Source organism: Mesoplodon densirostris, chromosome 2, assembly GCF_025265405.1.
Source record: "Mesoplodon densirostris isolate mMesDen1 chromosome 2, mMesDen1 primary haplotype, whole genome shotgun sequence".
NCBI classification, from domain to species: domain Eukaryota; kingdom Metazoa; phylum Chordata; class Mammalia; order Artiodactyla; family Ziphiidae; genus Mesoplodon; species Mesoplodon densirostris.
In genome coordinates, this window is record NC_082662.1 from 183,669,963 (window position 1) to 183,742,051 (window position 72,089).

General features: G+C 36.5%; 1 protein-coding gene across 1 annotated transcript; it reads left to right on the forward strand.

The window, feature by feature from the left end:
* The first annotated feature begins 22,478 nt into the window (after positions 1-22,478).
* Positions 22,479-50,588, forward strand: RGS18 (regulator of G protein signaling 18). The gene is made up of 5 exons (XM_060088669.1): positions 22,479-22,597; positions 23,082-23,183; positions 24,233-24,294; positions 48,188-48,354; positions 50,331-50,588. Exons 1-5 carry the CDS (start codon positions 22,479-22,481, stop codon positions 50,586-50,588), a joined length of 708 nt encoding a protein of 235 aa, XP_059944652.1.
* Positions 50,589-72,089: the final 21,501 nt, after the last annotated feature.

The window sequence follows — 72,089 nt, forward strand, 5'->3', positions numbered from 1 at the left end:
TGTCCCTCCCTCTCTCAACTTTCCACTTTCTTCAGGATACCCTAAGTCTCTTAACTCCTCTCACCTTCCCCCAGGATCTGACTTGTTCTGTCTCTCAGCCGCAGGCCTAGGTCAGTTAGGTTCCATCAGGTACTGGAAGGGTGCAAAGAGCTTTAAAAATTCCAGGTGGGAGAGGAAGGAACAAAGATGATCTCTTCCCTGTGCAACCTTAAAATGTAACAACTACAAGGTAAACACATCTCAACACATCCAAGATGGTCTATCATTTAGTGTTAACTTTGGTATGTGAATATGCTAACAAGAGTCCCTGTTTTCCTTTTCCAACCATCCCAGATGCTCCCTTCTGCTCTCCCAGATGGATTGGGCCATGGCTAGAAGGTAACATGGTGGCACCCTGCTCTGAGAAAAAGATAATCCTGGGTGTCAGGAATTATACAAAAAAAAGTATATGGATAAAGGTGTATATATAGAGTATATTTCATATAATCAATTAGAAGACAGGTGAGATACATCTTGAACATTTAATGGATAAAAGGACTTTTCTGGGGCTTCCCTGGTGGCGCAGTGGTTGAGAGTCCGCCTGCTGATGCGGGGGACGCGGGTTCGTGCCCTGATCTAGGGGGTCCCGTATGCCACGGAGCGGCTGGGCCCGTGAGCCATGGCCGCTGAGCCTGCGCGTCCGGAGCCTGTGCTCCGCAACGAGAGAGGCCGCGGCGATGAGAGACCCGTGTACCGCAAAAAAAAAAAAAAAAAAAAAAGGACAAAAGGACTTTTCTGAATGGTTTGGATGGTTTTACTGCAGGAAGATGAACAGAACAAAGCAAGCTCTATAAATATTGATCAGAGTGAAAGTAGACACAGAATACACACAAGTGAAATCTTCATAGGCTCCCAACTTCCCACTAAAAGTACAAATTACTTCTACTAGAATGTCAGACTAAAACCAGTAAGGCCTCTTGCAAAAGTAAGTAAGAAAGCCTGAACGAGTCAGAGAAAATGGAGTGGAATAGAATCATTGGTTGTGCAGTAGTTTTCCTCTTTGAATCTAAGTGTAAACACTAAGGAATATATTACAGAAAATTTCTGCTCCATATCAAGTTTTAACTTGTTCAACAATGACTAAGTATAGACAAGCAGTTGTATTGTTTAAAAAAACAATACTTGAACAATTACTCGAACAATTTAAGGTAGGTAAGATGCTTTTGTTTGTCATCAGGGTAGCACTGTTCAGATGATAAATTACATGCCTCGGAAACACTACAGCTTAGTGAGATTCCTTTTTTAAAATGTCACATAACACATTGCCATTGCAATCTGTACTTGTATCTGTGTGCTGTTTGTGTAACAAAGGCCTTTACATTATTTTATACGTGTAAAGAAACTATACTTGAACTTTGCCTATGTGGTTAATTGCCCTGAGATTCCTGAAAAAGGAATCTTTATAAGGAAGCTCCTTTTCCTTCCCGTAAAAACTACATCCGAGACCATGCTAAGCTACCTGGGTCCTGACATTTTGGCAGTTCTCCATTCTACACCTTAGCAACATGGAGTGTCTCTACGTTGGCAGACTCAGATAGCAGCTTCTTCCTCCACATTATAGGAATTTAGAAAATGTATGTCTTTCCTGCACAAAGTCTAATATTTAGTTGGCTCTCAAGAATTAATCAGTGAAAATAATATCTACTTGGAATTTTTTAAAACTATGAGAAGTAGCCAAAAAGTGAAGTATCTTCCAAAGTAATAGTAGTGTGTATCTCTCTGTAGATATACACCTTAACAAGTACTCCAAAAGCATACGTGTACACACACTGCACATGCACATTTAAGTGTATTAACATTTTTTCTAGGAAGTCAACAGCAGCTATTTTAGATATTAAACATAATATAATCAAATAGATAACCATTCTAATATAGCTAAACATATTGTAGCAAACATGTTCAGCCTCGGTCTAATTGATTTATGTATGAATTCCCCATGGAAATTATCTCCACCCTACAAAATTATTCAATGCGGTTAATGTGCACGTTAAAAAATGCTGATGGGAAATACAGAGAAAGTGATCTCTGTCAAAGGATTTGCATTTAAGATCACAAAGCATTATCAGAACTTTCATGAAATAGTCACAATATAATATTGTTAAAGGGACTGTCAACAGAAGTTCAGAATACTGAATTAAAGTAACTTGGTCATACTCTACAAATTATTCCTGTGTTTAAAAATCATGTTCAAAGCAATTATTCATTAATTCTACAAAATTGTTAGCATAAATCAATATTAAATTCTGTAACTGATGCTATACTATCTAGAAATAAGGAATTTATATTCTCTCACTCATTTCTCTGGAGTGTGCCCACTGAGTGGAGACAAATAGTAATACACCTAGAATGAATATTATGGAACTGTCTGATCCTAATACTTAAACCTAAAATAGCATATGGTTATGATCCAGTAAGCCCACTTCTGGGTATATAGCCAAAGAAAACAAAATCAGTATCTTGAAGAAATAGCTGCACTCCTATGTTCACTGCAGCGTTACTCACAACAGCAAAGATATGGAAACAACAGCAGTGTCTGTCAATGATGAATGGAGAAAGAAGACGCAGCGTATATATACAATGGAATATTGTTCAACCACGAGAAAGAAGGAAATCCTGCTGTTTGCAACAACATGGATGGACCCTCAAGGCACTACGCTAAGTGAGATAAGTTACACAGAGAAAGACAAATACTGTACGATATCACTTATATGTGGAATCTAAAAAAAGCTAAACTCATAGAAGCAGAGTAGAATGGTGGTTAGCAAGGGCTAGGGGGTTGGGGAAATGGAGAGATGTTGGTCAAATGGTACAAACATTCAGTTATAAGATGAATAAGTTGTGGGTATCTAACGTACAGCAGGGTGATTACAGTTAACAATACTGTATTATACACTTGAAAGTTGCCAAGACAGTAGATCTTAAATGTTCTTACCACGGAAAAGAAATGGTAATTTTATGAGGTGATGGAAATGTTAGTTAATGCAACAGTGGTATTCATTTCACGGTATATAAGTGTGTTACATCAATATGTTGTACATCTTACACTTACACAATGTTATATGTCAATTTTATTTCAATAAAGCTGGAGAAACATAAATAAAATAGCATATGGTCATAATAAAATTTAAAAGGTAAATTGCTTGCATTCATCAGTTATTATGCATAACATTCCTTAATATGGTGATGCATCTTTACATTCTTATCCAGTATGTGACATCATTATAGAGACTGATAAAATTCTGTAAATATGTAAAAATACGTACATTTTACTCTAAACTTGTACTATAAAAAATACTGTGATTTACTTAGTCTTTCACCAATTTAAAACATGTTCAAAAGTAAGTTTAGTTTGAATTAAATTATACTACAGAATCTAACTGATTTTTCTTTTGCTAAATCCCAGATCTCCATGTGTGGGCCAAGACCCATTTTTAAACCATGTTCAACAAACTAGCTAAATTTATGTTATTTTCCAGTTAAGGATAATGTTTACAGTCTAAGACAATGATCCAAAATGCAAATTGAAGTATTTCACATTCTATGAAAACCATTTTAAAGCACTTAATAATAAAAGATAAATTGCCAGCATTACATGGTCTGTGAGATGCTGAATGATTTTTCCTCTCCCCATTTCTCCAGCCTTATCTCAAGTCTCCAGTCAGCCCCTACCTCATTCTTCTTACCAGGGGCCACAGAATCAGGTCTTCGGAGGCCTGACAGCTCACCTGAATCTGTGCCCTCAGTCACTCCCTCCTCCCTAACTTCTAAGTCTCCCTCTGAATGCACCTGCGGCTGTAGAAGACAGTTTTTGGTATGTTGATAGCATTCTACTCTAAACATTGCATCTCTCTTCTTCACTGCATGAGAGCTAATTCTAGCCCCACAAGAGCTTGCTGCCTAAAGGCAGGAGCAACTGAAGATCAGGGGAGTGACTGCTTCAGGGTGAAACCTTCAACCAATGGCATGTGTGCAGGGGTGAAAGTGGGTGAATAAACAGCCCAGTCTCTCCATCTTCCCCTGGAACAATATAGAAATGTGTTCTACGTGTTTTCTCAAAGGATCACCAGTAGGACTGAGGCCCAGTTGCCCAAAATTGAAACCCACTTATTAACACACATCTCATTTGCATTTCTTTCTTTCTGTTTCTTTTTCAGCACTTCTTCATTTGTGCTTCCTGGGATCATTTCTCAAGTAAAATACTTGTTCCCAAGTCCTTGTTCCCAGGTCTGCTTAACGTAAAAGGAGTGGTAAGCACTGTGCTGATCTGCAGAATCTATGACCAACGTAAAAACATTTGATTCCTTTTGAATAAACCAAAGCAGGGGGAGAGGGACATCCAGAGGCGTAGGCCCCTGTGATTTAAGCTTTCTGATACTGAATTACTAGAAGCTCCCTGCATATTCATTTTCTTTCACCATTCTGTGTCTGCTTTCATGCTATTTTCTAAACGAAATGCCCTTCCCCAGCTTCTTCACTTGCACAATTTCTTATCTTCAAGAAGCAGCTCAGATATTCTGTTTGAAAAACCCAGAGTCAAGCTTCTGCCATAGCAATCGACATGTATTTCACATATAAACCGGAACACATTACATGGAGATGATCTGTGTAAGACTCATAAGCTCTTTGAGAACAGGGCCCACAACTTACTTCCCTTCGAGACTCCAGCACAGGGCCTGGTATGTACAAGCACTTATAATAATAAATGAGTAAATACCTTTTTTTCAAAAAACACTTAGAAGATGTCAGGAAATGTTTTAAGTGCTTTACCTGTATTAACCCATTTAATCCTCAAGACAACCTCTTGAGGTATGTACTATTATTCCCACCATTTATAAAATGCGCAAACTGAAGCAGAGTGAGGCAAACTGACTGACCTGCAGGTGACACAGCTAGCAGTGAGTGAGCCCAGAAGAGATTTAGACTATAATCTATGTTCTTTACAGCTACCCATCATTGCTTCTTTTGAATTAAATATCAAACAGTAACATCTAACCAATAGAAAACACGATTTGTTATCATTTTGTTACAGACCTTGATATCTAATCTACGCTAACCCATGTTCTTGTCTATACCTAGTTTTCGAAGGAAGAGCTTAAAAGTCTCTCTCCAACAATATCATTTACAAAAGCAACAGTAAAAAAAAAAATATTTCCATCACAGCATTCCTAAATATCATATGATTTCTAACTTACCAATGTAGATTTCCTTATGTACCAGAAATTTACTTTAAAAATTTATTTAACACCCCATGGAAAATAATATGCTCAGCCTAGGTAGTACCAGTTTTAGAAATTAATACTCTTTTGAGAAGAGTCAAAGATTATTTATAAAAAGTGAATGATAAATGATCAATTCTTAATACATTCTTTAGCTATGTAAATAAAACCAAAATACACTGTCTAGGGTCCTACTTACACAGGCTGTTAATGGCAGTAGACTTGGTAAATTTCAGAGAACCAGTCTCAAGTGACTCTGCAAGTCACATTTCACACTGTGTTCGTCCTGTTTCCTGTCAACAGTGGCTATAATGGGCACATAAACTAAAATTTATGCCCTTTTGAATCTGTAAATGTTCTGTGTCCTTAGCCTTTAGCAATGGAAATATGCCAGTAATTTGCTCTTATATAATCCCTCTTCTCCAACAGATTTGAGGAAATTTTAACTAGCATGGAATTATAAATTTTTACTGTCATTTCTGCATTGTTAGGCTCCTGATAATCTTAAATCCGGATCAAGAATTATTTTAGAGTAAATTCATACCCCAGTCATCTGAACAGAAAAGACTGCAGTAAACATCCAATATATATTCCATTAAAAACAACTTTAAATGCGTCACCTAAGTAAACTTGGAGAACTATTTAAAAATTTAGGAGTCCTTGGCCAAAACTTAACTGAGAGATAAAACTTCTAAAGACATTATCTAATAAAATGAATGGGACAAGATGAAGAGATTTATTTTGTTAGCCAAACCATATAATTTAACACTGACCTTTTCATTTTACTAACCTAAATTTTCCACAATCTCATTTAAGCCATTATTTTGGGTACGTGACTTATTCTCCACATTACTCTAATAATTCTCAATAAGTAAACAGGGAATCTTTTTAAATGTAATGATTGTTTAAAATTTTAAACTTCTCTTTTTTTTCTAATAAATATTCTAGTAAATAGTATTTATGTATCTCATCAAATGTTTTCTTTTCATTTTTCTAAAAGTTACTTTCCAATTATGTTTCCATAAAACACAGTGGTCTCTCCAGCACAGACAACTACTCAATGAAACAATGTACTTCAGGTTTTAGGTAGAGAGCTTAATATTACTATAAATGCCTACAAAATATTCTTCACTTGTATGAAAGTGGCTTTATCATATACAGGCATCTTATTTCTTAAAGTCTTAAATCAGAAGTAAAATTTGAATATGCATTTGGCTCAAGAGTTCTTAGAATCTGTTCTGAGAGACTGTGGGTTAAATTATCAAGTGGTATTTAATGAGCATACCAATTCTGTAAATTAAGTGACTTTAAATTACATGTTTTATACTAGACAACTACTAGAGACAGGGATAAAAAATCTATTTATTTGCACATTTCTGTTTCAGAATTTTCAACACGTTTCCTTGTAGACTCTAGGTTCTTTTTTTTTTTAAGTTGTTTGTTCAAAAATGAGGTAACTGCATTTTGCAGTGCTCTGAAATATTTGAAAAAAAAATTGTGTTCTTGATGGAGATTAAGAAGGTAGATTTGAGAGGTTTTTTGACTTTTAGGAAATAGTTTGCAATCTGGGTTTACCATAGATTTCTGAAGTTCAGAGTTACTACAAGGGGCCTGTGAACTGATTATCTATGTGTACAAAGCCGTATATATAAAATAAATATGTACAATATCATACACTTATATGTGCCATTGTCAGAAACATATCTGTGTGTCATAAAGAAAAATGTGCATACTTATTTTAAACATTAGTAGTTATATTTCTCAATCCACAGATGCTGAAAGTATCACAACTAGCTTGTGTCAGATTCTATTGATATAAAAAAAATTTTGTGTTGAAAATACTTGGAAAACACTGTTTGGAAGGCTTGTTACTAAAGGGAAAATTATTTATATTTTCAATTCAGAGTATTTACCATTCATTTTAACTGTGACTTAGAAAATAATATGTCGTTATATTGAAAGAACCACTTTTTTTTTTTTTTTTTACAAGAAGTGAGGAGGTGAAGGACATGAATGGATTGTAGAGGCCAAAAAATCTGCTTCTTTACACATTTATATTTTTATTAATGATCTGAACTCTAAAATTTAGGCATCAGAGAGACCTAGAAGAAAACTATTTGAACAACAAATATATGTGAACTCAAATCACATTTACCTTCAAAATTACGTATTGTCATTGAACCAAACTCTCAACTATCAGGGTGATTTAATTTTCCCCTCATCCTGTTTTCTGGACTTTAGTTGTTATGAATGTATATGTGGTAGGCAGAACAATGGCCTTTCAAAGATATCCAGGCCCTGTTCTCCAGAACTTGTGGGTATACTATGTTACATAGCAAAGAGGAATTAAGATAACAGAAGGAATTAAAATTACTAGCCAACTGACCTCAAAATAGGGAGAGTAATATGGATTATCCAGGTGGGACCAGTGTAATCACAAGGGTCCTTAAACACGAAAGGGAGGCAGAAAAGTCAGTGTTAAAGTGATACCATGGGAGAAAAACTCAACCAGACATTGCAGGTTTTGGAGGGGGACCATGAGCAGCTTCTAGAAGCTGAAAAAAGCAAGAAAATGTACTTATCCCTAGAGCTTCCAGAAAGGAAGCTGCTGACACTAATTTTAACCAGTGAGACACATCCTGGACTTCTGACCTCCAGAACTGTAAGAGAATAAATCTGTGTTGATTTAAGCCACTAAGTTTGTGGTAATTTGGTACAGCAGCAATAGGAAACTGAGTTTGCTAAGGTGTATACACTTGATGACTATGTAAATTTTCATGAACACCGAAAGAATTCAAGTGAAGTAACGATGAATTAGGTTAGCCCTTTCCCAACATAACTGCTGAAGTAAAACGACTTTTCCTGTGGAGCTAAACATGATATAATGGGAAGAGATTCCTGCTTTTCCTCAGGAGAGAACATTTGCTCCAGCAGGAATGAGGCAGAAATCTGGACAGGCGCATCAGACCGATGGTGGTGAGCAAAGCACTGGGCCAAGAGGGTTCAGTCCAGGCCATTTCAGGACCACCTGGTCTCTAACTTGCTCATCGCAGCACTGATTCTGCAGAGGTGGGCAGAGCAACTAATGAGACCACATGACTCATGAGCAAGTGTGAGTAACCCATAGGAGATTTGGGGACTCTGTGGGAGAAGAAATCCCTGGGGGATGGTGTAATGTTAGAAAGGAAATGAAGAATTTATTCTGGGAAAGGCAGTAGAAGCTCTAAGCAAATATAATTTGGCTATTAAAAAGACCCAGTCACAGATATAGAAAACAAACTTATGGTTACTGGGGGATAAGGGGAGGAGGGGTAAATTGGGAGACTGGGATTGACATGTACGCACTACTATATATAAATAGATAACTAATAAGGACCTACTGTATAGCACAGGGAACTCTATTCAATACTCTGTAATGGCCTACATGGGAAAAGAATCTAACAAAAGAGTGGATATATGTATATGTATAACTGATTCACTTTGCTGTACACCTGAAACTAACACAACATTGTACATCAACTATACTACAATAAAAAATTTTAAAATAATTTTTAAACAAATCCACACACTCAAGGTTAGACAAAAAATATACACACTCAAGGGCTAGTCATTTGATCTACATTTGCATTTGTCTCCCTTAATGGATGAATCAAGGAGGACAAAACCACAAAAGAAACCCCTGTTGTGAAAAAAAGAGCCAGCTCAGAGGGAGGTTAGCTGGTCACTCTGAAAGAGAACCTCTCAGGGTGACAGGGAAACTTTAGCCTCAGGTCTGATACCCATTTTGCCAGAAGCCTAAGTCTGACAGTACAGTCCCAGTAGGTCGGACCCTAGAGGAGGGACTTTTACAATCAAACTTAAAAGAGACTGATAATAAAACAGGAATACAGTTTATGTGCTCAAAACCAGGGCACTTCCTCCCTGTGTCTTCCGTCAAGAGCACCTCATTCTCAGTGTCAAGGCAATCGAGGTGCTTAAGAGCCCGAGTTTGCGAGATGGGCAAAGAAAAAGAGCAAAGGCTTTAGAAGGCCTGAAAGAATATTTTATCCGGTCAATGAAAAAGCCTGATGAACCATCCTTGTTCAAAAACCTAACTTTCCAGTGAGCTGAACACTAATGTCACTTGAAATACTATTTCTCTCAGTTTCTTGGACTTGGACAAAGCTGGAAGAAAAATGTCAAATGCTGGTATTTAAATCATGTTTATGAACTTCACGTGAACCATATTTAAACACGTTACGAAAAAGTGACTGAAAAGATACATAATTTATGTATTATACGTATTATTTCTAGTTTTATTTCTATCCTAAGGTTAAAACCTGGTCACCTAGAATTTAAGGGTCTCCTTCCTTCATTAGGAATCCAATAAGCAGTATCTTAAACTGGATTTCTGAAGACAGTCTCTCTCACTTTCTCTGTCGACCCCTAGATACAGAGGTATTTTGTATTAGTTTCCTTCACAATTTTTCCATCAACACTAGATCCTAGACATACCTCATTTTAGCATCTGTATTCCAGTATTTAACAAAATAAACCAAACCAACCACCTTTTTTGACCGACGCTCAGGGAATATGGGTATGAATGCTGCTGGATTCAAAGAGCAGAGTACAACTATGACCAAAGAAGGTTTTCACTGAGACTGTTTCTCAGAGGTCATTTCTTTCACACAGTTGCGAGCAATGATGAGATTCTCATCGCAGAAGTAAACGCGGGTCAGAGGTAATCACTGCTAAACATCAGCTTGGTCAGTCAAGACCACAAAAGAAATGTAAACACATTACCCAAATAGTGGCTGCCATTACCTTTCAAAAGAGAGTGGTGTGTGTGCTGAGTCTGGCCTCCAGCCGCTGGGCCCGACGCTGACGCCCCTGCTCGCACTCCCGCCTCAGAGAGCCTGCTGACCCCACGTCGACCCCGACGCCGCCTACGTTGATGCCGCCGCCTACGTTGACCCCACGTCGACCCCGACGCCGACTCGCCTCCCGCAGCACCGTCGCCCAGGTGCCGTGTCTCAGAGTAAGCCGCTCGCACTGCAGCAGGAGAGGTTGCATGGCTCTTGGGTGGAATTACACTTGGGCAATAGGGAACGCCAGCGTTGTTCCACACTCTGTTTCTGTTTATAATGGCGACGTGGAAGAAATACTGCTGGGTATGCAGCATGAGTCTGGATGGAGTAGCCAGCAGTAGCCATTTCATAATATGAAAACATGCTTTTTTTGTTTACCCATGTCTTCACTTGAAAAACCTTGCTGACAACCTGTTCATTACCAAAGCAGACTATGCCAATCTCTACCCGCCAAGAGCTTTTACTCTGTAGAGGAGAAAGGCACATGCAACTTCTCACACAAGGAGACAATGGGATATTCTAATTGAAGTTTTTCCAGTGTCCTTGTTTTGATGTCCTCACTTGGCTTTGGGCTTCACTAAGTATCCCTGCTCATGGAGTCTGTATTTTAGTTCTTTCAGCTATAATCCACTTTTATTGTACCTGACCTCTGTCGATGTGGTGGTAAGGTAGGGGGGAAGAAGAACATTCTATGATCTTCTGATTAAATCTCAATCATTTGATGTGCCTGTGTCTCGGAGGTATGACCTTCATAAGTGTTAATCCAGCCTTTTTACCTTTAGCCTCCTATGCCTTTCTCTGGCTGCAACATTCCCAAATCGATTTCTTTGAAGCCCTGATTCTAGATGCCTGTTTTTCCACCCCTTAAGTGAGACAGGAAGGCTGAAGTGAGTTCTCTTCCTTCATCTGGATAAAGTTTAAGAATTGGGCGAAGTCCTTTCTACCGGAAAGTAGACCTCTGATATGGAAAAGGCTCTGAACATGTTTCTAAATGGTTACTCTTCCCTTGCCCCTGCCGGAGCCAAGAGGGGATCTTTCTTGGACTTTCACCATAGACACGTGATGGGGTTCCTGGAAGGAAAGCCCATAAAAATGTGGGGTCTCTCTAAGGTTGTGGTTCCCAGCAGTTTTTCACCCTCACACTAGTCTCCACTCAACCTCCAAGAATTCACCAAAATTACCACTTAAGTGTTACTACCAGTATATGGTTCCAACAGCTTCTATTGCTGTATCTCTCTGGGTGCATTTATCTCTCTAGATGTTGGGTTGCTGGTTTACCCTGTAACCGAGTTCTCTGATGGGTCCAAGATGTCATTGTCCAGTTTTTTCTTATCGTAAAGATGGGAGTTATGACTTCCAAGCTCTTTACATGTTTGGTCTGAAACTAGAAGCCACAATTCATTTTTGATGTATAATATTGAATACATGCATTACCACTGTGATACAATTTTTAACATTCCTATTTAGGGATGATCTGCAAGAAAAATATCCTAGATCCTTATTTCCACCCTTTGAAAATGTAACAAAGTGACAAAAATTTGTAAAACACATCTAGGGCAAAACTTAAATATATATAGAGACTTTAACTTTTAATTTAAAAATTAGACACAATATTAATAAAATCCTCTAAATATACAAACAATGCCCCATGCCCCCCAACACGGTACCAGACAAATTAATTTAAACAATAACATAGAAAAAAAGAATAAACAAGAGGAACCAAGAAAACCATGTAAAAAGGGAAGAAGACTAAGTCTATAAAATATTTAACATACAGTAAAAATATAATAAAATGCACAGTTTAAAAAAATATGATTGCTGCACTTTTCGATAGGCCAATTAGGACAAAATCCAAAGTTTAGAGATAGACTTAAATCTTAGAGAAATTTAATATACTAGAAGATTAGCATCTCAAATCAGTGGGGAAAAGATGGCATTTTTAAAGCAGTTATGTTGGGAAAGATGTTTAACCATTACAAAAAAGATAAATGTACATTCTCACCTTGCTACTTAAAGATGATAAATTCCAAATGCCCCAAAGATTTAAATATTAAAAATGAAACTATGCCAGTGTTAACAGGAACCATGAGTAAATTTCATTAAAACCTGAGAGAGGGGCTTCCCTGGTGGCACAGTGGTTGAGAGTCTGCCTGCCGATGCAGGGGACACAGGTTCATGCCCCGGTCCGGGAAGATCCCACATGCCGCGGAGCGGCTGGGCCTGTGAGCCATGGCAGCTGAGCCTGCACGTCCGGAGCCTGTGCTCCGCAGCGGGAGAGGCCTCAGCAGTGAAAGGCCCGCGTACCGCAAAAAAACAAACAAACAAACAAAAATCAACAATGAAAGAGAACAAATAAGTATACACAAAATATCATAGGTGCTAGGGGAACAACTCATTACTATAAAACAACTTAGAGTAATAATAGAGGGAAAATTAAGTATTGGTCAGGTGACTTCAAATGACTTGTATTTTGGAATAACCAAAAAGTCCTGCTCAATAAGGAAATGTTATTCTTTACAGAAAAATTACATGGAAATTAAGTGGAAGGAATTATAGAATTAGAAAACATCATTTTGTACTGCTGCTTAAATGACAAGTTTGGGCAATGATAATGAATATATACTACAGACATTTGGTGAATAATGGATAAGGAACTGAATATTTACATGGTATCAATGTATCCCAAGCTCATCACTGGGGAAAAAACACAATGATACAATGTAGGAGTCATTTTGTTACCACCTGAACCCACTGAACTATCTTAGGATACAGCCAGTAGACACAAATCCATATGTGACCCATTTATTTCAACTAGTAAATAACATGAAAAATTGGGGGGGGCAGAACATAATATTGTTTTATACTATAAGTGGTTTAAGAGGCGTAACTAACAATTGCAACGTGTGGACATATTTTTGGATGCTGATTAGAACAAACTATACAAAGACATTTTTGAGCAACAAAAGAAATTTGAATATGGACTGGGTTTAGTAAAGATATCAAGGTATTTTTTAGGTATGATAATGGCATTGTGGTTATCTAGAAACTATTCTTTATAAAGACATGCTGAAATATTTAAAAGGGAAATATTAATGCCTGGGATTTGATTTAAAATGTTTAATCAAATTTCAAAAATAAGGACAAAAAGGATAAAGTGTGGCAAAACAGTGTTAATTTTAAAACTGAGTGTTAAAGGTATGGGGACTTATTATGATATTCTATCTACCTTCAAACTACAGTGAAAATTGTATGATATTTTCCAAAGTTTTTAAAAAAGTTTTTTGGGGGGGACAAAATCCATCCCAGTAATTTAAAATTTTCCTTTTGTTGATACCTAACAATTTTTTTGCTTCTTATAGTGATATTTGAGAAATTAAGTGCATTTTATCTCTTAAAAAGCCTGCAATGAGGAACTAATTTGAATGACAAAAGCCAGAACAATTGAACAGCGAAATAAATACTATGGTACTAGATTGTAACTCAAAATATAAATACACCCAAGTCCATACTGATAAATTACTGGATAAATAGAAGGAAAGAGATAAATCTTCCTTACAAAAGAATTAAAAATAATTTATATATATACTTCCTCCTCCTCCTCAATTGTGGGCTGAACTTAGTGAGTTGCTTCCCAAGAATAGCACATGAAAAGGTTAGAAAAAGAACTTTTCAGTGGAGAAAGCTGGCAAACTCTACCTTAGCCAGGAGATCAGGTCAGCACCACCAATGGTAAGTCATGGTGATAGTGCGTTCCCACTGATGTGATGTGATTCACTTCTTTGGTACCTTCTCCCAAATCCATAACCTCAGTCAAGTCATGATAAAAACATCAGACAAACCCAAACTGAGAGACATTTTACAAAATACCTGATCAGTTCTCCTCAAAACTGCCAAGGTCATGAAAAACAGGGAAAGACCGAGACACTGTCATGGACAGAGGCAACAAATGAGATACGATTAGGAAATGCCACGTAGAATTCACAACTGGGTCCTGGGACAGAAAAATGGCATTAGTAGAAAGAATAGAAATCCAAATAAAGTCTAGTTTAGTTCACAGTGATGGACTAATGCTGACTTCTTAAGTTTTGACAAATGCACAAGGATTATGTAAGATGTTAGCAATGGTGACAGCTAGGAAAAGAGTATGTGACAACTCCTGTATTATCTTTGTAACATTTCTATAAATCTATAATCCTTCCAAAATAAAAACTTATTAAAATAAATTTCTGATCAAATTTAAAAACTTAACATATTATTTGAGTCCTAGCAAAAATAGCAATTAGGCATTAGAAAAGAGGCCTTTACAGGACTGCAGGTGGGGAAGGACACCATTGAACTGCATAATACTAGAGAAAGTGGGAGAATTGTCCTGGGACTAAAGCCTGGAAGAGAGGCAGGCTAATGGGAGCTTTTATCCACTTGCAGATTAAAGCCTCTGTGAGAGAGGAAAAGGAACCTTGTAGGAGTCAAGTCATAACTAAAGAGAGGGACGCTATACATAGAACATAAGCAGAGCATTTTCCCAGCTCAAAGCTTTTAGCCACTCACAGATGAGCTTGGGGAAGGCCTGGGAGTTATAAAAACCAGATTCCAGTTTCAGCTCTGCCAGTGATATGCTGACAGTGAACAAGTCATGTAATTTTTCTCATTCTTGATTCTTTCAACTATGGGTTGAAATTCATCCACAGCTTTGAGTCTTATGAATTTATAAAGGCAAGTTTTTTAATCCCTTTGGATATCTGAATGAAGCTTTATATTTGACAATGACATAAAAATTAAAATATATTGCAATATGAGAGGGATATAAAAATAGTTTTGGTCAGCATATAAAGCTCTAAATTCTCATTTTGGCAAGTCCTTGGTTATGGCAGGAGGTAATTTATCGTACAATTACAATGTATGTAGGTTTGACCATAGAGAGTCATGCCTTTAATTCCTGAAGTATTCATCATACTTGCTATAATATTACCCGCAAGTATCATTCAGAAGCAGAGGAACCAGTTGGACTGCACCGTGAATGTGCAGTCAGCAAGGTCCAGATGTTGAGAAAAACTACAGCCCAGTTTTTCAATAGATGAATTGTAAGGAAAGAAGAGGATTGATGAGGGACTTATTAAAAGAGACTTAAAAGGCATATTAAGTTTAAAAAGGGAATGGATAAATATAAAAGCATGAATATCTGGGTTATAAAACTAAAAATGAAGTGATCATTATGAACTTCAGGATAATAGTTACTCATGGGGAGACAGAGAATTTGTAATTGTGGTGGGACACATGGATGGGGCTTCTAGGTGACAGACAAAGTACTATTTTTTGACCTGAGTAGTAGTTCCAAGGGTGTTAGCATTTTAATAATTCTTTACAGTATACATTTGTTTTGTGTAGTTTTCACACTTTATTTTATTACAATATGTAATAAATTCTTCATGTGTTGCTGGCAGAATGCTGTGTGCTCCATTTACAAAAATGAATAAGAAACTTTTCCTATAATCAAAGGCTAGAATCAAGTAGGAAAAAAAAGGTGACAAAATGAGCAACAGAAGCTTGCAATTCTTATTATGAAATTACATGTTAGATAGAGTGAAGTGCAATGGATGGGGTGTAGTTTTGCCTAGTTAAGTTATAAGTGTTTTTGAAGGAGAGATAATGCAACGCTTAAGCTTAATATTTAAAGGTTAATCACTGTTTTCAAATGGACAAGAGGATGGAGCCATCTAGAAAGAAGGGGCTGATTATTTTACTAAAACATATTTTTTAACAGGTAAAATCATGACTCATACAAATGTAAAATAAATATGTATCTAAGATTTTATTTAACTCACTAGTTAATGAAGGAATTAGTAAGATGTTGTAGGTGGTTCACAAAAGAATTCAAGATGCACACACATATTGGTCATCGGGAATGCTAAAATGACTTTACAAATAGATAAAAATTCATCAATATCCATAGGGCAGTAATCAAATGCATCTCCACTGGGCTAATCTGTGTTTATGTGAACCAGAAGCATGGGCATTACTATCGGTGTTCAACAATTTATAGAACTGTCAAATACCTCAAAGACAACGAGAAGGGAAGATAACTCCAAAGGGTGAACTAGACAGAAGGGATGGGGTGAGAAAAGAGGCTGAAAAGGTGGACAGGGGCCATATCATGAAGCTGAGTGAAGCCTTTTAGTTTGTATGGCACTAGGGAATAAGCAGAGACAATTCTGAGTGGCCCTGGGGGTCGTTTTCTCTTCTTCTCCTGTAGCTTAGGAATAATTTAGTATAGCAGTTGTGAGTTAGATCAGTGGAGAAGTAGTCAACTCTGGCATTTCCTTAACTAAGACTCTCCCATTGATACACAGATGCTATCTGTCCTCCTTTCCTTATAAATATTTTGAGTGACTGAGGGCAAGCTTTACTCTTGGCGCCCTTCTGTGAAATGTCCAGTGCAGCTATGCCCATGGCAGGCATGCTTTTACGTGGAAGAAGGCAAGTGTGGAAGGTTTTGTGTGCTTTGTTGCTTCTCTGCCTGTCAGTTTCCTCAATACACCAAATGTAATATTTTCACTGTGGAAATGTTAGGAATGTCAGTATCTTTTCTCCCTTTTGCATTAGAGGTAGTCAATGAATATGTTTTCCATTTAATTTTGTTTTACTGTTACAAGTAGCAGTAGTAATATTTTGATTTTCAAATTAACATAATCAGAATTTTGGAAGAACTAGTGTGAGCCAGTATTCACACTGTGTTGCTGTGTTGAAAAATAACCAAATTAGAAACTAACACACCATTGTAAAGCAATTATACTCCAATAAAGATGAAAAAAAATGAAAAAAAAAAAGAAAAATAACCAAATTGCTCTGATTGAAAGCAGTTTGGGAAGAATTATGGAAAGAGAGACTTGAAGAGTTTTCTGGAATGTAAGTTCTTTGAGAGTTCCCTTACCTCATGCTGGTTATACAGTTTACTCTCAAAATGGCTGGTAAAATAGTACTGATTTTGACTACTTGATTGGTCATAGAACATGGGTGTTTCCTAGATAATATCAAACGCTCAGACTTTCAGGTAGAAGTAATTAGGCAATTGGCCCTTTATTTGAAAAGACTTATTTGGCGTTATAGAGTTATATTGTTCATTCAATGCACAGTTGAATGAAACAGACCATTCTATCCCATCTTATTTCAATCTCCTTCGTTCCCCTACAATTTAGCAGCTGCAGCATTGGGCTGTAGTTCCCCCCAAAGCCAGGATCTCACTGCTTGCACCTTCACGGTGCAGTTAAACATGTTCCTCTATCCTCTGTCATTCCTGCAGATTGGCAACTGGGTCCAGAGACTGGATATCAGATTTGATCTCTTTGGAAAACTGTAAGAATATGGTATGGCTATAGGAAGCACATAATGTCTGCTTGTCTCTTTTTGTGATCTTAGCCACCGTTGAAGTTTAACACCTGTATCTAATTATTTGTTGTTGGTTTAAAAAGCTGAGATTTTAATGATATTATTTCACTTTTATTTGTTTGTCAGAATATATCTTATTAAAGCAATACTTTCTCTCATTCACTCTTTGGTTTCCCATGGTAGAGTTAATAAGAAATATAGGATAACTGCTTAATTGTTCCCTTTGTTAACCAGTTTTCATTTTAATGTGTTAATTTCTATAATCCTCTGCAGGTAGGTAATTCTTTTAAAATATTGCTATGCACCCATAGATGAAAATAAGTTTGATATATTCAATCCACTCTCATTATTAAAGGTACTGAAAGTCTGATCGTCCCGTTGTGGTTAGTGGAAGACTAGTAACTTGGCCCTTGAATAATTTGAATTGACTCCATTAGTCTTTGATAGCTTCCCTTCTAACTGATATGGCAAGATTTGCTAGGCTCAGCTCGTGCATTTCCTGTCTCAGACCTCAGCAATCTCTCCACTAAACCTAGGTCGCTTTTAGTGAGAAGTGACACTTCAAGACCACAATATGAGTCTCATCACTAAAGCATTAGTCATTGTATCTAGGTCTTAATAGTGGAAAGAGGTAGGGAATATTTATAAGTAGGAAAAATATACAGCCTAGCTCCATCCAACATAAAAGACTAGAAACAATAACCAACCCAGTAACAACTTCCCAAATTTATCCTGATACAATCAAACTTCAAGACTAAGGAGGTTTAAATTAAACGCTTCCTTATTGCATCTATATGTCCCTTATTCCACCCTAAAAATTCTGCTTCTCAAGGACACAGGAGATGATAAATAAGAATATCCACTAATTATTCATTTTGAAAATTATTCTCAGAATACTAATACTACCACCAATGTAATTATTGAAATTAAAGCTAGGAAAGCTTTCTTGAATCCTGGCTCATTCTAAAAGTATTAGAAAACTAATTTCATGTGAAAATAAACAACAGAAATGTATCAAACTCAAATTCCATGCAAAGTTATCATAAGAAAAGAAGAGAACAAGGAACATAATCATATAAATGCACACATTCACAAAAGTTAAGTATGAAACTGAGCCTCATTTTAGTAGGTCTTAATTTCTCCTAATGCCAAGGAAAAGACGACAAAGATTCCAACAATCAACTTTCTGTACTGAAGTTATAAAACAATAATATTAGGCTAGAAAATAAATGAGAGTGTAATGATTGGAATGGGTTGTTGAAACTAATAATATTTATAAAGTATCTGTTTCTTGAGAAACTTAAGAAAACTAATTGAAAAGCTATAAGTAATTCCATGAGCAATAATAGCAGTAATGGAATTCATTAAGGTAACAGGATATGTGTGTGTGTGTGTGTGTGTGTATGTGTGTGGTAGAAGACGGCCATGATCATGATGGTTTAACCGATATAACACATATAAGAAATATATAATACAACTGTTTTCAGACACTGAAAATAGGCAACATAGACATGTGATACTTAACAGAAGAGAGACAGATGAAGTGAGCTGTACAACTTCAACTGCCTTCTTTGAAGACTTCAGTGCAGGGAAGAAGTGTAAGGCTCATTTAGAGACTGAGAAGTTTACAGGCGTACTCCTTAAACAGAGCAAAAAGTACTATTTTAGGTTGAGGAAATAGTGATCTGCATTCAGTGAGAGCAAGAGGGCTGAAATTTGCAAGACAAAGTACTAGAAAGAGCTCAAGAAATTTGTACGAGGGTACCTTTGAGTCTGGCTGAACGCCAAGCAGCTCTCATGCAGGATAAAACTCCACAAGCATTGACAGAGGATACCTACCGTAAGATACAAATTAATCTTCAGAGCTTACACAGGGCTACGGGACATTCAAGTACTTAACATCCAGCATAGCAAAGCTTTAATGAACACTCTGAGAATTCATTAGAAATTTAAGAATCTTTGTATCTTAGTAATTAAGGCTATTCTAGGCTCACCATAACAAAGTTTAAATAAAAGTCTTTATGGACAAACCTGATACTCAGATAACTGCCTGACCAACACCAACTCTATCATCATTAAATGAAGACTAATAAAGTCCTGATATTTAACATCACAAAATTCAAAATGTTTAGCATCAATAAATAATTATTAGACATCTGAAAGAGTAGGAAAACGTGCTATTAGCTGGAGAAAAATTGGTATAAAAGCAAACCCAGAACCACAGTGAGGAATTTTCAAAAAAGGACTTCAATACAGGTATTTTAAATATGTTCCAAGTACTTCAAAGAAAAAGAACATAATAAAGAAAAAATGCAAACTATAAAAAGATGGAATTTCTGGAACTGAAATTTTTAAAATTACAGACTAAACCTAAAACAGATTAGGCATAGAGGAAGAAAAGATCAGTGAAATTTTCTATCAAGACATAGCAATGAAAAATATCTGAGGAACAGAGAGAAAAGAGGCTGAAAAAATTGGATAGTTCCTAAGTGACCAGGGGGACAATGTCAAGGGGTCAAACATACCTGTAATTGCAGTTTCTGAAAATGGAAGAAAGAGAAAAACAAATAGAATCAACGCCTAAAAGTTTCCAAGTTTGATGAAAACTATAAAACCACACATCCAAGAAACTAAACAAATCCCAAGTAGAATGAATATCTTTCATATCATAATCAAATTTTTTAAAAATCAGAGACAAAAAAAAATCTGAAAAGTAGCGACAGAAAAAAAGACACATTAGAGCATAAGAACTATGATACAAATTAGCACTGACTTTCTCATCAGGAATAATGGACGCCAGAAGACAAAAATGCAACATCTTAAAAGCATTGGAAAAAAATAACAAAAAAACGCAACTGTAAACCTAGAATACTATCCTATGAGAATACTCTTCAAGCTAAAGGATAATTGTGCCCCAAAGAATGATTATCAGCTCAAGTCATCATGCAGCATCCACCCTGTTTTTCTTCTGCTTCCACCTGTCTGCACGCACACAGAGTAAGCCCACACATCTTCCAATTCTCTTTCAGACCTTTGGACAGGTCTTTAATGTAATTTACTTGTGTCCATGTTTTCACAGTCTCTCTCTCCATAGTTCTATCAGCCTGTGAAGAGGACATCTTACACACAATTTCAGCAAATCTTATGAAAAATAGTAAATTCCTGTCTCATACTCCTCTGAATATAGTAATTCAAACATAGTCTTAGGGACTAGAAGATGTCCTTGCTCATCTGCCCTTGCCCTCATTCACCTTTACAAAACTAAGCCTCATATATATATGGTGAGTGCTAATAAATACTAGAGACTAAAGGACTTTGTGGTGGAAGCGTAATCTGCATTATCAACATCCATTTCCAGCTAGACTTGCCATAAAATGCCCTCCTGTACAATATTTTTAACAGTCAATTTTCAGCCAAGGTAAACTTAAAAATATGTTCAAAGTAAAACTTATAGAATCAGGGGCATATATATAAATACATACTAAATATTCTTTAATTTCATTTCTGCAAATGTTTTGAGCTCCTAGCTGGTATCCCTAAGAGGGATCCCTGTGAATCTTTAAGAATAACTATTTTCTTAAAATCAATAATTCAAAAAGATTGAAAATAGATTTTCTTTTTGATTTGTTAACTTTTTTTTTAATATATACAATTTTAGAGGAATTAAAGCATTCACTACTGGAGATCAAAGACTTGGAAAGACTAAAGCACATGCTACTGGTGATCAAAGGCTCTGATAATTCCAGATCTTCTTTTCTACTGACCTCTGGGAATTTGTAAGAATAAATCACTTAATATCTATCATCCCTGCCTTTTTTTTTTAATGTGAATTATGGTCTAGATCAGCATTTCTTAGATATTTGGGTTTCATGAAAAAAAGAAAGTGGAAGCTGAATCAACTTTGAGTTGCCATTTCTTTTTTAGTAAGAACAAAATAAACAATCCTACAAACTACCGTCTCTAGTTACAATATTTCATTAAAAACATTTTAACATTAAAAAAGACAAAAGAGGGCCTCCCTGGTGGCACAAGTGGTTAAGAGTCCGCCTGCCGATGCAGGGGATACGGGTTCGTGCCCCGGTCTGGGAGGATCCCATATGCCGCGGAGCGGCTGGGCCCGTGAGCCATGGCCACTGGGCCTGCGCGTCCGGAGCCTGTGCTCCGCAACGGGAGAGGCCACAACAGTGAGAGGCCCACATACCGCAAAAAGGAAAAAAAAAAAAAAAAAAAAAAAAAAAAAGACAAAAGAGCAAATTCAGAATAAGTGCTTCATATTAAAAATAGATACAGTTTAAGGAAAAAATTACATATGATCTTTTATTCCCATTTTCATCATGGACTGGTAAAAATTTTATAGATGTCTAAAGTCATTCCATGGACCCATGCTTAAAAATCATTGAATTAAATGCTTCTTACTGTCCCCTTCAACTGTGAAACTCTATGATCTATCTTCTTATTTTGATACAATTTGTTAAGCAAACGTGATTAACATTACATAGCATTATGTCAGTTAAATGTAATTTACCTAATTCAATGTATTTAAATAAGTAAAAATACTTAATTTTAAGAACAAGGGAAAATATGATTGGTGTAGCACTTTGCCACACACATTTTAACGCGTACTACACACGTTAAAGACCTTTTTAAAAAGTTCCTGTGGGAAATGACATTGTCATTTGGGTCTAGCATTATTCTGGTTGCACAAACTAGAAAGAGAAGTTGCGCTGTGGTAATACTAGTCTTTATCTCAGAGACCAAGAGTCATTTTGCAAATTTGTAGTATCATTTCCCTAAACAACTCCGGACTGAATTGTACTTTAGTTCCTCAGTTCTATATTTTTGCAGAGGCAGAAACACAAGCTCTTGATTTTTTTTTTTAAAGTGTTGCTGACGGGTTGAGATAACTTTTTACTCCATCATGTATAACCATGGAATAGCATTAACAAGTGAAAGATGTAATAAATTAGACATCTCTACATTTTAGAGAGAGAAGATGGAAACATCATTGATTTTCTTTTCTCAATTAAATATGTGTGAACCAAAAGAAAAAACCTTTTTCAAGTTAATATATGGTTCAGGAAAAGAAGAAACAAGCAAAGAAGCCAAAATCAGGTAAAAATCGTAATTTTTTAAGTCAGCCTTATACTTTTAAAAACATGATTGACATTGAATAATTGTTAGAACTTGTTTTTAAAATATCTGGTTGAAAATATATTGATTGTAATATTACAACTGAAAAAAATCTATTTATTAGGAGTAAATAACTGTTAAATCTGAAAGTGTTTTTTTTTTTTAAGTGCAACAGTTTTAACCACACAGGAGAACTTGTAATAATATTTATTGAAATATAATCTCAAATACTTTAAAGTCACTGAGGGGAAAAAAAACAAGCATATTTCACATATACTATCCTAATTCCTCCATAAACAGCATTTAAATGAAATTCTTACGATAACCACTGGGTGTGTCCAGAGTGAGGGAGGTGGGTGAGAAGGGATGTCCAGGTGATTACCAATCCCAAATCTGTTTGACAGTCAGAAGGAGAGATTTCAGTTATCATCCAAGTTGTCCTGAAGCTAATGCCTTTTCATTATAGAGCTAAGGAAAAAAGAAATAGGCTAAGTCTTCTTGTGCAGAAACCTGAGTTTCACGAAGATACTCTTTCCAGCAGATCTGGGCAATTGGCCAAAGAAACAAGGTGAATAACTTGTAATTATTTGGGGGGACATTTTGCTGATTGTATCATTAAAAATTTAAGAAAGAGGAAATTAGGGATTACCATTTTATTGGATTTTACTGGATTACACAGTAATATAAGGAAGGGTTAGCGATCTCATTTCAAAAAAACTAGAAATATTCCATAAAATTAAACCATTTTAATAGCTTGAACTAAGTAATCGCATAAAAATTTAGAGATGCTTTTTAAAAATTATATGCCTGTCAATTTTAAATGATATATTTTACTCCTTCATCACTTTGTATTTTAAACTGATGAAATACTCATTAATTTAAGAGTTTGCACAATGTCACTGAGAAGTGCTATTCATCTCTTTCTTCAGTAGTTTGGAAAAAATGCCCTAGGTACAGTATCAAGTAAAGCACAAAAAGGGATGTTTTGTAACTTTTAGCCATTTCTTTAGTTCAAACAGAAAATGGAATAACCTTATACACTAGGATAATATAAATTTTTCCAAATATGAAATATGACCAATAAAAGATCCAAGACAAATATATTCAATTCTCAATTATCAACATTTCTAAAATATTTGTTGTATTAAAAATGTTTCCTATTTCTTACCCCTTTAAAACTTCATTAGTCAAACTTCCTGTATCTGTTAAAAAAAATTGTTGCATATTTTGGTAAGAGTTTCAAGGAAATTGCAGTTTTAAAAAAGTCTGACTGAAAGACACTGTTAGATTAGGTTCTTCTATTTGCCAAATTAAGAAAGATAATTGACCTGATTTCTTTGTTTTTAACCTAACACATGATTATTTTTCTCTAGAAAATAAAATAATTCATGAGAAAATAATGTTATTTTAACACATGGTTTTATAGGCAAAAACCAAAAGAAAGTTGACCAATGTTTTTGAACTTTCCAATATAAATACAATTTCCATTGTATAATAATCAAAGGAGAAATCCTGTGAAATATGACTGAAAAGAGCAGTATGATAGCACATGTTAGAGCAGATTCGTAAGTAGAGTTTCTGCACACTCCATTATAAAACGTTTTGTTTCTTGAACAGGATCTCTCCTGAAGAAGCAGTGATATGGGGTGAATCATTTGACAAACTGCTTTCCCATAAAGGTTAGTGCTACTTTTCCTAAATACTTTATTCTTTAATGGAAAAGTATACAAAATATGTATGTAACTATACAAAACAGGCTGTCATAAAAATTTAGTCTGATTGATAATTTACAGCAATATGAGTTTTTGATCCACAGAAATAACTAAATAATAGAATAGTCAACTAATAAGAATATTTTAAAAATACTCTTATTTTATTAAAAATTACTTATGGTGGATGAAATATTTCTTGGTGCTGGATGAACAGTTTCACATTTTCAGTGTTTTTAGTTTGTGAATGAGACACTTGGTTTTATTAAATCCCAGATTATCTGTGTTATTTTTACTGTTAAGTGATCAAAAATCTAAAGTAGTTCTTTTCATGGACATTTAGGAAACCTTCATGAAAATATATATTGTTTTAATTTTATAAATGCTTCACTCTTCGCATCAGTCATCAGAATTTTGCAGAGTAGCTGAGAATCAGGTGGGCATTTAAGGTGGAGCTTTGTAGATGAGATGGAAAGTGAGGACAAATACTGAGTTTGTCCAAGCACGGGTCAGAGGACAGGCTGCCTGGATTGCTAATCCTTAGAGTCAATTGCATAAGGAAACAGCTGAGTAAGCATTATTTTCTGGCCTTTATTCAGTCCACAATTTCTTCCAGGGAGCAAAACTGACAGACTGAACTGAGTAGGCAATGAGGCTAAGCAACCACAGGGTTCATTGCTTTCCACATTAAACCAGGCAGTCTGCTTAAGAAGCAACACTTTACCACTACCAAATAGCCACACACTTCCTCTAGCCCACAGCTTTTATTTGTATCTCCAAGTTCTTCTATTCCTTACCGCATTTCTTTGAGTTAGCCAAGGCTAACTGCTGTTTACAGCATTGCCAGTGGTCTTCTCATCCTAAGGTGTCTACTGGAAGCAGGAGCTCCTGTTGCTGGGAGTGCAGTACTTGCAATTCAGCCTCAAGTACTGTGCACTCTTTGATGAAACCAACTTTTCTAATCTGTCTTCATGTCCTGTAATTTTCTCCTAATTGTCCATCCACCTGTAAGTTTTTCGTGACCAGTTCATGTTCCCCTGGATTTACCAACAGAGAATCCTATTTCTGCAGACTGTCCCTGAAGACCTTCCCTCTTCCAATGAAAACAGATTCTGCCTCTGAATTGTAATATTGACTCAGAGAAAGAAAAGCATAGGTAGAGAAATCAAGGCTTAAATTTAGGCAAGGATGTAGTGAAAATGGAGGGTAGTGGTAAGAAAGGAAGTTCATGCTGAAAAAAATTTAATGTGTTACTCCACCCTCATTTCACCTTAATGCTCTATCACTCCCTATTTTGGAGAAAAATAATGTGAACAGCTTTCTTCAACTTTTCTTCATTCCCAATATCCACCCATTTCTTGACTTTTGTTAAAATTCTTCCCAAATATATGTAAAACTTATCTCCCATTCTCATTATCTCCTCTATCACTGTCTTGGTTCAGGTATTTATCTAATTACAACCTGTGTAAAACTTTCCTCCCAAATTCATGCCCCCCAAACTTATTTCTTCTTTTAATCTCCTATTATTTCCACCATTTGGGCACAACTCAGTCCTTGAGCCTCTTCACTAGTCAGAGCAAGGAAAAAAAGAAGTGGAATTCATTTTTTTTTCCAGTTTGAATGTTTCTTATAAGGAAGCATGTCTTTTCATCTGTGGATCTCCAAACCCAGCACATCACCTGTTAAATAGTAAGTGTTCAAACAATATAACCAAATTTGTTGCTAGGCAAAACTTAGTCCTGCGTCCCCTTCAAGATTTGAGTTCTGGTTCTCTTCTGCCTCACAATCACTTTCCTAATCACTTTCATATTCAGCTTCCTCAACTGTAAATGGAGATCACAATGTCTTTAGCTCCAATAGAAATAAATTTCTGTCAGAATTAAATGAGATGATGAATAAGAAGCCAATAACTGTTTTCTGTTTCTTTTTTTTTTTTTAACATCTTTATTGGACTATAATTGCCTTACAATGGTGTGTTAGTTTCTGCTTTGTAACAAAGTGAATCAGTTATACATATACATATGTTCCCATATCTCTTCCCTCTTGCATCTCCCTCCCTCCCTCCCTATCTCACACCTCTAGGTGTTCACAAAGCACCGAGCTGATCTCCCTGTGCTATGTGGCCGCTTCCCACTAGCTATCTATTTTACATTTGGTAGTGTATATATGTCCATGTCACTCTCTCACTTCATCCCAGCTTACCCTTCCCCCTCCCCATGTCCTCAAGTCCATGCTCTACATCTGAGTCTTTATGCCTGTCCTGCCCCTAGGTTCTTCAGAACCATTATTATTATTATTATTATTTTTAGATTCCATACATATGTGTTAGCATACGGTACTTATTTTTCTCTTCCTGACTTACTTCACTCTGTATGACAGACTCTAGGTCCATCCACCTCACTACAAATAACTCAATTTCATTTCCTTTTATGGCTGAGTAATATTCCATTGTATATATGTGCCACATCTTCTTTATCCATTCATCTGTCGATGGACACTTAGGTTGCAAGGAGCCAATAACTGTTTGACACTACACAAATGTAAATGGTTTCTGCTATCATGAAAAATAATTATCAACAATAAATTTAATAATCTTTTTCTGTTTTGCAAACTGCTCCCAGCTGTATAAACATCACTTACAGGGTTAAATTTCAATGAAAAGAAATATATAAGCTGGACTTCTTTCTTTAACTTAATAAATTGGTATATAATAATTTCATCATACTCTCACGACCCATTAGAGAGAATAAAGATTCTCTCTAGGCAATTAGTCCTACAGAAAATCCTCCCCTGGCATTCTATAATCATGTTGCTTTACAAGTAGTCAAAACCAAATGGAGGGCTTCCCTGGTGGTGCAGTGGTTGAGAGTCCGCCTGCCAATGCAGGGGACACGGGTTCGTGCCCCGGTCCGGGAAGACCCCACATGCCGCAGAGGGGCTGGGCCCGTGAGCCATGGCCGCTGAGCCGGCGTGTCTGGAGCCTGTGCTCCGCAACGGGAGAGGCCACAACAGTGAGAGGCCTGCATACCAAAAAAAAAAAACAAAAGAAAAAACCAAAAGAAAACAAAAGAAAAAATCTACTCCTCTCTGTTCTCTACTGGTGGAAATATTAAAGTTCTGTAAAATAGCAGCAGTTTGAACCTAGAGGAGGTAGCATGAATAACAGAAATCAGCACTGACCCACTTAGACATTATTATCATCGCTCATGATCAAAGTGCTAATTAAATTATATTGGATTCACAAAAAATTATGTTAATGGTATTCTTTTAATTAATCCCCAAAATTCAGTTATTCTAAATTGCAAATCTTATTGTAATATTAAATTATAAAGCTTAAAATAATCACCTAAGAAAGTCTCATGGTTGCAATGGTCAAATTCAGCTCTTTTCTATTGACTTGACTGTAGGCCAAAAAGAACAAAAAAGGAAAGTTCCTATACTCATGCACACACAAACACACACACTTCAAGACCTTGCTCTATCAGATTTTATAGAATTTCCCTTTAGTTAAATGTGTAAGTTTCTCAAATTCTGTATGCCATATCTATATAAAGGAAATGGAAAATGTATTAAATTTATTCAAATGGGAAGTGAAGTGATAAGTCAAACAAAATACATCAGAAATTTGAGTATTTATTTGACAAAAAAATGCCTGATACTAAAACCACTGCAGAATAATTATTAGCATCTTTAGGAAAGGAGCAGAGTAGATGGTTCTTATGCTAGATTTTAGGGAATTAATCAAAAATTCACTAGCTGGACAAGGAGAGGAAGAGATCATCCAAGCAGAAAGCCAACATAGGCATGGGGCATTAAACAGTGCAATTTATTTAGCGAACTAGAGAGAAAGTAATTCTTTATTGAGAAACATAATTTGAAAAAGCGTGGCTTAGGGTAACAGGTAATAGATGAAACTTAAGCAGAAAGAACAGTGTTTTTGCTGTGTTCCACAGAAACCAAAGAATCCATGGAGTGTTTTGATAATTCCACTATTCAAATTTCATTCCTAAAATGTAGCTTAACTCTTTTAAAATTAAAAAAAGCACAGAAGGTAAAATCCAAGGAAATATAACCAAGGTAGGGACTTTAGTTAATAATAATGTATCAGTATTTGTTTATTAATTATAACATATGTAGAGGCTTCCCTGGTGGTGCAGTGGTTAGGAATCTTCCTGCCAATGCAGGGGACACAGGTTCGAGCCCTGGCCCGGGAAGATCCCACATGCCGCGGAGCAACTAAGCCCGCGTGCCACAGCTACTGAGCCTGCGCTCTAGAGTCCGCGAGCCACAACTACTGAGCCCACATGCCACAACTACTGAAGCCCACACGCCTAGAGCCTGTGCTCTGCAACAAAAGAAGCCACTGCAATGAGAAGCCCACGCACCACAACGAAGAGTAGCCCCCGCTCGCTGCAACTAGAGAAAGTCCGCGTGAAGCAACGAAGACTCAATGCAGCCAAAAATAAACAAATTAATAAATTTATATATAAAAAATTATAACATATGTACCTTATCAATGTAAGATGTTAATAATATCAGGGATGTGGAGGTGTGGGGTGTGTGGAAGCTCTGTCCTGTCTTCATAACTCTTCTGTAAATCTAATCTATTCTAAAAGTAAATGTAATTTTTAAAAATGAACTCAAATATGTTATACAGTAAATTTAATACACTGCAGTCCATCAATAATTTAACCTCCGTTCCTCATCTGTTTCTCTGCAGATATTAGGGTAATTTTTTTCCTGCCTCCCCTGTTTATTGACAAATTTGCCTGAAACTGCAAAATGAATCATAAAAATCTATGATTTAAAATCATATATAACAATAATTTCTAAATGTTGTTTAAGAAAAACAAAAAGAATAAACCAAAAACCAGTATCAGACTGTCATTCATAATCAACAATTTCAAATTTAGTTATCAGTCTTCTTACCAATTGACTTTATGAAAATAAATGTTACCAATATGAACTTAGCAAATCAATTAATTCCAATAAAATTACATATATATGTATATTACACTCACATATTTGTGAGTGTTTGTATGCATATATTTATATGGTTCTGTGTAAGACAGCTTTTAAAGTAAAACAATGCTGCTGACAATACATACTTTGAAAACAATTGGCTAAATAGTTTAAAAAATACCTGTAGAACTTTCAATGTTTCATGTAGGCTTTAGAAAATCATTACATGAAATTATATCAATGTGTGCAAGATTTCAACAGGCAGAGGAAAAGGTTATTCCTGAGTAGAGAAAAAGGCAGGAAAATGGCTAGAGAAATAAGCGATTTGGGCTTACTGGGCTTATAACCTAGGAAAGCAAGCAGGTCCCGTCCACTGAGGTAAAGAGTAGTGAAAAATCACATTGGAAAACCAAGTTGGGGACAAACTCAAGAAGAGTTTGTTTGTTAGAAAGCTAACTCTGATGGATAGAAAGGTAGAATTCTATGCATATAATAGGACTACCTACAAGGTTGTTACAAATATCAAAGTTAACCCCAACGTAAGGGCTATTTTGGAAAGAAAACGGAAGAACTTGGTGACTGACTGAATGTGTACTTATGTTGTAAAGTGAGATGGTGAAGAAATAGGAGATGAAGAAAAAGGAGCCAAAGATCTCTAGATTTTGTTCCATATTAATAGGAAGGTAAGAGTGCCTTTTATAGATCAGAAATAGAGGTGGAAAAAAAAGATTTGGAGAAGATAACAGGTGAGACTTTGAACTTTTTTAGTTGCTGGTAAACTTTATCAGCAGTTTTTCAGGGTTTTATAGGTACACACCTAGAATATGGAAGCATGATTGATTATAGAAAGATTTTCTAACCATCTCACATACTTGATAAGTAAAGATTTGAAAGAGAAGATTATTTCCTATGAAGGGAGTCTCTGTCAATAAAAAAAAAAAACTTCCAACTACTACCTGTTTATTTTCCTGTACATCCTTTTTGCCAGTCATTGCAAATAATTCCAATATTTTTAGTCTTTTTATTAACTATTCGCCTGGACTTTTTGCACCTTAAATTGTGATTATATATACTAAGCTTAATTTTGAGATTAATTCATGATAAGGTAGGATAAAAGGAATATGTAAGTCATTTCACCCCCTTGATTTAAAAACATGAACTGACGATACTGTGGGAAGTACATATTACTGACTTTGAGGAAAGGCTGCAAGGAAGTGCATACTTCTCTTTAGGGGAAGGACATTAGCACTTCTCCTTACACTTTCCACCTTGTGGCTTTTTAAGTTGCCCTTTCCAATTTTCAGTTACCAGTTTTCTGAAAGATAAGGGATTCCAGGGTTCTGCAAATTTAACTTTCTGAATCAAGCTGACCCATAACAAACATGCAATTACTTTATCTATCTAAAAAATAAAAGTAAGTAAAATCCAATCTAGATTATAGATGGGCCACACAAACCAATCATTATTCCACATTCTGTGGCAGGTCCAAAGTCAAATATCAAAGGAGAAGCAAGGCAACCTAGTACTTAAGATACCACACTGTATTTGGGTTTCCAACTTCTGAGTTCCTTGACTTTTTGTTTCATTTGGTTTCTTGGCATCAGAAAAATACTCCAACAGATGTCAGAATTTCAATTTAGAAACATGCAATTACAAGCATTTCATATTTGTATGACACATTGAGCCAGCTTCTTCCAGTGTGAATTCTAATCCCGGGTTCTATCAAGCGCTTTTGGCAGGTGTCTTCACCACTGCTTCCTTCTAAAGGACTGTTTAGTAAGTTACTGCCTCTGTATGAGAAATGGTTCCATTGTGACCTGACTTCATGCAGCTGCCCCAAGTGAGTAAGAGAAACAGGAAGTAACTAGTGTGCTGGGATAATCCGGCATGATATTACGTATTATTTTTTTTAAGTCATTTACTTAAACTTTTAAATAGATGAACTACCTTCTCGTTCATCATTAATTTGTTTTTTGAATCAGTATTTATTCTCCCCTATTATATTCATATTATGGCAACAAGATCCATTCACTTTAACTCACCAGGAGCACTTTTAACACACAGCGCTTTTCCTTACGTTAATGCTGTGACTTCATTTTGAACGTCTGTATCAAACTCAAGACTAAGCACGGTAACAAAGGGCTTTTGCATGATACTCCAAAGCCCAATGGCTGGTACAGAGCTGACACTCACTCATGCTTTGTGAATTAGTGAAGGACTATTTAAGTAGCATTCATGTTATTTTCTGGAAGGCTTCTATAGTCATCTTAAGTAAGCTGATTTTTCTCTGCTGCTCCAAACAGAATCAGTCACCCCTGCAATTCTCATTCCTTAGTCCTTGGTCTATACATGCCTGTCTTGCCTATTAATCTCCATATTCCTCAACAGTAAAGACTTTGCTGTTTCATGGCAGTTGAAAGACAAACGTTCTATAATTATAAACAAAATAAACCTGGATTCAAACCCTGTGCTATCTTTTCCCAGCGGTAAGATTCAGGGCAACTCAACTCTGAACCTCAGCTTCTTCATCTGTATAAATGGGTAGAACAGGACTTAACTCCTTAGGGCTGATGTGAAAATTAAATGGAACTGCCCCAATAAAAGGCATATAGCAGTGTGCCAAGGCCTTAGCAAAGACTCAAAACTTCTAACTATTGTAATTAATATCATTGCATTTTCAGTTTATAATACAGTCCTCAGGTTCATACTAGGTGTTTCACAAATAATTGATAGACGAAGGAAGTTATTTTTAATAAGTAACAATTTCAGTTGTCTGGCATATGGATGATCCCTTCTAGGTGTCAATACAAAAAGTGTCTTATAATTGAGATTTATTAATAGGAAAAGTGATGACCATATCCTGCTAAAATTGTCACAGTAATTTATCAACTTGCTTTAGGAATAATTTGGTATTTAAAAACTGATCAATTGGGCTTATATATGACATATAGATAGAATAAAATGAAATCCCAAAAGCATTTCCCTTCACTGGGGTCAAAGTAACTTTATTCATAAGCCCAATAAAACATATTCTTAATTTCCTCTTTCCAATCTAGGTCTGACCTGGAGCAGACTGTTCTGTTGTAAGATAGCAGGCATTTTATTTGCTAACTTTGCTTTAATTTCCATTTAAATAGTAACAGAGGAGCAAGTAAGAACAAGGCAAATGTCTCTCATTGTGGGAGGGGAAGAGGCAGGACCCACATCATGAACACACAGGGCAATACCACCCAATGACAGGCTTTTCAATATCAAAGTGCACATTTCCATACGACCACGCTTGCTTTTTTAATTAGGATTACCTGAAGATGTTCTCACAATCATTTTGCTGTCTTGCTTCCAATTGTTTCCTAATATCTAGTCAAGGAATCCTCCTCGGAAATCTACTTTATAGCAGCTACCGAGCAAATAAGAAATTTCAGAATTCTATTAAAAAATACAAAGGATCTATCAGTTGTGAAGATAATTATGAGAGATAAATTAAGAGAATATACATATATTTAGGATTCAATCCAGCAAAAAGTGGATGTTAATTGGAGGAAAAAAGGGCAAACATTTTAGAAATTTTAAAGAGGAAGGAAGTATGGGTGCTAAGCAGCGGTTTTTGATTACACTAAAAATTCATCAAGGGGGAATTCTCAATATTTTTTTTTAAGTTCTGGGCAGAGGCTGGGGCATGACTACGTAACTACCTAAAGTTTGGCTTAAGCCAATTGGTCTACAGATGGTTGTTTTTGTTGGGGTTTTTCTTTCACACACCTAAACATTGCCCACATTTCAAATTCTACTTCAATTTTGATTTAGGGGTTGAAAGGCATGTTTTGCCTTAGTCTCCTTGTTTCCTTCTGGGATCATTACAGAAGAAGAAGAAGGGAAAAAAAAGACAAAAAGTAAAACCAGAGATTATGCAACAAAACGATCTTTCTAGTCGCATAAATGGAAAAGGAAGAAGTTTTCAAGCTGTTGCCAATCAGTAGCCAAATGATGCTTATTCAGCCTATTTTCTAAAGTCATCAGCCTGGGGCTCCAGCTTTACCTGAAGTCTGAAAGGTTGCTGCTGCAACGTAGTTTTCAAAAATTAAAGGAATGTAATCTTCGACAATAGTAATGACTCCAACTGCTTTTTTACAAGTCCAGGTACTGAGCTACAGAGGATAAAAGAGTTGTGGAAAGGAAAGTCAAACAGGCCACACTAAGGAACAGTAATCCCTAAGAGTGCTGGTGGGTTAACAAGTCAGGGTAAAACCCACTTGTCTGACTCCCTGTTTTTCACTTTGATAGCTATTTTGGCTTAAAAATAATAAAAACAGAGATAGGTCATTAACTTTACTCTGAGAATATATACATTTTTAGGTATTTGGGGAAAATTTCTATCTATCAAAATGCTTCAAAGAATCATGATCCATTTATATTTTTCTGCTACATTCTGAGCAAAGCACACTACACAGCGTGAGAAATAAATCTTGAATATCAAACACTAACTGTGCTAGAGAAATAAGAACAAGAGTGGTTCAATATCATTCACATTGATCATTCTTCCTTCTCCTCAGAGACTAGAATTTGTTGACTTAAGCAGGAAGCGCTTAGAACTAAGGCTTCCTTAAGACAGCTGTGTTTGACTAGGAATTATCTTACCAGCATCTAATCACTGTGGACAAGTTCTGGGTTGCATGTCAGTCCTATGATGCCTTCTCAAATTCTTGTTGAGACTGACCTTTGCTTGTCTTCCTAGTTTCTTCGCTAAGGTTTAACCACTAACATCTGGTGCTCAGGATCAATTTACCAAGGAAAAGAAATGGCAGACTCTCCCCTCACCCCAATGAAAACACCAATGGAAGGAGCAGGGGAGTGGAAGAGGCCCACAGGGCTCCTCTATCGTGGTAGTGTTTGGAGAGATCCCATACCTAACACTTAGGGAATGTCTGTAGGTTATGCCATTTCTGGCTGTTGTTTTCTTACATTAAGTTCCTGGATCTCTAATATAATCAAACAGTTGCTTTCAGCATTAAAAACAAAAATGAAAACACAATGCTTCATGACAAACAGGACAACAGAACTTCAGGACAAGTTCTGGATATGACAAACAGGACAACAGAACTTCAGGACAAGTTCTAGATATAGGAGAAATAAATGGTGATATGTAACACATGATTGGAGGACTATAGTAGTTTCCTGTGGCTGTGTAACAAACTATGATAACTTTAGGGACTTACAACACAAATATATTATCTTACAGTTCTGTCGGTCAGAAGTGTAGCATGGATCTCACTGGAAAAAAAATCAAGGTGTCAGCAGGCTGTTGTCCTCTGTGGAAGGTCTTGGGGAGAATCCCTTCCCTACCCATTTGGTTTCCTGGCAGCTCTTTGCACTTTTGGACCAAGGTCTCCATTCTCTTGCTGGCTCTAAACTAAGGCCACTCTCACCCTCTGGAAGCCACCACACTCTTTGGCTCTTGACCATCTTCTTCCATCTTGAAGGGAAGCAACAGTGCTTCTCACATTGCCTTCCCCGGACCCACTTCTCTGCCTTCCTCCTCCACTTTTAAGCACTCATGTGATGAGACTGGGTCCAACTGGACAATCCAGGATAATTTGCCCCTCTCAAGGTTCTTAACCTTAATCACATCAGCAAAGCTTTTGCTCCATGTCAGGTAATGTAGTCACAGGTTCTAAGGATTAGGGCATGGACATCTTCGGAGGACTGTTACTCTACCTATGACAGAAAGTGCTGCCTTCTTGAGAACGATATACTTCTACAATTTGTTTGTTTGAAAAGTGAGATCTGGGACAATTGAATTTATATGAACCTCAGTTTTCTCAGCTACGAAAATGAATATAGGACATATTCCAGACATATGTTGTAGTATTAAATGTAGTAATGTGTATGAACAGCACTTAGCCCTCAAAACCTTTAAACATGTTAAAAATGCAAACCCTCTTAGTTATCACCATAATTCTACCATATTCATTCTCTTTGCTTCATTCTATATGGAACTTATTATATTACAAATAATCATGGACCATGAGGAATACTTCTAGAGAACAGTGAATAGAAGAAATGAATATAAGTGAAAATAAGTTGAGTAGCCAAAGAAAGCTATCACTTACTTCACAATTTTTTGCCTTAATGCTAGAATGTATGCTTCTCCCTCTTTAAATTCCTGAATTTAAGTCTCTAATATTTTCTTCAGAATCTTTACATCTGTGATCATTGGTCTATAATTTTCTTTTCCTTTTCCTTTCTTAATCATTATTTCTGGGGGTGCTGTTGGTGTTACATTTGTCAGGTTTTGGTATTAGAGTTATCCTAGCCTCTTAAAATGAGAAGGAAATTATTCATCCCTCCACTGTTTTCTGTAAGTTGTATAATTTTAGAATACTTTTTTCTTAAACGTTTGATGAAATTCACCAAATCTGGGCCCAAGGGTTTTTTTTGGGGGGGTGGTATTTTTATTATAAAAATCTATTAAGTTAATAGTTTCAGATTTTTCACTTTAGTGTCAGTTTGGATAGGCTTTCTATAAACAATTTTCCCATTTTATTTAAATTATATTTATTGGCATAAAATCATTCATAATATTTACTATCTTTGTAATATGTCTAAGATCTGTGGAAATATCACTGATTTGCTTCCTGCTACTATGAAACAGCCTCACTAGGAGTTCTATTTTATTAATGTTTTCGAAGAACCAACTTTTGGCTTTGTAAATTTTCTCTATGGTTTGTTTTCTTTTACATGGACTTCTTTTATAATTTTTTTTCCTTCAACTTACTGTGGCTTTTTTTTTTTTTTTTTTGCGGTATGCAGGCCTCTCACTGTTGTGGCCTCTCCCGTTGCGGAGCACAGGCTCCGGATGCGCAGGCCCAGCGGCCATGGCTCACGGGCCCAGCCGCTCCGCGGCATATGGGATCCTCCCAGACCGGGGCACGAACCCGTATCCCCTGCATCGGCAGGCGGACTCTTAACCACTGCGCCACCAGGGAGGCCCTGTGGCTTTAATTTTATCTTGTTTTTAAAGCTTCTTAAAATACAAACTTGGATTTTATTTTTAACTAGTATAGCATTTCATGTGGTAAATGTCCCTCTAAATGCATTTAAACTGCATCCTACAAAATTTGATGTGCTGTATTTTTATTATAATTCAATTGTAAATATTTTCTAATTTCTCCTTTGATTCCTTCTTTGATCAATAAATTATTTATATGTGTTGTTTTATTTCCAAATATCTGGGGGCCTTTAAAGCTATGTTACTAGTTGATTTTTTTTAACACCTTTATTGGAGTATAATTGCTTTACAATGGTGTGTTAGTTTCTGCTTTAGAACAAAGTGAATCAGCTATGCATATACATATATCCCTATATCTCCTCCCTCTTGCATCTCCCTCCCACCCACCCTATCCCACCCCTCTAGATGGTCACAAAGCACGGAGCTTACCTCCCTGTGCTATGCAGTTGCTTCCGACTAGCTATTTTACATTTGGTAGTATATATAAGTCCATGCCATTCTCTCACTTTGTCCCAGCTTACCCTTCCCCCTCCCCGTGTCCTCAAGTCCATTCTCTATGTCTGTGTCTTTATTCATGTCCTGCCCCTAGGTTCTTCAGAACCTTTTTTTTTAGGTTCCATATATTTGTATTAGCATACGGTATTTGTTTTTCTGACTTACTTCACACTGTAAGACAGACTCTAGGTCCATCCACCTCACTACAAATAACTCAATTTCGTTTCCTTATATGGCTGAGTAATATTCCACTGTATATATGTGCCACATCTTCTTTATCCATTAATCTGTCGATGGACTCAGGTTACTTCCATATCCTGGCTCTTGTAAACAGAGCTGCAATGAACATTGTGGTACCTGTCTCTTTTTGAATTATGTTTTTCTCAGGGTATATCCTCAGAAGTGGGATTGCTGGGTCATATGTTAGCTCTATTTTTAATTTTTTAAGGAACCCCCATATTGTTCTCCATAGTGGCTGTATCAATTTACATTCCCACCAACAATGCAAGAGGGTTCCCTTTTCTCCACACCCTCTCCAGCATTTATTGTTTGTAGATTTTTTGATGATGGCCATTCTGACTGGTGTGAGGTGATACCTCATTGTAGTTTTGATTTGCATTACTCTAATGATTAGTGATATTGAGCATTCTTTCATGTGTTTGTTATCTACTTGTATATCTTCTTTGGAGAAATGTCTATTTAGGTCTTTTGTCCATTATTAGATTGGGTTGTTTGTTTTCTGATATTCAGCTGAATGAGCTGCTTGTATATTTTGGAGATTAATCCTTTGTCAGTTGCTTCATTTGCAAATATTTTCTCCCATTCTGAGGGTTGTCTTTTCATCTTGTTTATGGCTTCCTTTGCTGTGAGAACCTTTTAAGTTTCATTAGGTCCCATTTGTTTATTTTTGTTTTTATTTCCATTGGGCAAAAAGGATCTTGCTGTGATTTATGTCACAGAGTGTTCTGCCTATGTTTTCCTCTAAGAATTTTATAGTGTCTGGCCTTACATTTAGGTCTTTAATCCATTTTGAGTTTATTTTTGTGTATGGTGTTAGGAAGTGTTCTAATTTCATTCTTTTACATGTAGGTGTCCAGTTTTCCCAGCATCACTTATTGAAGAGGCTTTCTTTTCTCCATTGTATACTCTTGCCTCCTTTATCAAAGATAAGGTGACCATATGTGCGTGGGTTTATCTCTGGGCTTTCTATCCTGTTCCATTGATCTATATTTCTATTTTTGTGCCAGTACCATACTGTCTCGATGACTGTAGCTTTGTAGTATCATCTGAAGTCCAGGAGCCTGATTCCTCCAGCTCCATTTTTCTTTCTCAAGATTACTTTGGCTATTCAGGGTCTTTTGTGTTTCCATAGAAACTGTGCAATTTTTTGTTCTAGTTCTGTGAAAAATGCCATTGGTAGTTTGATAGGGATTGCACTGAATCTGTATATTGCTTTGGGTAGTATAGTTCATATCTTGGGGCACACATCAAGCCTTGGTAAATTTAAGAAAATTGAAATCATATCAAGTATGTTTTCTGACCACAATGCTATGAGACTAGATATCAATTACAGGAAAAAATCTGTAAAAAACTACAAATACATGGAGGCTAAACAATACACTACTTAATAACCATGAGATCACTGAAGAAATCAAGGAGGAAATCAAAACCTGTGGGATGCAGCAAAAGCAGTTCTAAGAGGGAAGTTTATAGAAGTACAATCTTACCTCAAGAAACAAGAAACATCTCAAATAACCAACCTAACCTTACACCTAAAGCAATTAGACAAAGAAAAACAAAAAACCCCCCAATGTTAGGAGAAGGAAAGATATCATAAAGATCAGATCAGAAATACATGAAAAAGAAATGAAGGAAACAATAGCAAAGATCAATAAAACTAAAAGCTGGTTCTTTGAGAAGATAAACAAAATTGATAAACCATTAGCCAGACACATCAAGAAAAAAAGGGACAAGACTCAAATCAATAGAATTAAAAACGAAAAAGGAGAAGTAACAACTGACACTGCAGAAATACAAAGGATCATGAGAGATTATTACAAGCAACTATATGATAATAAAATGGACAACCTGGAAAAAATGGACAAATTCTTAGAAAAGCACAACCTTCTAAGACTAACCAGGAAGAAATAGAAAATATAAACTGACCAGTCACAAACACTGAAATTGAGGCTGTGATTAAAAATCTTCCAACAAACAAAAGCCCAGGACCACATGGCTTCACAGGCAAATTGTATCAAACACTTAGAGAAGAGCTAACACCTATCCTTCTCAAACTCTTCCAAGATATAGCAGAGGGAGGAACACTCCCAAACTCATTCTATGAGGCCACCATCACCCTGATACCAAAACCAGACAAATATGTCACAAAGAAAGAAAACTACAGGCCAATATCACTGATGGACATAGATGTAAAAATCCTCAACAAAATACTAGCAAACAGAATCCAACAGCACATTAAAAGGATCATACACCATGATTAAGTGGGGTTTATCCCAGGAATGCAAGGATTCTTCAATATACGCAAATCAGTGTGAGGCACCATATTAACAAATTGAAGGATAAAAACCATATGATCATCTCAATAGATGCAGAGAAAGCTTTTGAAAAAATTCAACACTGATTTATGATAAAAACCCTCCAGAAAATAGGCACAGAGGGAATTTATCTCAACATAATAAAGGCCATATATGACAAACTCACAGCCAGCATCATTCTCAATGGTGAAAAAGTGAAACCACTTCCTCTAAGATCAGGAACAAGACAAGATTGTCCACTCTCACCACTCTTATTCAACCTAGTTTTGGAAGTTTTAGCCACAGCAATCAGAGAAGAAAAGGAAATAAAAGGAATCCAAGTTGGAAAAGAAGAAGTAAAGCTGTCACTGTTTGCAGATGACACGATACTATACATAGAAAATCCTAAAGATGCTACCAGAAAACTACCTAGAGCTAATCAATGAATTTGGTAAAGTAGCAGGATACAAAATTAATGCACAGAAATCTCTGGCATTCCTGTACACTAATGATGAAAAATCTGAAAATGAAATCAAGAAAACACTCCCATTTACCACTGCAACAAAAAGAATAAAATATCTAGGAATAAACCTACCTAAGGAGACAAAAGACCTGTATGCAGAAAATTATAAGACACTAATGAAAGAAATTAAAGATGATACAAATAGATGGAGAGATATACCATGCTCCTGGATTGGAAGAATCAATATTGTGAAAATGACTCTACTACCCAAAGCAATCTACGGATTCAATGCAATCCCTATCAAACTACCACTGGCATTTTTCACAGAACTAGAACAAAAAATTTCAAAATTTGTTTGGAAAAACAAAAGACCCCGAATAGCCAAAGCAATCTTGAGAACGAAAAATGGAGCTGGAGGAATCAGGCTTCCTGACTTCAGACTATACTACAAAGCTACAGTAATCAAGACAGTGTGGTACTGGCACAAAAACAGAAATATAGATCAATGGAACAGGATGGAAAGCCCAGAGATAAACCCACGCACATATGGCCAACTTATCTCTGATAAAGGAGGCAGGAATGTACAGTGGAGAAAGGACAGCCTCTTCAATAAGTGGTACTGGGAAAACTGGACAGGGACATGTAAAAGTATGAGATTAGATCATTCCCTAACACCATACACAAAAATAAGCTCAAAATGGATTAAAGACCTAAATGTAAGGCCAGAAACTATCAAACTCTTGGAGGAAAACGTAGGCAGAACACTCTATGACATAAATCACAGCAAGATCCTTTTGGACCCACCTCCTAGAGAAATGGAAATAAAAACAAAGATAACCAAATGGGACCTAATGAAACTTCAAAGCTTTTGCACAGCAAAGGAAACCATAAACAAGACCAAAAGACAACCCTCAGAATGGGAGAAAATATTTGCAAATGAAGCAACTGACAAAGGATTAATCTCCAAAATTTATAAGCAGCTCATGTAGCTCAATAGCAAAAAAACAAACAACCCAATCCAAAAATGGGCAGAAGACTTAAATAGGCATTTCTCCAAAGAAGATATACAGACTGCCAACAAACACATGAAAGAATGCTCAACATCATCAATCATTAGAGAAATGCAAATCAAAACTACAATGAGATATCATCTCACACCAGTCAGAATGGCCATCATCAAGAAATCTAGAAACAATAAATGCTGGAGAGGGTGTGGAGAAAAGGGAACACTCTTGCACTGCTGGTGGGAATGTGAATTGGTACAGCCACTATGGAGAACAGTATGGAGGTTCCTTAAAAAACTAAAAATAGAACTACCATACGACCCAGCAATCCCACTACTAGGCATATACCCTGAGAAAACCATAATTCAAAAAGAGACATGTACCAAAATGTTCATTGCAGCTCTATTCACAATAGCCTGGAGCTGGAAACAACCTAAGTGTCCATCATTGGATGAATGGATAAAGAAGATGTGGCACATATATACAATGGAATATTACTCAGCCATAAAAAGAAACGAAACTGAGCTATTTGTAATGAGGTGGATAGACCTAGAGTCTGTCATACAGAGTGAAGTAAGTCAGAAAGAGAAAGACAAATACTGTATGCTAACACATATATATGGAATTAAAAAAAAATGTCATGAAGAACCTAGGGGTAAAACGGGAATAAAGACACAGACCTACTTGAGAATGGACTTGAGGATATGGGGAGGGGGAAGGGTAAGCTGTGACAAAGCGAAAGAGAGGCATGGACATATATACACTACCAAACGTAAGGTAGATAGATAGTGGGAAGCAGCCGCAGAGCACAGGGAGATCAGCTCGGTGCTTTGTGACCCCCTGGAGGGGTGGGATGGGGAGGGTGGGAAGGAGGGAGATGCATGAGGGAAGGGATGTGGGAACAAATGTATATGTATGACTGATTCACTTTTTTATAAAGCAGAAACTAATAAAAAAAAAAAGGAATCCAAATTGGAAAAGAAGAAGTAAAGCTGTCACTGTTTGCAGATGACATGATACTATACATAGAGAATCCTAAAGACACTACCAGAAAACTAGTAGAGCTAAGCAATTAATTTGGTAAAGTAGCAGGATACAAAATTAATGCACAGAAATCTCTTGCATTCCTATACACTAATGATGAAAAATCTGAAAGACAAATTAAGGAATCACTCCCATTTACCATTGCAACAAAAAGAAAAAATATCTAGGAATAAACCTACCTAAGGAGACAAAAGACCTGTATGCAGAAAACTATAAGATACTGATAAAAGAAATTAAAGATGGAGACCATGTTCTTGGATTGGAAGAATCAACATTGTGAAAATGACTAGCTGACTTTTGATTAAAACCCTTATGGGCAAAGGACATACTGTGTAAGACTTCACTCTTTTGACATTTATTTATATTCATTTTACATCCTAGCATGTGGTCCATCTTGGATAATATTGCTTGTGCACTTGAAAAGATGTATTTGGTAGAATGTCATATAATTTTCAATTAGGTCGATTTAGTTGAGAATATTCAAGTTTTACATATTCTGATTGACATTCTATTTGTTCTATAAATGTATGAGTGAAAAGAATTAAAATCTGGAAGTATAACTGTGAAATTTTCCCCCTCATTTCCTGCTATCCTTTTTTTTTTAATTAAAAAAAATTTTTGGCTGTGTTATGTCTTCATTGCTGCGTGCAGGATTTCTCTAGTTGTGGTGAGTGGGGGCTACTCTTTGTTGCAGTGTGCGGGCTTCTCACTGTGGTGGCTTCTCCTGTTGCCAAGCATAGGCTCTAGGCACACGGGCTTCAGTAGATGTGGCACACGGTGGGCTCAGTATTTGTGGCACATGGGTTTAGTTGCTCTGTGGCATTTGGGATCTTCCCAGACCAGGGCTCAAACCCATGTCCCCTGCATTGGCAGGCAGATTCTTAACTACTATGCCACCAGGGAAGTCCTCTACTATCCTAAATTAAATAATTTCTATCTTCCCGTCTTCTAGTCTACTCATCTTTTCTTAGGCAGTTGTTAATCTGCTGTCATGCTGATCCAATGAATTTTTTTTGCTTCAGGTATTTTCCATTTTAGTTCTAGAATTTCCATTTGATTGTTTTCTGTAGTTTCAACTTCTGTTCTGAGTTTTTGCATCTAGTCACTCCTTATGTCTTTTTTAACCTTTTCATTCTTCAACATATAAATAATAGCTTTTATAACATCCTGTGTGCTATTTCCAACATTTCAGATATCTTGTGGTCTGTTTCTATTGACCACTTTTGTTATTGATAATGGGTCACATTAGACATTTCTTGCATTTCTTGTATGTGTGCAAGGAGGAAGATATAGGAGTCTAGATTATGCTGTCTTCCTTTAAACAGCGTTAGATTATTTTTCTGGCAGTCAGTTAAATCACGGGTGGATCCTTTTGATTCTTTCTGATCAGTTTGATATTTAAAACCAATCTCTTTCCAATTTATCTTAGTTTGAGGACAAAGACCTTGCCTGTATTATTTATACCAAAAATATAGCCTTTCTTGGGTATCTCCACTATAGCTGGGCCAGAAAGCCAAAGTCTCCCAGACCCATGCAAACTCCCTGATCTCCATTTACCTCTCAGCACCACCACAGCTATACTCTTCTGGGCTTCACAGAGTTTGCCCTGCCCGTGTACAGCCTGACCCTCAGCCAAGGATCTACAGGCAACCTGCATGTAGACTTCCAGGCACCCTCTGCATGTTTCTTTCTCCTTTTTTTTTTCCTCTGTACCCTGACCCACAAATTCCAAACATATCATGATCCCCAAACTCATCTCTGCCTCCTCAACAAGATTTTTTCGCTAGAACTTTTGTATTTTTAATGAAAATTTGTACTTTTTCTCATGTGTTCAATTATTACTTATTTCTTTCAGTAAGTAAATATTGAGTGATTTCTTCATGCTGGGGATTTTTGTGGCAAATTAGACAAGGGCCTTCATCTCATGAATCTCACAATATAGCATGAGAAACAAAAATAAGGAAGCAACTGCAGCACAATAGTTTAAATGTTCCCCAGTGTAGGAAGTCATATATGAAGGATACCCAACTTATTCTTCAGAGATCAGTGAAATCTTTCCAGATAAAGTGATCTCTAATTTAAACTTCAATGGGTGATACAGATTAGCCTGATGAAATTAGATTGATAACATTGGAGTAGGAAGAGAAAATGTTTCTAATAGAAGCTAAAGAGATGTGGGAGCATGGCACATGAATGGAACTCTAAGTTATTTCACTGTGCTTGGAGCTTAGAGTGTGAGAAAGAGAGTGGAAAGAGATTAAGGGCATTGTTGGAAAATTTTCAACAGTGAAGAAACATAATTAAATTTGTACTCTAGAAAGATATTACTGACTAGAATGTGAATAATAAACTTGGAAAGTGGGGGGGGGGTAGTTTAGCAAGGGAAGGAAGCAAGGGAAGCCTGGAATCAGAGTCACCATTTAGAAGGTTTTTATAATAATCTATGTAAAATATGATCCTGGTCTGAATAAGGGTAATTCCAGATTGAATAAAAATAAAAAGACAGATGCATAATACATAAAGGAGATAAAGTTGAGAAGATTTGATTATCAATTGAGTTGAGAAGAAAATTGGGGATCCCTAAGGATGCCAGGGTTGTGGGTTAAGTTGTTGAGTGGATGGTGTCATTGCGTGGGAAACATTCTGGGAAGCTTTTGGGAGAAGATATTGAATTCAGCTGTGATGTGATTATTTTGGTGGGAAATTCAATGGAGATATTTATGAAATGTTGGGTGATATGAGCTTGGAGCTCAGGAAAGAGATCTGAGCCAGAGATCATTTCTGAAAATCATCAGCATATTCATTGTGTTAAAGTGTTGAAGTGATTGCCCTGGAATTGGAATTAAAGGGAAGAAGGAAGAAGGATAAACTGAGAAGTATTTGGAAAAGCAGTAGTCAGAGATATAAGAAGAAACTCAGGAGTGTATGTGCCATAGAAAAGAATTACAGACATATCTCATCTTCGCCTGCTGTCATAGAGAGATGAAGTAATATATGGATTGGAAAAAATTTTTTTCCATGGAATATAACAGTAAGTCATTTTGGTAAAAATTATTTAAGTCAAGCGTTGAGTAGAAACCACATTTTAGTGTAGGGGGAGGTAAATGAGTGGAGGGCATTAAGAGACCAACTGCAGAAAGCTTACTCAAAAGACTTTGTAAGGAGAAAGATATAGATCAGTAGCTGGAGGAACATCTGAGGTGAAGAGAAAAATTTTCTTCTAATGACTTCTTGTAATGAGATTAAAATCTTTTAATTAGATCAAAATTTAACTCAGAGAAACTTTATTGTTTTGCAAGATTGTTTGTAATGCCCTATTTTGCCTGTAGGTGCCAGCAGTATGCATAAAGTACAGAGGGAAGTAAGGGGGAAGAGAGTTTCAGAAAAAATGTTAGAAGGCGAGGATACAGGAGGATAGAGAAAGAAAAGGGAGGTAGAAGAGGTGAGAAAAGGAGAAGAATGTAAAGAACAGAACCCCAGCAAACATCACATTTAACCAGGGAACAGAAGACGTTAAGCCAGGCTTAAAGTAATTGGATGGTATAAATTAGGAGGTATGGTGTCCTAGAATCCTAGGAAGAAGAATATTTCAAAAAGGAGGGGATCATTATTATCAAATGCAGCCAGGTGAGAAATCCAGACAGGACTCATGAAATTTCCTCATGTAATAACTCACCTGTGATAGCAGAAAGAGAAATGGGTCATAACTATGAGTAGACAACAAATCTAAAGAAAGATGGCTAAAAATCGTTTGTATCCAACTCAAATGTGAATTTCTCTGAGATTGATTATTTATCTATCTATCTATCTATTTATTTATTTATTTATTGGCGGTGCTGTGCAGCATGTGAGATCTTAGTTCCCCGACCAGGGGTCAAACATGTGCCCCCTGCATTAGGAGCACAGAGTCTTAACCACTGGACCACCAGGGAAGTTCCTGAGAAAATTTATCTAAAAAATCTAGAAGGAACATTTTTACCTTTTCTCAATGCTTCTACAATGCTCTCTTCTCTATTTCAAATACCATATGACTGAACAGCTTCACTTCTCTTATCTCACAGAAATGAAAACTTACGTCTACACACACAAAAAAGTCTATACATATATGTTAATAGCATCCTTATTGATAATAGCCCCCCAAAACCTTCAACGGGAATGGTTAAACAAATCCATACCATGGAATACAACAAGGTAATGAAAAGGAACAAGTTACTGATACACTGATGAATCTCCAATGAATCATGGTAGATGAAAAAATCCACCCCAAACAATATATACTACATGATTCCACTTATATCATATTCTTGAATTGACCAAATTACAGCAATGGAGAACAGACTATTGGTTCCTAACATTTAAGGAGTGGTTGGGTGTGGGAAAAATGTGAGTATAGCAGTAAAAAGTCAACATGAGATATCCTTGTAATCATGGAAATATTCTGTATGTTAACTATATCAATATCATTATCCTATTTGTGATATTTTTACTACAGTTTTACAAGATGTTATATTGGTGGAAACTGGATAAAGGGTGCATGGGCTCTGTCTCTGTTATTTCCTACAACTACTTTCTCAAAGAAGTTTAATTATTTTAAAATACCGGGGCTTCCCTGGTGGCACAGTGGTTAAGAATCTGCCTGCCAATGCAGAGGACATGGGTTTGAGCCCTGGTCCGGGAAGATCCCACATGCCGCGGAGCAACTAAGTCCATGCGCTACAACTACTGAGCCTGGGCTCTAGAGCCCTCGAGCCACAACTACTGCAGCCCGCGTGCCTAGAGCCGGTGCTGCACAACAATAGAAGCCACCACAATGAGAAGCCTGCGCACCGCAACAAACAGTAGCCCCCACTCGCGCAACTAGAGAAAACCCAAGCGTGGCAACAAAGACCCAACGCAACCAAAAATAAATGAAAAAAAAAACAACCTATTAGCCAAAAAAGTAAAATATCATAAATAGTTGAAAGAACCCTAGTATTAAAGTCAGATTGTCTTAGTGTTGAATCCTGAGTCTGCCACAGTTTTAGCTATGAAACTTCACCTAACTGAGCCTAAAAAAAATGATAGTCATCAACATCATCATAACCATCACCACCACCCCCCATCAAAACCCAGATAGAGTACTTGCTATATGCCAGTTTCTGTTTTAAGCATCCTGCACATTTTGGCACATTTAATTCTCTAAACAGCTCTATCAGGTCGGTTTTATCATTATCTTAATTTTAAGTATTGAGAAACTGAGACACAGAAAGGAAAAGTAATTCACTCAGGACCACAAAGTAACTAGCTGAACAAGAACTTGAACCCTGGCAGTCTTCCATAAGACTTGATACCTGCCCCTAACATTCATGGGGCTCGGGAAAAAAGTAAAAATGGAGGCCCCATACTATATTTCTAAATGCTTAAGAGTTCTAGATCAGGCTAACACACTGTTAAAAATAGACATTTTGGGCTTCACTGGTGGCGCAGTGGTTGAGAGTCCGCCTGCCGATGCAGGGGGACACAGGTTCGTGCCCCGGTCCGGGAAGATCCCACATGCCACAGAGCAGCTGGGCCCGTGAGCCATGGCTGCTGAGCCTGCGCGTCTGGAGCCTGTGCTAAGCAACGGGAGAGGCCACAACAGTGAGAGGCCCATGTACCGCAAAAAAAAAAAAAAATAGACATTTTATCCTTCTATTGTGACACTTGGTAGATTATGTTTGAATATAAAATTCTCAGACTGTTCCCAGTTCTACCCTATAAGCATAGCGCACCTCCCTTCACTTGCCACCCATGGTTTGGTTCCACACTGTGAGAAGCCTCTTTGCACATTTGGGTGGACACTCCAGTGTGCAAATTCAAGTCCTGTCCACATTCAAGCCTTGGATTGTGCATTCCACTGAGATAGGTGCCTTTGGTGGATGTATTTGGGGAAGAGGACTGTGCCAATCCTGGAAACACAAAGCCTTTTACAGGGAATTTCAGGGTCCTGAGTCCAAGAAGCATGGTCTAGAGGTTGAGAGATGATCTCCAGCTGGAAGGGCTCTTTGGCTCTGTAGAATAACCCTACCACACTCACCCCAGGGAAAGGCACAGCTGGGAGAGACCCAAAGTGAGGTCCAGATTTAAGGTCCCTGTTACTCAGGTCTAAGTATGATACCAGCCTCATTTCAACAGAAAGGTACTTACCTTTCATAGTTGTGAAGATTTCAGCTAATTGTTAACTTGGTTCCTCATGAGCAAGATGTGCGCTACTGCCCTGAATTAGAGGGAAGACACTTCTTCCGCTAACATTCACGGTTGTGCTTTAATATCAAGTAGCATATTTTCTCAGCATCAATATTTCTTAGTTAAAATATATCACTTCTTTCCTTGGTAGATGGACTGGAGACTTTTACCAGATTTCTTAAAACTGAATTCAGTGAGGAAAACATTGAATTTTGGATAGCCTGTGAAGATTTCAAGAAAAGCAAAGACCCTCAACAAATAATTCATAAAGCAAAAGCAATATATGAGAAATTTATACAGAATGATGCTCCACAAGAGGTAAAGATGATTGTAAAAATTTACATCTGTTTGAAAACTTTTTGAGAGAATATGTCTTCATCAAATCGGTACTGCCATACATTCTAACAGAAAGGTCAGAATTTTGTTGAAACAAAAACGGTGGTTATTTACAAGCATGCCTCATGTTATTGCCCTTCACTTTATTGCATGTCACATATATTTTGTTTTCTACAAATTGAAGGTTTGTGACAGCCCTGCCTTGAACAAGTCTATCGGTGCCATTTTTCCAACAGCATTGGCTCACTTCATTTCTCTATGTAACATTTAGGTAGTTCTCACAATATTTCTTACTTTTTCCATTATTATTATCCTTGCTATGGTGATCTGTGACCAGTGATCTTTGATGTTTCTACTGTGACTCACTGAAGGCTCAGATGATGGTTAGCCTTTTTTCGCAATGAAGTATTTTTTAATTAAGGAATGTACGTTGTTTTTTTAGTCATAAAGCTATCACACACTTAATGGATTATCATGTAAATGTAACATTTTTATGCACTGGGAAACCAAAAAATTTGAGTGACTCGCTTTATTGTGACATACCCTTTACTGAGGTGGTCTGGAAGGGAACCCGCAATATCTCTGAGGTCTGCCTGTATATAGATTTCTATTTACAAACAGAATGCATTATAAGATATTGCTATGGAAGGAAAGGTATAACTGAAGTTACTCCTCAGGGTATTTTATTCTAGACTAAGAGTGAATACAATTAATTGCAACATTTAGATTCATTCATTTATCATATTAATCACCTTAGCACAAGTAACTGCTTGTAGAAACTAAAGATTTTTATACGTGATGAAGGTAAGAGAAATCAAGAAGTTTATATTATGTACTATTTTAATGTTAGCTCATCTACCTGTACAAAGTTTTATTTGCCCTGTAATTATTATCCCTACACATTAAGATAGACTAAAAGAAAATTTCATAATAGAAAGATGAGGAAAACCTAATTTGGCAATGGTTCAAGTGAAAAAACAATTGTGATTTTTTTTTTTTACTGCAAGCTCAGTATGAGGTAACTGTATGAAACAATTGCTAAAATGGCTATTAAACCAGCAAATATTACCTCACTATCCTTGAATATGAATTAGAGTTTCTGTATTTTTAGTACGAGCTCAATAAATAGTCTTTTCACTGAAGTGTAGAACTGATAATCTGTCACTGTTAAGAGTTCTGTTTGACTATAAATTGTTATTGTCCACGAGGTAGCATTGTTTATGTAGATATTGTCGCACATGAAATGACAATTATTTTCCTTGTTTCAGTATGTCTCAATCTGTTTTGTGTTTCAATGTATTATCCTGTCTTCCCCTTACACACAAGTAAACAAAGGCAGCTGGTTATGTGGTGTTACCCACAAAGGAAAAGGAAGAAACCTATCTGAAAACTGAAAACTTAGCACCATCAAAACCGAATATATCATCAATGTTTTGATAAAAAGCATTAAAGGATTTTATATCTTTATATATATATATACACACACACACGTATTATGCATATAGGCATTTTCAGCACACGTTTGCTTGTAGGAAAACATCATAATATAATGAAAAGAGCACTGGGATATAGCAAAAGCCTCACGTTGAAATCCCAAATATACCCCAAACACACTGCTTGCCCTCACTCAAAATAATTGAATTTCTACAAAGTTTAGTTTCCACTTTGAAAATGAGTTGAATCTAATGGTCTCTAGGACACCTAACATTACATTGTTCCATGATCCTACACTGGCAGAGACTGATAAGGACCGGGTGCACAGGAAGAGAAGAGCCAGGTAAAATGCCAGCCCAGAGTGAATCACTGGATCCCTAGACCCACAACAGGAAAAGCACCAAGCCTCCAAGTGCCCTATGCCCCCTCCAATGTGGAGTCAGTCCTTTACTTCTGTTTCTCAAAGGTGTTTACTTAAGTAGATTGATGATAATTACACTTTTATTATTGTTATTATTATCCAGGTTAACCTTGATTTTCACACCAAAGAAATCATCACCAGGAGCATCACCCAACCCACCCTCCACAGTTTTGATACTGCACAAAGCAGAGTGTATCAGCTCATGGAACAAGACAGTTACACACGTTTTCTGAAATCTGACATCTATTTAGACTTGATAGAAGGAAGACCTCAGAGACCAACAAATCTTAGAAGACGATCACGTTCATTTACCTACAATGAATTCCAGGATGTAAAGTCAGATGTTGCCATTTGGTTATAAAGAAAATTAATTTTGCTCATTTTGCTGGCAAGCTTGTATATCTGCTTCTAAGATGTAGCGTGCTTATGTTAACAAATTGGTAAGTCTTTCAAATAAAGTGCATCATTTGAAATGATTTAAAAAATGCAAACCAAAATTTTTATTCTAACAATATATACTCTGTCTGCCAAGATATTCTGTAAAAGCTTCCATCTGACTTCATTTCATTCATAGTCAGAAAAACGTATTGCTTAATTAAAAGGCAGAAAAGAAGTAATAATGATGTTGTATAAGATTGTAAAGGTTAAACTTTTGAAAAATTTCAACAGTTTGGCCAAATATCTAGTTTGGACTTTTTTTTCTAGATGTAAACTATATGATGCTCAGATAGACATGCATTCGGACAACATTTTCTATAATGATGAAGCTCTTCTCTGGCTCAGTTATAGAGAGTATAGAATCCTGGCTCAAGAAGAACAATATATCACTTCTAGTTATAAGCCAGCGACAGGAACTTCTGGGAGGACACATTCATCTCCACAGAACTTCCAGGTCATACAGAACCTAGGTTGATAATCGAGAATGGGATCCACCTTTGTGCTCATTCCTAAGTGAGCATGGACTTACTCCGTTATACGGAACCACTTCTGCTGGTCAAAGAAACATGACCAGATGCTGCAACAGCTCCAGGCTGGGACTGAGTGGAGCATCTTCTCATCTGTGAGAAAAACTTGCCGCTAAAATAGTGGGCAGTCAGTCATCTGAATGATGACCAGAGGAGGTTTATCCCCAGAGTCATGAACCTTTATTTTTGGAATGAGAGGAAATAAAGAGGCAAGGAGTCCAAGGCCCTGGAAACTCAGGCACATGCCACACTGGCTCATATTCAGATAGTGTTCCTCCATGGATCATGTTCTTATTCCAAATCTCACTGAATCATTTAATACCATATTATTCAAATATGATGATGCTAATAAGTATGTGTGTCTCTACCTATAGGGAAATATTTACTTTTAGATGTGTGTTGCATGATGTGTAAATGTCTGTATTTAAAATGTCATACATTTGGCTTTGGCAAATGTTATTTTAGTTGAACTGTAAAGTATAAAACTGTAGATCACCTATAGTAATAAATATTTTTTAATTTCTTCATTCATACAGTTAATGTTTATCTGACCACTAAATGCTCTCACCGATTATTGATTATCCTTCCTGTCATCAAATTAGACAAAGACATATTTTCTTATTTTAGAATGATATTGGAGTAGAACATATTAATCGAGTTATTCTGTCACTGATCTTAATGCTAAATCAATTCCCAATATTGTTGTGAATATGAAAACAAGGCATTATGCATTTCAAGGATCAACTAAGAAAATTATTTTTCTTTTTTCTTTGGCTGATTGGTATTTTCTTTTTTTGTGGTAGTCTCTTTTCAAAGAGTTTGATAGCTTTATACACAGAGTTAAGACTTTATACAAGCTGTCTGATCTCATCAGAAAAAAATCATGGACTGATTTTAACAGCATTTTTCTAGGACCACAGATAGCTAGTATGTAGCTTTTTCATTTGTAATACTCTTCAGAAGCATCCAATATCTTGTTTAAATTATGAAGTATTCCATGAGACCCTTCAAAAACATACCAGGACTTTTTGATGAAGTTACACCTTGACTTCAAGGAGTTTGTGTCTATAGGGGGAATAAGTAGTCAAATACAGAAAACAAAATAAACAATTGTAGAAGTGAAAGAAGTCAAGTAAAAACGTGCAGACAGTACTGAACACTGGCTGAAGGAATTGCAGAAATATACAATGAAAGCCTGAGAGTCTTAATGTCTGGGCTCCTTATCAGATGCCCGATTCTCAGAAATTCATTTAATTTCTAAGCATCCTTCTTCCACACATTCTTTTCAAGATAAGGACTCATGATTTCTAATTTTCTAATTTTCTTTATGGTCCTCACATTTATGGATTCTATTGATTTATTGACCTGGTATTCTCCAAAGCACCTCTTGGTTGATGCCCAAACAAGAAAAAGAGGCAAATAATTATGGTTGGTGAAGGAAATTTTCAGACTAAAAGTTAATATGGGATATTGGTCTAAGAATAGGGAACAATTTTATAAAAAAATTAGAAGTACATGAAAGGAAAAAAAAATCACAGGAAATATAGCTTACATTTTTTTGGCCAGTCATGTGTATAAATACAGAATGTCTTTAAAAAGAGATTTGGGTTGAATTAAATCATCTGAGGTGTCATAAAGCCCACAGACAAAAGTCAGTACCCAGACTGTCATATTTTGTACATAACAGAAGCTCAATAAATGACCCTGGAATTAAATGGAAGCAATAGGAGGCCCTATGAGGAAAGTAGTACATATTTCAGCAAAAGGTAAAGGCTTTCCAATGTGGCATATTTTTATTTAAATCCTGGCTCTGCCACTTATCAAAAGCAATATGTTGGGAAAGTTACTTAAATATTCTGAACTTCACTTTTTCATTTGTAATATCGGAATAAAACATTTACAGTGTTCTTAAGATGATTAAATTTTAAAATATTTGTGAAGTGCCAAGTATAGATTAATTTACTTTAGTGCATGGACAGGATTATGAAAAGTATTCCCTGTATTTAAGTACCACATTTTATTTATTTATTTTTAAAATACTTTTCTGATTTTTTTGGTGTTGTTATAAATTTATTTATTTTTGGCTGCGTTGGGTCTTTGTTGCTGCGCGTGGGCTTTCTCTAATTGCAGCAAGCGGGGGCTACTCTTCATTGCGGTGTGCGGGCTTCTCGTTGCGGTGGCTTCTCTTGTTGTGGAGCATGGGCTTTAGGCACGCGGGCTTCAGTAGTTGTGACACATGGGCTCAGTAGTTGTGGCTCGCAGGCTCTAGAGTGCAGGCTCAGTAGTTGTGGCAAACGGGCTTAGTTGCTCCACGGCATGTGAGATCTTCCCGGACCAGGGCTTGATCCTATGTCCCCTGCACTGGCAGGCAGATTCTTAACCACTGCACCACCAGGGAAGTCCCTTAAGTACCATATTTTAATTATAATATAAAATTTCTAGTAATGTCTAGGTTACAAATCAAACAAATATCCTTTGAGAAAAATGAGATTTCCAGAATAACATATGCAGGCAGCTATTGCTCTCATGAAATCTTTTATAATTTTGCACTGCAAACAAAAGTAAATAATGACTTTTAGCTAAATGAAAAATACTGGAACATTAAAAGCTTAAACTGTTTTTAAAGACAAAGCTGAAAAAGCTTAACGTTTTGGTTATGTGCAGTGTAGTACTTCTTTAAGAGAAAAAAAGGGGACAAAGAATATTGAAGATACACAAACCCTGAAATGCTCACAGACTTAACTATATAACATTAACTAAATTTAAACACATTAAATTTACTTTCACTGTGTCATATTAACTGGCCTTATATTTGATTGCCTTGCTCTTTAATTATCATGTCTTAAAATGAAAACAAAACCGAAAACCCTTGATAATTTGACAAATTTATTCATCTACATCACCTAAAGTTTTTTCAACAATGAAAATAAAAGGTAAGATAACACATCCAAACCCATTTTCTGTAACATGTTGGTTGAATGAACAAATATTTATTGAACACAGTGTATTTGATTGGTACTGTTAGCTGTTGGACATTCAGATATGAATCAAACAGGAGTGAAAGGCAGGGAGAAAGAAAGAAACTGTCTTCCTGGACGTTCTCTGATAAAGTTTGCATTCTACAATATGCAGCTGAAAGCCACGCTTAAACAAGAAAATCCTTCAAATTTATCCCAAATCGCAAATCCATCTGTGACTGATGATGCAGGTATCATTTATCTTTTGAAGCTAGGAGTTGAGTAGCTAATCTCATTTAAGAGAAAAACAGTAGACCCACTAACTTGCACAAACATTGCTTATCTTATAAAACGAAGGCAAAACTAACCAAAAGCATACACACACATATAAACACATTATATTTAAGGTTTTTTTTGGTTGTTAAGTTCATTTCATTGTTTTTGCCTTATAAGTCAACAAATTGTAGAAAGGGCCTCCAAAGAGTAAAAAAAGGTCCTTCAAATGGTTAAATAAAAAAAAAAAAACCCACACAACTGTAAGCTACATTTTAAAAAGTAATATCACTTGACAAACAGTAGAGAGAAATTAACAGCAGAAGTGGTAAAATATTGCATTTAATAAAATTAAAAGACAGGGCTTCCCTGGTGGCGCAGTGGTTGAGAGTCTGCCTGCCGTTGCAGGGGACACGAGTTCATGCCCTGGTCTGGGAAGATCCCACATGCCGCGGAGCAGCTAGGCCCGTGAGCCATGGCTGCTGAGCCTGCGCGTCCGGAGCCTGTGCTCCGCAACGGGAGAGGCCACAACAGTGAGAGGCCCGCGTACCACAAAAACAAAAACAAAAACAAAACAAAACAAAAATTAAAAGACAGTATCAACTGTGATTTTAAAGAACATAATCATTCTACAGAAAATCACATTTATTTGGAACTTAGCCTTCTAATTAAGTGTTCTATAGTAGAAATGCAACTTTTAGAATTAATAACCAAGGGAAATTCTTTATCATAGATTTCATAAAAACAACGGCATTATCTTTAGATAGTCTGTTTACTGTCTCATCTCTGATATATTTACCTACTGGGAGGAAATAACTAATAATTGTGGGGAAGATGATGATTAAAACTGTTAAATTTGGAGCTACTAAAAATATCAAAATTGTGCGTCATAGACTCTAATTACTAGAGCAAAGAACTGAATAAAAACATTTGAAAAGATTGCCATCAGTATGTGAAATCTCCAAATTATTTTCTGAACATTAAACTCTTGTGACCCGCAGAGAAATTGGAATATTTAAACATGAACTCAAACGAGGGCTTATCTGTATTAATGATACCAGTGATACATGTATTTAATAACCCATAGTTTGGAATATCTCATGCCTAATTTATCCTTATTTAATCATACAGAGCTGCTGCAGCTCAATAAACATTTGCTACAGCTTCACCTCGGTTCAAGTAACTGTACTGCATGGTAGGAAGGCAAAGATGAATAACACAGTATAAAGTTTATCACTGAGGATATTACACCCCATGGTGTTCCTGTGTAGGCAAACACATAAATCAGTCATTTCAAGATAACATGCAAAACATTCACATATATCTTGCTTCACCTATCTCTAAAAAATGGCAAGACAGTTTCACAATGATGTAGTAAAATACCAGAGTTATACCTTTGTGTCTTCACAATATGTCTGAGTATATTTTGTGGTATAAGGTTAGGTACTGAATTGCTCTTTCCAATGAAATACTTTAAAATGCTTTACTTTACTTTAAAATGCCAATCTCTGGAAACCTGAACTGATCTCATGGAACAGAAAAATGGGCATCATTCACATCATAATGTGATTCATTACAGGCTTCCTTTAAGTAGGAGCTCCCAGAAATGTATTTAGGCATTATTCACAGAAAATTATTTCACATAGAGTCTTTGGAAGTAAATTTTGGGTAGAAAACTGAAAAGCAGAGTGTTAAAAGACACAGATAAATGAATATCACCCCAAAACCAGATACATGATACCTCAAACTATGAAGTAAATTCATTGAAAAATCATGGTTCAATCCATAAAATTTTATTTATCTATATTATTCATAAGCATATCTATTATGAAATGTAATATACACATTCTCTAAAAAATCATAGCATCATGAAGGAAACAGTAACTTTGCAACTTGATCCATTAATTTATTTTTGCTAGCCAATTTCAGGTATATTTTCTTCTATTCTGTTTTTTGTTTGTTTTTTTCCTCTAGGTGGCTATTTTGCCAAGAATTTGTAAAATAAGATTTCAGGGTGAGATAGATAGATAGATAGATAGATAGATGATATGTGTATACATATATAGATATATACACATATAGTTTGATTTTTAAAAGAAACTTTTAAAGATATTTTAAAAGATAAATAATAATTATAATTATTCTTCAGTCTACTGGGTTAAGTGTATTTTCTCTGTCACTCAATTTCACTATTTTTCCCTCACTGAAGGAAGTCCTTAGGCAAATGTTTGGGGTAATATAGTATGACAATATTTACACTTTGCAAAGGTTTTTGATTAGAAAATTAAGGTTATAAACATCAAATTAAAAGTATTAGAGAAAAATCAATAAAATAGTAATTTGAGGTCTTTAAAAAAGTGTGTGAAAAGAATTTTTAATCCCTGAATATTGCAAATACTGATTGTTTATTCCAGCAACTGTGAGTATCTGCCTAAAAAAAGAAAAGATATCATTTAACCTGCATTAAGACAAAGACACGATGAATGTAATAATGGCTCCTAAAAGGCAGTATTTTATTACAAGTAAAACACTGTGGGATGCTCTTGAATAAGAAAAAATTAGCAAGATTTGAAATTTTCTATTCAAGCATGACATTGTTCTGAAAAGGGGAATCCAGTTCATTACTGGGAACCTGCTTTAGACAGCAGATTTCTTACATTTTACTTCATCACTGAACACTAGTGCTGAAAGGAGATTTAGAGATCATGTTCCATCAATCTTTCACATTTTAAAAGTCAGAATAATGAAGTCATCTCTAGAATAATTTAGAGCAATAATAAAGAATTTGAGTGAAAAATGACTCAGATATCAACCATTATTGTTTATTTATTCATCTCATCAATAATAATTCCTTAATGCCTCCTAAGTATCAAGATTCTCTTCAGATAAAACACAAACTGTCGAAAAGTTATCTTGTTTGTTTTACTGGAAATTAAACCTTAATCAGAGCTCAACATGAAACTAGATTCTTTCCTTCAAATTTATTTTTGCTGATATTATAAATATGTGTGTTAGTGAATATATATATACACAGCCATAATTGTTCAAAGAAATGCAAACTATATTAAATTCAATTGTTTTTTATTTAATTTTACTTGTAAAATGCTAAAGATATTACAATTTAATTGAATGGTAATTTTCAAAGCAATGAAAGTTCAAAGAATTTTATTTTATGGAAGAAATGAAGTAAATTAATTATGTTTATTGGCATAGTATCTGAATTTGTTAGTCATAATTCTTATCAGTATTTAAATTCTAGTCATTTCTTAACTTCCTGATTTTTGGAAGTACTGAGATACTTAATAATATTTTTCATATTAAAATTGTGTATTTAATTTAATAACTACTCAATTGTAAAATATTAAGTTTATATACTTCTGTCTTTGGCTTTAATACTTAGGATATGTGTCATATAGTAAATGAGTTGATCTCTTAAATTCACTTTTAAATAGAACTACCTTAATTTTTAGATATTTGGTTGAGTAATTTTTATAAAACCTAATTAGAGCTACTGGTTTATTCTTGTGTTTTATTTTAAAATGTCCATTGTTTCTTTTTACTACTTTATATATGCCACGCAGGTTTACTTCCAAGATTCCAATACATCTATAGAATAAATGCTGGAATGACTACTACTGGTTAAAATTAATAGTATACAAAGTAAAAATTTAAATTATAAACTTTGATCACAGAGATTAATTTTTCTCTTCCATGTCATAAGACTGAGTCTTTAGCAAAGATATAAAATGAGTTGTTTGCTCAAGTCTCTTCAAAGGATGCTTCAGACCAGACTTCACATTAACAAGAAAAAAAATTAAAGTCTCAAGATACCAAATGTAGGGCCTCCCTGGTGGCGCAAGTGGTTGAGAGTCCGCCTGCCGATGCAGGGGATACGGGTTCGTGCCCCGGTCTGGGAGGATCCCATATGCCGCGGAGCGGCTGGGCCCGTGAGCCATGGCCGCTGAGCCTGCGCGACCGGAGCCTGCGCGTCCGGAGCCTGTGCTCCGCAACGGGGGAGGCCACAACAGTGAGAGGCCCGCATACCGAAAAAAAAAAAAAGATACCAAATGTAAAATCACAATCATACATTTGAAAGTTTTTGATGAATATATCCTTTTAAAACCTCTAATCATGTTACATAAAGTAAAGGAACGTTTAACATCATAGAAAAACAATGAATCACACAGAAGGAAAAGTAGGCTTAGACAGAAATGGGAAAGAAGGAGGTTCTGGGAGAAACAGATAGTTAAGCTCCATGAAAACATTCTCAAATAGGAAAGACTTCTGTGCATGTATTAACATGTTATATGTAACTGAATCATAGACTTTATTAAACAATCATCGAATCTACTTATATTTTTTGTTTTACAAACCCTGAGGTCAACAGCTTCACAATCTTACTACTTTATATGTTATGATTCTTTCTTCTACTTTTTTAAAATAAAAATTTCTAAAAAAAAAAAAATTGGGACTCATGGGGTTTTATAGATTGGCTATTTTATCTCCTAGACTTCATCTTCCTAAACTAAGTAATTGGTTATTGAGATTATTCTGAAATCTATAAGCTCTCTTTATAGGTCTGTTTCCTTTAAACCTGGCTTAAAAACAAAACTATTCCTGGGTACGAAAATAAAACACCAATACTTCTATTTTTGATTCCATGCATGACATTACATTCAAAAGCACTTTAAATTGAAAATTGAATCAGGATGTTTAGATAAAGGAAGTAAAGTCCATGTAATATGATTTCAGAGTTTGAAAATAAGATGCAATGTGAATTTAAAATAAATGGTGCATGGGAAACCCAAAGTTTTTCCTCCTTCTTCTTTAGTATACAAGACATTAGTGCCACCAGGCATCATAAGGTTATATTTGTGAATTTTAGGAGGCAACTGAGACTTTGTGCACAGAAAATACACAACTTGCAGTTTTATTTTCCTCAGAAATCATCAGAGATTAAAAAACTAATCCAGGGCCTCCCTGGTGGCGCAGTGGTTAAGAGTCCGCCTGCCGATGCAGGGGATACGGGTTCGTGCCCCGGTCTGGGAGGATCCCATATGCCGTGGAGCGGCTGGGCCCGTGAGCCATGGCCGCTGGGGCTGCGCATCCGGAGCCTGTGCTCCGCAACGGGAGAGGCCACAACAGTGAGAGGCCCGCATACCGCAAAAAGAAAAAAAAAAAAAAAAAAAAAAAAAAAAAAACTAATCCAAAAGCACTCTTAGATAAAACTGAAAATAGTTTATTATTCGTAACTACTACATGCAAAAGCACGTTTTTCATTTCTAGGTATTTAAGGTCTTTTTGTTTCTTAATATGTGAATATATTTTAGAAGTACAAATTGAGGATTTTCAGATATTTACAGACTCAAAATGTCTTTGTCTTTATATGTGTTTCACCGATTTCAAACAGCCTGAGAAAAATGTCAAATATGCCAATATATGGTATGAAAAGCACCCTCAAATTCTGAGAATATTCAGAGCTAATTGTTGCCAGCACTTTTTTCTTTTCTACTATATTCCAATATTTTAAGAGTTGCTGTTTCATTTTCATCCTGAGACAAAATGTTTTAATTTTTTGCCAATTGTCTCAATTTTTATTTCATTATATAATAAGATAGATGACTTGGCATGCTAAAAGTATCTCAAACTTCAACAACATAGAGGAAGAAATACTTTCTGAAAATGATTTTCCTAAGAAGATTCATTTTACAATTTAATTTCCTTCAATGAGGTAAAGGTCAGTATGAGGCTATAAGAAAGTTAATTTGCATGAGGTATGCATAAGGAATATGAAAATAATACAACATGAAATATTCCTAATTCAAGCTTTTAAAACCAACCTCAGGGCTAAAAGAGTAATTATCAGAGAAAATAGCTCAACAATTACAACCAACATTTTTTGATGATTTCAACTAACACACTCTCATCCTGAGAGACTTTTAAAGAGACAATCCTGTAGAGTAACAAATTCTTAGAATTAGCAGTCCTTTGTATTGCCTCCTTCATATGTTCATTGGCTTTAGAATATGTTTATCAGTGCTAAGTTTGTCAACTCTTAATACAATTCTCTGTGCCGTTCTACTAGTCAAGTAATTCTAAGCCAGTTTTATCTTTACGCTGATTACCTCTTTGCATCTCACCAAACTTAACACTAGCATTTTTTTAACCATGGCAACCAACACGTGTTTATTCATTGGCTATGCTCCATGTTTATCTATTTGAACAGGATTCTTATTCAAATTGTACTCTTATTCACAATAGTGTGGTAGACATCTGTTCATCTGTTGTTTATCTAAAAATCAAATTATTTTAATAAAAGTGTCATAGAATTATGATCTCTCTCAGGGTCAATCAACTGATCCCTACCCTCTTCCCTTTAAATCAAAATAACTAATAACTCTTTACATTTCTTGATAAGGAAGTCTGCTTTTCTTGAACCCTATTGAGCATGTAAGAGAGTTTTTTGAAATTTTATGATGGATCCTGCAAAATATTAATTCAGAGACATGATCCTGTTTCTCTGCTGAGCTGAGTTGCTATAATGCCTTAAAAAAGCAAATTGCATGGCATACCCTGGTCCCAGATTTCTTCCTGGAGCATTTGGGTGTGAAACCTCTTACAATCTCTCTATGTCTCCTGAAGCTTCCTCTCTTTCACAGCCACCCTGACCTGAGACAGCAATCCCAACATGGAGTCCAGATTCTTGGTAGTTTGTTGTGGAGATTTTACCCAGTGGTAGTTTGCTTCTGTTTTAGTTTGTATGGTCATTTTAAGATTTTGTCTTTTTTTCTTTCCTGGGTTTTCTTAGTCAATATACTGAGAAGTCGGACAGCACTACTAAACAGAAGCTACTGTGAATGAGAAGTTCTTTCCTAATTTGATTTTATACCTCTCTAGCATGGGTACTCTTCCAAAGAGGTTCTAACAGAAAACGGTAACAATGCTAGTTAAGTAAATGTATGTATTCACGTCCTTTTGGTTTTTCCTATACTATTTTCTTCTCTAATAATCCTAAATAATAATCAAATTACTAACTACATTTTTTTTTTGGCTGTGCTATGCGGCTTGTGGGGATCTTAGTTCCCCAACCAGGGATCAAACCTGGGCCCCCTGCAGTGGAAGCACGAAGTTCTAACCACTGGATCGCCAGGGAAGTCCCACTAACTACATTTACCGAGGGTATAATATGTGTTAAGCATAGTAGTCTATCCTTGCCACTTACCGGTGTTTTGACTCTGACAAACAACCGCTTCGTGACTGTTTTCCAAGTATATAGGAGGCGATAATAATGTCCCTCCCTTACAGTTTCTGGAGGACTAAATGAGCTAATGCATCAAAAGAATTTAGACAAATGTTTGATACACAATAAGCACTCAATACATGTTAGCTCTTGTTCCATGAAACAGGTCGATTTCCAAATAGCTGAACTATAGGTAGAAAAGAACCGTCCATCCTCTTTCCTTACTCCCATTCCTAAAAGCAGATAACAGTGAAGAAAGAGTAATATTTAAATGACTGTTTTCCTTGATTTTGCCTCCGTGTGTGTGGTGTGTGTATGTGTATGTGTGTGTGCCCTTATTTATTGTGGAAGCCAGAATTCTAAGATGGCCCCCAAGACTCTTGCCCCTGGTGTACACGTCTTATAAAACCATGAACCCTTGAATGTGGGTGTAACCTGTGCATATGATGGGTACTCACTCCCTTGGTTGGGTTATGTTATATAGCAAACTATGATGGAATAGTCACTCCAGTAGTTACACAACCAGGCCAATACCTTGATTTCAGCCATGAGACACTGAGCAGAGAACTCAGGTGAACCCTACACAGAATCCAGACCCACTGATAAGTTTGTGGTAGTTTGTTACACAACAATGAAAACACGAATAAATGTCTTTAAACCTCTAAACCCCTTTATGTGCACACCTTTCATGATATTTATATAGTCATCAGCTGATACTAATCCAGCTATCAAATATTTATTGAACAACTATTATATATCATGAACATATAAGAAGTGTTGGGGATACATAAACTGATAAATTAGACATGATCGACTACTTATTTTTAAAATGTTATGCCCCAAATTGACGAAATACATCAGATGATTGCACACCAGTGCAAAGTTCAATGGGACATTGATCTGACTGTACACTTTGCTGCAGACAAAGGAAGCAATAGATTTTTGGGGACTATTTATTCAATGTTAGGTCATTTATTCCCAAAGAGAAAATTCTTTTTTGCAATGACATTTTTAGAGAGGAGATCTGTTTCATTTTTCACAGAGTTACTGTGAAACACTACAAAGATTTTTAAAAAGCATTTTAAGCCTCTTGAAGGAAGCATACTTTGCAAATGCTAAAGAAGGTTACTATTAATAAAAGACAGTTTAATGATCTTATCTATAGAATCACCCTTATCCAAATATATTGCCATAGTGTCCTATTTATTTAAGAACAGACTTAATTTTTAGTTACTTCATCAGATCAAGTATCTTCCGCCATGTTTTAAAATCTGTTAGACAATGATTAATGCTAGAAATGAATATTAAAGGGCATTTTTATAAGTATCTTTTAAACCATAATTTCAACAGGCATCAGACTCACAGTTGATTATGGTTTCATAATTAAAATACAATCTTATATGTGACCCTCATTTTAATATTTACATTTAGAATTCCCAAGACAGATGTCAGTGTAAAGTGCTGTCTAAGCTAATCACTTTACTATTGTTTTACCAAAAATTCCTATAAGCCTCCAGACAAGACAGATATATTGAAATTCCAATTGCCAATTGCCTGCTGCCATGCTTAATGACTCCAGGATGCAAAACCTTTAGGTCAGGTCGCAATTAGAGACAGAACAAAACCACCACAAATAAAGAATAGACACACACCTTTTCAGGGTGGAACCCAACTCTGATTTGATTTGAAAAAGAATACTGGGAAAACACTTGCTTTTCATATCACACATATACACACCCATCTTTAGCTTGAAGCAGAAAAGTAAAATGTCAATTAGAAGCTACTATTGGTGCTATGGAATGAACCTAAACCAGAAAGCAGTGGCCATTTCTAGAAACATCTACTGTAATTGTCCTTTGGAGATTAACACATAGTAAAAACTGTTTTATAAGCAGCTTCATGATACTATCTGAACTTCTGAACAACTACTTAATGTACACTAAAATTATTAACTTTTAAAATAATTCTATGATCTCTGAAAACAAATATAAAAAACAAACAAACAAACATGAATTTAGTAAGCAAATATCTTTCAGGTAAAGGCCTATGTTTTTTCTGACCTTTCTGAACATTTTCTTTCTTTACCCTGTGACCAAAATTTGGTCTCATCCAGTATGAGACACACACTCTAGGAGGATGAGTAAGGGGTTAAGAGATGGTGGAAGAGTAAAGGAATTCTTCTAAGGTTAGTTCTGCAAAATCCAGGAGCCTGTAGAAAAGAATCATATGTCGGAAAAAAGTGTTTATGAAACTCTGCTTATAGTAATTCTAGTAGTAATATCCTAGCCACCATCACTCTAGCTGTTTACTTGCCTCTTTTTCCATGAAATCTGAGTTCCTGAAGGATATGAACACAGTTTGTCAAAATGGAAAAACATAACTAGTGTTGGGAGTTGCTCACACCTATGTTTTGTCCTAGCCTTTCACCTTCTATCTGTGTAATCTTATTTGTCAAAAATGAGCACTGGCTAAGTCAGCTTCCTTTTTCTGTCTTAATAAGCAGGCGAGGGCTGGTCTGGAGGCTGAATAGAACATCTGTAGGCTAGGCTCCTTTTTTTTTGTTATTTTGTTATTTTTTTTTTTTTGCGGTACGCGGGCCTCTCACCGTTGTGGCCTCTCCCATTGCAGAGCACAGGCTCCAGACGCGCAGGCTCAGCGGCCATGGCTCACGGGCCCAGCAGCTCCGTGGCACGTGGGATCTTCCCAGACCGGGGCATGAACCCGTGTCCCCTGCATCAGCAGGCGGACTCTCAACCACTGTGCCACCAGGGAAGCCCTAGGCTCCTTTTATCTTTTTGCTTGATGTTCTTCTCGTATGCCTTTGTCCCCATGGTTGCAACGTACTGCCTCCACCCTAGGCCTGATGTCTACTTGCCCAACCGAAAGAAGAGGAGGACGAAGGGAAGGGTGCAAAGGGCTCTGTCCCAAAGAAGTACCACCTCCTTTCTGGAAGGACACCCTCCCCAAGGACTAATCACATCAACTGCGTTCCCTGGCCATAGGTAGTGTGGGGATACTGCAATTTCAATTTTATAATTTTAAAATGAATGACATTTAAATGATATAATATACATGAAAAGCCTGTCATACTGCCTGACTCACACTGACACTAAGTGAATATCAATTGCATGAATGAATACATAGAATATATTTATTTAGAAATTAAAAAAATATTATTTACTGAAGTATCAAGTATTTTTTGTTTTGTCTTTTTTAAAATTTACTTTTGGCTGCGTTGGGTCTTCATTGCTTCACGTGGGCTTCCTCTAGTTGTGGAGAGCAGGGGTTACCCTTCGTTGCAGTGCACGGGCTTCTCATTGCGGTGGCTTCTCTTGTTGCGGAGCACAGGCTCTAGGCACGCGGGCTTCAGTAGTTGTGGCACACAGGCTCAGTAGTTGCGGCTTGCGGGCTCTAGAGCACAGGCTCAGTAGTTGTGGCACACGGGCTTAGTTGCTCTGCGGCATGTGGGATCTTCCCAGACCAGGGCTTGAGCCGGTGTTCCCTGCATTGGCAGGTGGATTCTTAACCACTGCGCCACCAGGGAAGCCCTGAAGTATCATGTTTTTTTCACATGGTGAAGGTGGGGATGTCAGGATAGGGTGTGTTCGTTTGTATTTCAGTACTTCATTCATAAGCTGAGTGTTTAGACCTAAAAAGAGCTTTTCCCAGTTGTACAGTTCATTGGGTAGCTTGTTTAACACAAAATATGCATACTTCTATTTAACTTAAAACATACTTGAACTATGTCAGCAGAATGACGTATATGTTGTACTGAGTGATTAGTAACTCAGTTAAAATGAACCACATCCAGATTGGGGTGGTTGGTGTCTCAGGATGTCTATATTGAGATGCTTGTACATTTGTTTATGAGAACATCTCATTTTTATAATATCTTTATATATGGTATATACTTATGTGTTTATATGTAAATATTTAACTGTTTAAGTAGCAGTGTCTATTTTTTTTAATTTAAAATGTGGATTCCACCTATCTCAGTTTATTCTTTTATTGTCTTTTGAGAATCATGAGTCAGGATAAATTAATACATTTACCTAGACCAGATGAATTCTAACAGATCAGTTAAGGATAGCTAGACCAGAGCAGACAAGGGAACTCTTGACAGAATAATAATGCAAACTTTTATTTCTATACAAATTAATTCACTTAATGAAGATAGTCTGAAATTTTTTGGTAACAATTATGACTGCTCTAATTACCTATCCAGCTTATTGTTCCTACCCCAGAGTTTAGATGTATCAGGTGAGTTACCAAGTCTGCATTAAATCATTCATTTTTTTCTTAATTCTTAAAAAACAATTTTTTTAAGTTTATTTATTTTTCTGCTTTGCTACGCGTGGGCTTTCCCTAGTTGCAGTGAGTGGGAGCTACTCTTCATTGTGGTGCACAGGCCTCTCCTTTCAGTGGCTTCTCTTGTTGCGGAGCACAGGCTCCAGGTGTGCAGACTTCAGTAGTTGTGGCTTGTGGGCTCTAGAGCGCAGGCTCAGTAGTTGTGGTGCATGGGCTTAGCTGCTCCACGGCATGTGGGATCTTCCCAGACCAGGGCTCAAACTGGCATCCCCTGAATTGGCAGGTGGATTCACAACTACGGTGCCACCAGGGAAGTCCCAAATCATTCTTGTAGTAGATCCAGTGCTGACTTTGGTACATCATTTCTCTCAACTGGTTTTTCTGCTTTACACTTTAGTTCTTTAGTGACAAGTATGGCTTTGAGCTTGTAAGTATTATGGCACTTGAATTACCTTCCTGGAGTACACAAGAGTGCAGAGTGGTTATAAGCATAGAAACTGGAGCACAGTGAAGCCGACTTAAAACCTCTGCTCCAAAACATACTGTCCTGTGGACTTGCCCAAGTTGCGAACTGCTGTTTACTCATAAATCTTCTCATTTGTAAAATGAAAATAGGTATTCCTACTTCATTTATTTTTTAGATTTTAAAAATTCAAGCATAGTTGATTTACAATACTACATTAGTTTCAGATATACAACATAGTGATTTAGTATTTTTATACATTATACTCCATTTAAAGTTATTATAAAATATTGGCTATACTCCCTGTGCTGTACAATATGTCCTTGTATCTTATTCATTTTATACCTAGTAGTTGTACCTCTTAATCCCTTACCACTATATTGCTCCTCCTCCCATCCCTCTCCCTACCGAAAACCACTAGTTTGTTCTCTATATTTGTGAGTCTGTTTCTGTTTTGTTAGATACATTCTTGGTGTCAATTTTTAGACTGAACATATAGGTGATAACATAGAGTATTTGTCTTTCTCTGTCTGACTTATTTCACTAAGCATAAAACCATCCCATTCCATCCATGTTGTTGCAAATGGCAAAATTTTATTCTTTTTTACGGCTAATATTCCATTGTGTGTATGTGTCTGTGTGTGTGTATACACACGCACACAGACACACACACACACACCACATCTTCTTTATCCATTCATCTGTTGATGGGACACTTAGGTTGCTTCCATACCTTGGCAATTGTAAGTAATGCTGTTATGAACATTGGGGTGCATGTATCTTTTTGAATTACTGTTTTTGTTTTCTTCTAATATACACCCAGGAGTGGAGTTGCTGGGTCATATAATAGTTCTATTTTTTAGTTTTTTTTTTTTTTTTTTTTTTTTTGCGGTATGCGGGCCTCTCACTGCTGCGGCCTCCCCCGTCGTGGAGCACAGGCTCCAGACGCGCAGGCTCCGGACGCGCAGGCCCAGCGGCCATGGCCCACGGGCCCAGCCGCCCCGCGGCACACGGGATCCTCCCAGACCGGGGCACGAACCCGCATCCCCTGCATCGGCAGGCGGACCCTCAACCACCTGCGCCACCAGGGAGGCCCTATTTTTTAGTTTTTTGAGGAATATTCTTAATTGATTTAATTGCTTGGGAAACTAAATGAAATAAGACATTTATCCAATTAATACAATATTGGCTTAAAATCCACTATGCTCAAGGTTCATAGTACTTACTTAGAACAGGGAGGCTCTTTTATTTTATTGCCAAGAAAATTTTTTTGTCTGGCATACTCAACACCTCTTGGTTTTTGTCTTTCTGTGTACTGGCAGAATTCTTTTCCAGCCACATCTCAACACTACTCTTTGCTAACTACTCCCTGACTCTGAACTGAAAATTGTGCAGTCCTCTTCGAGCCTCCCAATCTCTTTTCTTTTGTAGAAATATTAGAGATTTGTCAAGGTAAATAAAGTGATCTCCCCCCTTTTCACATTTCAAGTCTTGAATGTTGGAAATGCTCTAAATTCTAAAAACACATAGATCACATTCTGATGCAATTATCCTCTGCACAAATTTATGTTTATATTACATTCTGTTATCCTCCCTACATAAGAGTCTCATTGAAGGTTCTAACTATGGTTTATTTACCTTTGTATCCAACATAGGGTCTTATACATAGTAGAAATTGAAAAAAGTTTCAATGAATAAATGAATGTCTGAACTGAAAAGCAGAAATTGACTTTTTCAAGTCAATTTTACACTAAAAATTATTTTAAACATCCACTCCTGTTTTAACTACTTTAAGGGGATAGTGGTTGAAACGGGATTAGGAGTCAGATTCAAACAAAGAGGTGCCAGTGCTTATGACACTGGCACCTCTTCAAGGGACTTATATGTCTGGGAGACAGAAAGGACAAAAGATGGTCGGGTCAAAAAGGCTCCGTGGGCTTCCCTGGTGGCGCAGTGGTTGAGAGTCCGCCTGCCGATACAGGGGACACGGGTTCGTGCCCCGGTCCGGGAAGATCCCACATGCCGCGGAGCAACTGAGCCCGTGAGCCATGGCCGCTGAGCCTGCGCGTCCGGAGCCTGTGCTCCGCAACGGGAGAGGCCACAACAGTGAGAGGCCCGCGTACCGCAAAAAAAAAAAAAAGGCTCCGTGTGAAAGACCCAGTGGCAATTTATTTTAACAACCCCCCCACACACACACAGTGTATATAAGTTTGAGATTTTTATAAGAATAAATTTTATACTTTATATTCACACTTTGGCAGCCGGGGAAGAGCAAGATGGCACAGCACACAGTGGCTGCCCTGATTCAGCTTCGCTACAAACACACCGATACTGTTCTGTCACTGTCCCCATACACAGGGCAACACACTTGCAGTTTAGAAAGCTAATGGAAATCTACTTCCTGTTGCACTGCAGCAGAAAATTGTAGCACTTTCTTATATGAATAAGAAAGATAAGTTAAGAGGAAGATTTTTCCTAGAATTTCACTTTTCAGAAATTCATCTATTCTGTCTCTGTAGTTTCCAAAGTTTTACTTGTGCAAACATTGACTCATCCCACCATGGAATTTTTATATGGTTGCCAAAGGTATCGGGAAGTGCATTAAATCACTTAAGTCCTGCCGAAGGGAAAAATAATAACCACGAAGAGAGTTAATTCTGAAAAGTAATTTCTTAGCAAATAATCTAATTACCTTTTACAACAGCAAAGGAAGGAACTCACTGTTTTCTTTCATTTCAAATATGCTAATAGGTACAAACTGCTGAAAAATAAAGATTTAATACTCTTTCATTTGAAGAAGGTTTATTTTTAATCTAAGAGGAAGTGAGTTTAGCCATAAAATATGATATGAATAACTAAACAAAGAATGCATAAAACATAGACCCTGTGCACTTAGGAGGTTACTGTCATAACAAAATTCATGAAACATGCTCAAGGTATTGCATATATTACAAAGGCTGGACCGTATCTGCCTTCAGGATTTGAGGTGGCAATCTTTGTTTTGTTTCTGTCTTCTTTCATCTATGGACTATTTTGTATCATTCTCTATTCTTACTGTTTACTATGTTCATTGAGAACAATTATATTCTATTTCTGCCATAAAAGTTTCAATATTTCCAAACCAAGGTAAAAGTGGAAAACCATTATAAATTAAAACTACTGAGAGGATAATAGGATGCATAACAGAGGAGAGTCAAGGAAAACTGATGAAGACAGGCTACTACCTTCAGTTTTTAGATAATCATCATGGATATAAGGCTTTGTGACAACAACAAAAAATAAAGGTGCAAGTTATTAGTGGGCGGATGCAGATCATCGTTAAGTCTCCTGCCTTCCTTATTCTAGGTTCGCAGTATCTGCCCTTGGAATCTTGGAAACAATGGTAAATCCAGACATGGAATTGTATTTAGTACTAAAAATAAATGAGCTATCAAACTACAAAAAGATGTGGAGGAATCTTAAATTTATATGGCCAAGTGGAAGAAGCCAATCTGAAAAGGCTACATACAGTATGATTCCAACTATATGACATTCTGGAAAAGGCAAAACTATGGAGACAGTAAAGAGATCAGTGGTTACCAGGGATTTGGGGGAAGGTAAGAATAAATAGGCAGAGCACAGGAAATTTTTAGGACAGTTAAACTATTCTGTGTGACTCTACAGAGTTAGATACACGTCCTCACGTGTTTGTCAAAACCCATAGAATGTACAACATCAAGAGTGAACCCAGATGTAAACTGTTGATTTCAGGTGATAACAATGTGTCAATGTCAGTTCATCCACTATAACAAATGTACTAGTGTGGGAGATTAATGTGGAAGGCTATGCATGTGTGGGAGGGGGCAGTGCATGGGAAAGCTCTGTACTTACTGCTCAATTTTGCTGTGAACCTAAAACTCCTCTAAAAACCAAAACACTTGTTCTTAAAAATATTTTAAAGAAAGATCACAGATAGAAAGTCAGTTATCAATCAGTTCTGAGACACAGAAACTACTTAATAATTTGAATAGAGAATGTTAAATATAAGTAATAATTAATGGCAATGGGGATTGGGGACACAAGAAGTTGGCTAAGAAGAAGTAAAGAGAATTTTTAAAAAGACAGAGCAGATATAAGGAGCAGCTACTATAGAGTAGCAAGTAAGAGACCCTCCTCCCCGTACTGAGATCAAAGCCTCACTAGAGAGGGTGAGGCTTTGGCTCACAGGTAGTCAAGTTTTTGTGGTTTAGTGCTAGTGAAACTGGCTAGAAATCTACCGTCAGGAATGTTGGGGGAAGCTGTTCAGAGGGAGGTGTCACAGCTAAGCCATCAGAGGGGGGGGAGTCATTAGCAGAGAGGTGTTCACCAGCAACACTCTCCTGTGACGTCACTCAATGGGGTGCTGGGGGAGATGGGTAGGGGAGAAGCTGCGCTTGCTGCAGGAGACAAGCACTAGAAGATCTGCACGAGGCAAATGCTGGTGATAAGGGCACCTTGGAACCAGGAAGAGAACACTATCTGTTCCTCACTGTCCGCTCTGCACTCTCTGCTGACAAAGTGTAGCATCACATCAGCTTGCAAAGCCACATTTACAAAGTCCACCTCCATGGCCACAGAACAGGCAATGATGAATGGAGTTGGAGCTGAGAGGCAAGGAACTGATAACTGGCACCAGCAGAGCTGTTTGTAGGAATGAAAAGCAAGGAAATAGTAAATAAGTGAGTAAATATAAATCAATACTGACTATCCAGACTATAATAATCATTAATTTTGAGCTAAAAAAAAACATTTTGAAAACAGAATGAAGATAATATGACTGTAGTAGCATAGGTGCTAGTGGATATGAAATATGATTCAAGTAGTCTACTCACTATTAAAATGGTAAAGAGGGCTTCCCTGGTGGCGCAGTGGTTGAGAGTCCACCTGCCGAAGCAGGGGACACGGGTTCATGCCCTGGTCCGGGAAGATCCCACATGCCGCAGAGCGGCTGGGCCCGTGAGCCATGGCTGCTGAGCCTGCGTGTCGGAGCCTGTGCTCTGCAACGGGAGAGGCCACAACAGTGAGAGGCCCGTGTACCAAACAGCAAAAAAAAAAAAAAAGGTAAAGAAATATGTAATAACTATGGTAATGGAAGGGGAAAACAAAATTGTTAAAAATACATAGTTTAAACAAAAAGCTGAAAAGAAAAAAAGAAAATATACAAAAAGGCAATACAAATAGAAAAAAATAGTAACATGGTAAATTTAAACCCAAATATATCAATAATTATATTAAATGTAAATAAATGAGAACAAATTAAATATTGCAATTAAGAATGCTAGATTGGAATTTTTAAAAGACCAAATATATGCTGCTTTGGAGAGATACACCTTAAATATAAAGCAGAGAAATGTAAAGTGTAAAAGAATGAGAAAAAACAACTGACAAAAACTAACCAAAAGAAAGATGCAGTAGTTATATTACTATTTCATAAAACAGACTCCAAAGAAAACACAGAATACAGAGAGATATTTTATAGTGGTGGGTGAGAGTTTTAATTCACTAGTGTATTATAAAAATCCTAACTTCTTATGCTGTTAATAACTCAGCCTCAGAAAGTATAAAAAAATAGGGACTGAATAAAAGAGCTACAGACAAAACACAATCACAGTGAAATATTGTAATATACCTCCCAAAT

Bases quoted from the DNA above. Each gene is read 5' to 3' on its own strand.
- RGS18 (XM_060088669.1), top strand. From the start codon at position 22,479: ATGGAAACATCATTGATTTTCTTTTCTCAATTAAATATGTGTGAACCA. The intron at 23,184-24,232 runs GTGAATAACTTG...TTTCTTGAACAG, and splicing joins CAATTGGCCAAAGAAACAAG to GATCTCTCCTGAAGAAGCAG. The intron at 24,295-48,187 runs GTTAGTGCTACT...TTTCCTTGGTAG, and splicing joins CAAACTGCTTTCCCATAAAG to ATGGACTGGAGACTTTTACC.